Source organism: Coregonus clupeaformis, chromosome 8 (genome assembly GCF_020615455.1).
Source record: "Coregonus clupeaformis isolate EN_2021a chromosome 8, ASM2061545v1, whole genome shotgun sequence".
NCBI classification, from domain to species: domain Eukaryota; kingdom Metazoa; phylum Chordata; class Actinopteri; order Salmoniformes; family Salmonidae; genus Coregonus; species Coregonus clupeaformis.
The window spans coordinates 59,867,574-59,918,926 of record NC_059199.1 but is presented as its reverse complement, the minus strand read 5'-3'; the positions used below and the strand labels follow the sequence as shown (position 1 = coordinate 59,918,926).

The 51,353-nt window shown below is 42.0% G+C and overlaps 1 protein-coding gene and 1 pseudogene across 1 annotated transcript; both read left to right on the top strand.

Annotated features, from left to right (window-relative positions):
• The first annotated feature begins 4,058 nt into the window (after positions 1-4,058).
• LOC121572627 lies at positions 4,059-7,929 on the top strand (annotated as a pseudogene).
• Positions 7,930-15,875: 7,946 nt separating this feature from the next.
• LOC121572233 (regulator of G-protein signaling 3) lies at positions 15,876-51,108 on the top strand. The gene is made up of 6 exons (XM_041884179.2): positions 15,876-16,455; positions 17,548-18,261; positions 26,493-26,551; positions 27,436-27,566; positions 32,069-32,235; positions 50,423-51,108. Exons 2-6 carry the CDS (start codon positions 17,758-17,760, stop codon positions 50,591-50,593), a joined length of 1,032 nt encoding a protein of 343 aa, XP_041740113.1. The 5' UTR covers positions 15,876-16,455; positions 17,548-17,757; the 3' UTR covers positions 50,594-51,108.
• Positions 51,109-51,353: the final 245 nt, after the last annotated feature.

Here is a 51,353-nt window from a genome sequence, read left to right as displayed (position 1 = left end):
CCAAACACACACACACACACACACACACACACACACACACACACACACACAGACTGTGAAGTACTCAAACGCACACACCCAAACACACACACATGGTTACTGTGAAGTATACACACACACACCATTACGCCTACATAGTTCAGTGTTTCTAAAACCGCTCCTTGAGGACCCCCAGACGCCCTGAACTAATTCACCTGATTCACCTAGTCAAGGGCTTGATGTTAGGTTGAATCAGCTGTGCTAGTTCTGGAATCGCTCCAATACACGGCTGGGGGGGGTCTCTGTGGAGGCTACTTCTGGTCTCAGGGTTAATAAAGTGTCAAGTCTACCACTAGAGGGAATACTATCTCCATGAATATCATGTTCATCATATCTACTGGTAACTGCCGACATGAAGGAATCACCAACAGAACAGTGTCTTAATAGGGCGTGTCTGGAACTCTGTTGGAGGGGATATCGACACCATTCTTCCACGAGAAATTCCCTCATTGGTGATGGTGGTGGAAAACGCTGTCTCAGGCACCGCTCCCAGAATCTCCTATAAGTTTTCAATTGGGTTGAGATCTGGTGACTGAGACACACACACACACACACACACACACACACACACACACACACACACACACACACAGACACACTTTAAACCCCCTATGCTCCTTTGAGACCCCTCTTTCAATGTCAATTAGATCTCTTCTTCTAGCCATGGTAGCCAAATAATGGGCAACTGGGCATTTTACTACATGACCCTAAGCATGATGGGATGTTAACTGCTTAATTAACTCAGGAACCACACCTGTGTGGAAGCACCTGCTTTCGATACACTTTGTTTACTCAAGTGTTTCCTTTATGTTGGGAGTTACCTGTATACTGTAATTTCAAGAGCCTTTCTTTCTTTATGGAGGCTAAACAAATGTATAGTAACATTCTAGAGACTTCTGAAGTGTTTTGAATAAACACACACACAGACACCTTTGTTTTGCACGCATCACACGGTTCCACAGATGGTGCTCTGTCACATTTACTCCTGTTGTCCCTATCCACTTTAGGTCACGCATACACACGCACACACACAGGCACACACACACACACACACACACACAGTCTTGTACAGCTAACCTTGTGGGGACACACAATTCAGTCCCATTCAAAATCCTAATTTCCCTAACCCTAAACCTAACCCTAACCCGTACTGAGTACTTCACAGTATTTGTGTGTGTGGGCTCCCGAGTGGCGCAGCGGTCTAAGGCACCGCATCTCAGTGCTTGAGGCGTCACTACAGACCCCCTGGTTCGATTCCAGGCTGTATCACAACCGGCCGTGATTGGGAGTCCCATAGGGCGGCGCACAATTGGCTCAGCGTCGTCCAGGTTTGGCCGGTGTAGGCCGTCATTGTAAATAAGAATTTGTTCTTAACTGACTTGCCTGGTTAAAATAAAAATACAACTCTTACCCTAACCTTTAACGTAATTCTAACCCTAACCCTAATTCTAACCTAAACCCCTTAGAAATAGCATTTCACCTTGTGGGGACTAACAAAATGTCAAGAATAGTTAAACACGTGCACAAACACACACATCAATTACATTTCCCCCTGTGCTTCTGCTCTCATGCTGGACTCATTTCCCCAGTTTGTATTCGCAGGCGGGTTGCTGCTCCCTTTACAGATGTTTAAATACTCACATGGTTGAGCGTGCGTGTGTGTGTGTGTGTGTGTGTGTGTGTGTGTGTGTGTGTGTGTGTGTGTGTGTGTGTGTGTGTGTGTGTGTGTGTGTGTGTGTGTGTGTGTGTGTCTGTCTGTCTGTGTGTGTGTGTGTGTGTGTGTGTGTCTGTCTGTGTGTGTGTGTGTGTGTGTGTGTGTGTGTGTGTATGCTTGCATGCGCGTGCGTGTTTGAGTGCCTGCATATGTATTCTCAGGTTGATTGCTGCAGTTTACTCACGTCATATTATATGTTCTGGTTTCTCGAAGTGTAATGATGGATGACATGACATGACATAGGACCCATTATCTGACAGGCATGACATAGGACCCATTATCTGACAGGCATGACATAGGACCCATTATCTGACAGGCATGACATAGGACCCATTATCTGACAGGCATGACATAGGACCCATTAAATGGCAGACATGACATAGGACCCATTATCTGACAGGCATGACATAGGACCCATTATCTGACAGGCATGACATAGGACCCATTAAATGGCAGACATGACATAGGACCCATTATCTGACAGGCATGACATAGGACCCATTATCTGACAGGCATGACATAGGACCCATTATCTGACAGGCATGACATAGGACCCATTAAATGGCAGACATGACATAGGACCCATTATCTGACAGGCATGACATAGGACCCATTAAATGGCAGACATGACATAGGACCCATTATCTGACAGGCATGACATAGGACCCATTATCTGACAGGCATGACATAGGACCCATTATCTGACAGGCATGACATAGGACCCATTAAATGGCAGACATGACATAGGACCCATTATCTGACAGGCATGACATAGGACCCATTATCTGACAGGCATGACATAGGACCCATTATCTGACAGGCATGACATAGGACCCATTAAATGGCAGACATGACATAGGACCCATTATCTGACAGGCATGACATAGGACCCATTATCTGACAGGCATGACATAGGACCCATTATCTGACAGGCATGACATAAGACATAAGACATATCTTCTCTTTTCTATAATATATTATTCAGCCTCTGTTTGTCAGCCAGTGGATAATATACCATTTGTAACAAACAGGGAGAATGCAAGCATGAAACCATGTTAGAAAGTTCTGTAAAATTCTTAGAATTGTAAAACAAAATTCGGACACAAAAAAAATTATATTGTTATATATTTCTTCATATCTCTTTTCTCGTTTCATACAGTATTTGGTCAATTCAAGTTCAAGCACACCTGATTCAACTGAATTAATTAGCAAACCGTTGATGAGTTGAATCAGGTGTGCTGGGCTTGGAATTGAACACATTTGTGAAACTGCTGGGGTCCCCAAGCTTTTGCAAAACATGGTTCTAATTTGACTATTTTCCTCTACTCCATTTGAACCATATATTAGTAAAGTATTATCATAAATAGGCAAACGTTTAAAGTAATGATTAGGTGCATTAGCGAAAATAGCCTTACATCGTAACTCCTGTCAACAACAACAACAAAAAAACAAATTATAGTCGAAGGCAACAAAAAATACGAAAACTGTGCAAGAGTTTGCTTTTTGTCAACGACCACGATTCAACAGTATTTTCAAAGCGAAAGTTATTTTCTGTTCTATAGATCTCCATTATAAGTTGAAGGCATCCATCAGAACATATTGTGCATCATGGGGGGGGGGGGCAACCTCACCAGGCTCCAATGTGTGTTGTACACTAGCCACTTAAAGTTCAAGCTCCTCACAATGAAACTGAAGATAACCACATCAGGAAGGGGAAAGTGGATATTTTTCTGCTGTCTGTCTAGGTTCTTGTTGATCCAATAAGGGGGGGGACACTGCAGAACTATTAAGATGAATGTACTCTGCAGACAAAAGGAACCTCCAAACCATACCAGAGGACATTCCAAAAAATGGAGAGATCTTTAGACATTTCTATAAATAACATTTCAAAGATCGAAGAGTTTTTGATTTCAAAGATGTATCAGTCGTCACATTCTTGAACCCGTCCTCCTCTAATGTGATCTCTCACGTTGAAGCCAGAGCTTTCCTGCACCTTGTGACCCCTGCAGGGACTGGACCTGGGTTATAACCAACTCACCACCATCTCAGTTGTGATGGGTGATTTGAAGGAGTCAGGCGCAGGAGGGTAAATCACAGAATAACAGGATTTATTCCGGGAATACAGAGTTACGCAGGATAGCGTCAAACAGTCCAGTGCGCAAAACAGGCGCACTGGAACCAAACAGGCACATGGGGGAAAATATACCCCGGCAATACAAAATACACGGAGCTCAACCGAGCTACGCTCTCCTCACATTAAACAATCACCCACAAGGACAAGGGGCAAGACAAAACTAATGGAATGATGATGAGAATCTCCCCCACTCTAAATATCTTAGATCTCAGCTTCAATAACATCAATACTCTGGATTGCTCAGATTTTGCCAATCTTACAGGACCCATACAACTCGTTCTTAAACACAATAAGATGTGTCTTCCAGGATTTTGAAGGCCTTAAAGAGGAAATCGCATCCTGACCTTGAATTATGCTTTCAAGAATGATTTGCAAAAAACTAGAGACCTTGCAGTTGAATGGAAATAAGCTAAGCTCCATCAATAAAGAAGACTTGAAAAGTTTTTTAAATCACTCAACAATTTGGCTTTAATTGACAATCAAATTGGAAGATGGGGCCTTTGAGGGATTGGTCAACCTTATAAACCTCACTCTGGCTGCAAATAAAATCCCTTCAGGAGCAATTAGAGATCGAGTCTTTGAAGGACTAACACGATTAAGAACCATGTATATTAATTCCAACCGTATCACATATGAAAATGATAGTAAGCTGAACCCCCCCCCCTTCTCTAACTTGTCATCTCTCTAATATCTGGATCTCTTCAGCCAGCGTCCAGAAGGAATGCATAATCTACCGTCAAACTTTCTTGACTGTTTGAAATCTTTAACAATCAGGGCAGGGAATATTTAATATTGAGTATCTGCACCCTGACACATTCATATACACACCATGGTTGAGGTAACTTGACATTAGCAACATTATAACTACAACCCTCACTCCAGAGCTGTTTCACCCAATCCCAAACTCAGGCCAATCTATCTGTCAACATTTAAAAATCTAGATGTCCTTATATGAGCCAACCTGTTTCAAGTCAATGACTTGCAGGTAAGAAAAAAATTAATTTACAGCCATTAATGAGACAGTGATGCATTCCTTCTCTGACTTACGTGGTCCTCTGTAGCTCAGCTGGTAGAGCACGGCGCTTGTAACGCCAAGGTAGTGGGTTCGATCCCCGGGACCACCCATACACAAAAATGTATGCACGCACGACTGTAAGTCGCTTTGGATAAAAGCGTCTGCTAACTGGCATATTATATTATTACACGGACATGAATAATAACTATTTCAGTTGTGACTGCAGCAATGCTTGGTTCATCCAGTGGGTGATGAATGACAGCCTAACACAAGTTGTTGACTCTCTGCAAATATCCGCTCAATCTATCCTGTTGGACCTTGACACCCACACCTGTTCGGCAGACGTATGCTTCTTCAACTTCCTCTCCACCGCTTCAATGGTCCTCCCAACCCTGCTGGGGTCCTTCATCTACCATCTTCTGAGATGGCAAGTTTTCTATGCCTGCTACCTCTTCCTGGCTTATCTCTACGACCCCAAGTGGAGGAACAGGCGTGCAGCTAATCAGTAGGACGTCTTCATCTCCTAAAACACCCTGGATGAGCCCTGGGTCCTGAGGGAGCTGCCCTGGGTCCTGAGGGAGCTTCCCTGGGTCCTGAGGGAGCTGCCCTGGGTCCTGAGGGAGCTGCCCTGGGTCCTGAGGGAGCTGCCCTGGGTCCTGAGGGAGCTTCCCTGGGTCCTGAGGGAGCTGCCCTGGGTCCTGAGAGAGCTTCCCTGGGTCCTGAGGGAGCTGCCCTGGGTCCTGAGGGAGCTTCCCTGGGTCCTGAGGGAGCGTCCCTGGGTCCTGAGGGAGCTGCCCTGGGTCCTGAGGGAGCTGCCCTGGGTCCTGAGGGAGCTTCCCTGGGTCCTGAGGGAGCTGCCCTGGGTCCTGAGGGAGCTGCCCTGGGTCCTGAGGGAGCTGCCCTGGGTCCTGAGGGAGCTTCCCTGGGTCCTGAGAGAGCTGCCCTGGGTCCTGAGGGAGCTTCCCTGGGTCCTGAGAGAGCTGCCCTGGGTCCTGAGGGAGCTTCCCTGAGTCCTGAGGGAGCTGCCCTGGGTCCTGAGGGAGCTGCCCTGGGTCCTGAGGGAGCTTCCCTGGGTCCTGAGGGAGCTGCCCTGGGTCCTGAGGGAGCTGCCCTGGGTCCTGAGGGAGCTGCCCTGGGTCCTGAGGGAGCTTCCCTGGGTCCTGAGAGAGCTGCCCTGGGTCCTGAGGGAGCTTCCCTGGGTCCTGAGAGAGCTGCCCTGGGTCCTGAGGGAGCTTCCCTGGGTCCTGAGGGAGCTGCCCTGGGTCCTGAGGGAGCTTCCCTGGGTCCTGAGAGAGCTGCTGCCATAGCTGGAGGGGCAGCACGGCTGGACGCTGTGTCTGCACCACCGGGACTTCCAGCCAGGCAAACCTACCATAGAAAACATCACAGACGCCATCTACAGGAGCCGCAGGGCCATCAGCCATTGCTATCTGGAGAGTGAGTGGTGCTCTCTCTCTCTCGCTATCTGGAGAGTGAGTGGTGCTCTCTCTCTCTCGCTATCTGGAGAGTGAGTGGTGCTCTCTCTCTCTCTCTCTCGCTATCTGGAGAGTGAGTGGTGCTCTCTCTCTCGCTATCTGGAGAGTGAGTGGTACTCTCTCTCTCGCTATCTGGAGAGTGAGTGGTACTGTCTCTCTCGCTATCTGGAGAGTGAGTGGTGCTCTCTCTCTCTCGCTATCTGGAAAGTGAGTGGTACTCTCTCTCTCTCGCTATCTGGAGAGTGAGTGGTGCTCCAGAGAGATACAGGTGACCAGGTGGGTCTAACAATCTTCAATTACCTATATGCACCTACACACCTACCACATCTACACACCTACATACCTACACACCTACATACCTACACACATACACACCTACATATCAACACATCTACACACCTACATACCTTCACATCTACATACTTACATACCTTCACATCTACACACCTACACACCTACATACCTACACATCTACACACCTATATACCTTCACATCTACACACCTACACATCTACACACCTACATACCTACACATCTACACACCTACACACCTACACACCTACACATCTACACACCTACATACCTACACATCTACACACCTACACACCTACATACCTTCACATCTACACACCTATATACCTTCACATCTACACACCTACACACCTACACACCTACACATCTACACACCTACATACCTACACATCTACACACCTACACATCTACACACCTACATACCTTCACATCTACACACCTACACATCTACACACCTACACATCTACACACCTACATACCTTCACATCTACACACCTACACATCTACACACCTACACATCTACACACCTACACATCTACACACCTACATACCTTCACATCTACACACCTACATACATACACATCTACACACCTACATATTTACACTCCAAGACACATATACTGTATACTTCATAAAGACTTTCTACTCTACTCTGTTTGACGAGCAGAAGGACGTGTTGGTCCTGGTGTTTCTGGAGGAGATCCCAGAGCAGCAGCTATCTTCCTACCACCACATGAGGAGGCTGCTGAAGAGACAGACCTACCTGAGCTGGCCCAGAGCTGGGGAGCACACCGGGGTCTTCTGGCAGAAACTCTGGGTGGCTCTGGAGACCAGATCCCCATCCTCACTGGGGGAGCACACCGGGGTCTTCTGGCAGAAACTCTGGGTGGCTCTGGAGACCAGATCCCCATCCTCACTGGGGGAGCACACCGGGGTCTTCTGGCAGAAACTCTGGGTGGCTCTGGAGACCAGATCCCCATCCTCACTGGGGGAGCACACCGGGGTCTTCTGGCAGAAACTCTGGGTGGCTCTGGAGACCAGATCCCCATCCTCACTGGGGGAGCACACCGGGGTCTTCTGGCAGAAACTCTGGGTGGCTCTGGAGACCAGATCCCCATCCTCACTGGGGGAGCACACCGGGGTCTTCTGGCAGAAACTCTGGGTGGCTCTGGAGACCAGATCCCGATCCTCACTGGGGTGGAGAGACAGTGACAGACAAACTAAATGTAATAACCTTTAGCCTAAATGTTCTGAACTTTATCAGAAATGTTATGATATTAACATGACAACGTTATTGACAAATGCTAATAACTTTTATAATTAGAAATTCAGCTAATATACTTGCATTAAGTTACATGCCTACCCAGCTAGAAAAATATTTAGCAAAATGCGAAGTGGGCCACTGACTTTGCAGATGTCGTGTTGCTACTACAAGTTTGCTCTCTGGAATTACAACAAGGCAAGCATAACGATGCAGACTTCAGGACAGACCTCCAGGACAGACCTCCAGGACAGATCTCCAGGACAGACCTCCAGGACAGACTTCAAGGGGCTGTAGTACAGAGTGCAAACATACGGCAAGGCGACATCTGACATCTTAGTGGTGGCAAGGACACACCCAATGTTATGATGAGTTTCTGGTATTGAGAAGTTCAGGATGCAAGAGATCAATCGACACTCAGCTGGAAGTTTGATTTACATTTATTTCAGTACTGGATCATATAACAAGATGAACGTGCTTTGCCTCTTGTCATATGACTGACTTCCATACCAAATCTCTGAGCTCATATAATGCCCTTCCAATCTACTTTTATCTTGCACAGTTGCTAACTATTATTAAGTGTCACTCATCCACCTCCATGGTGTCGTGTGGCACCCTAGCCAGGCCATTCCATCACGCGCCCATCCTAAGATTAGCAACAGTGGCCCCCCCAATCTATCTTGGCACACTGACCTTCTGTTACTCACTCGTGACACCACTAACACATGGTGTGTCCTTGTCCTCTGTCCCTCCTACAGCCTAGGAGTTTACACACATTTTTATTTTTTTATTTAACCTTTATTTAACTAGGCAAGTCAGTTAAGAACAACTTCTTATTTACAATGACGGCCTACACCGGCCAAACCCGGACGACGCTGAGCCAATTGTGCGCCGCCCTACGGGACTCCCAATCACGGCCGGTTGTGATACAGCCTGGAATCGAACCAGGGGGGTCTGTAGTGACGCCTCAAGCACTGAGTGCCTTAGACCGCATCGCCACTCGGGAGCCCAATTAATGAATATTTTATCAAAACTCGTTATAACACCCAAGAAACACCCACATCAAACAACAGCCCCAAGTCAACTCACGTTTGACTACTGTCATGGCCGCCCGCCGGCATTTCTTGAGGAGCTAGCCAAAAACCGAATCAGTGGGTGCGGTTCCCCTTTAAAATAGCTCAGGCAGCCTCAGAAAAGTTCCCTCCCTTCAGTAGGAAGGTTTTCATTGACCATTGGTTTATTTAGACAAAAGCACATTTTGTAAAGAAAAAAATTACTGCGACATGTGTAAAGAAAAAACGGCAGACACAGGAGACATTTTCTAAAGATCAACATTTTATCTGTTTGTCAGGGGTGTCTTTTTATTTGTGTCTAACTTTCCTTATTGCGACAAATGATGATTGCCGAATCATTTTGAAGGGCACGTGATGTCACCGCGTAACTACAGTGGGGGGAAAAAGTATTTAGTCAGCCACCAATTGTGCATGTTCTCCCACTTAAAAAGATGAGAGAGGCCTGTAATTTTCATCATAGGTACACGTCAACTATGACAGACAAATTGAGGAGAAAAAATCCAGAAAATCACATTGTAGGAATTTTTATGAATTTATTTGCAAATTATATGGTGGAAAATAAGTATTTGGTCACCTACAAACAAGCAAGATTTCTGGCTCTCACAGACCTGTAACTTCTTCGTTAATAGGCTCCTCTGTCCTCCACTCGTTACCTGTATTAATGGCACCTGTTTGAACTTGTTATCAGTATAAAAGACACCTGTCCACAACCTCAAACAGTCACACTCCAAACTCCACTATGGCCAAGACCAAAGAGCTGTCAAAGGACACCAGAAACAAACTTGTAGGCCTGCACCAGGCTGGGAAGACTGAATCTGCAATAGGTAAGCAGCTTGGTTTGAAGAAATCAACTGTGGGAGCAATTATTAGGAAATGGAAAACATACAAGACCACTGATAATCTCCCTCGATCTGGGGCTCCACGCAAGATCTCACCCCGTGGGGTCAAAATGATCACAAGAAAGGTGAGCAAAAATCCCAGAACCACACGGGGGGACCTAGTGAATGACCTGCAGAGAGCTGGGACCAAAGTAACAAAGCCTACCATCAGTAACACACTACGCCGCCAGGGACTCAAATCCTGCAGTGCAAGACGTGTCCCCCTGCTTAAGCCAGTACATGTCCAGGCCCGTCTGAAGTTTGCTGGAGTGCATTTGGATGATCCAGAAGAGGATTGGGAGAATGTCATATGGTCAGATGAAACCAAAATATAACTTTTTGGTAAAAACTCAACTCGTCATGTTTGGAGGACAAAGAATGCTGAGTTGCATCCAAAGAACACCATACCTACTGTGAAGCATGGGGGTGGAAACATCATGCTTTGGGGCTGTTTTTCTGCAAAGGGACCAGGACGACTGATCCGTGTAAAGGAAAGAATGAATGGGGCCATGTATCGTGAGATTTTGAGTGAAAACCTCCTTCCATCAGCAAGGGCATTGAAGATGAAACGTGGCTGGGTCTTTCAGCATGACAATGATCCCAAACACACTGCCCGGGCAACGAAGGAGTGGCTTCGTAAGAAGCATTTCAAGGTCCTGGAGTGGCCTAGCCAGTCTCCAGATCTCAACCCCATAGAAAATCTTTGGAGGGAGTTGAAAGTCTGTGTTGCCCAGTGACAGCCCCAAAACATCACTGCTCTAGAGGAGATCTGCATGGAGGAATGTGCCAAAATAACAGCAACAATGTGTGAAAACCTTGTGAAGACTAACAGAAAACGTTTGACCTGTGTCATTGCCAACAAAGGGTATATAACAAAGTATTGAGAAACTTTTGTTATTGACCAAATACTTATTTTCCACCATAATTTGCAAATAAATTCATAAAAAATCCTACAATGTGATTTTCTGGAGAAAGAAAATCTCATTTTGTCTGTCATAGTTGACGTGTACCTATGATGAAAATTACAGGCCTCTCTCATCTTTTTATGTGGGAGAACTTGCACAATTGGTGGCTGACTAAATACTTTTTTTCCCCCACTGTATAAAGCTCCACTCCACATTTAATTCCAAATGCCTACTGCTTGCCAAAAGTATATTTTCAACAATAGAAATTATGTTTCTTTGCGAAGGATTGTCCTGACTTTCAAAAATGCCTGAATGGCTTCGCCTTCGTTTTCAGGTTGGCTGGCAAGTTTCACCATCCAGTTATTTCAGATCTACAGGAGTACGGGTTTCATCATGGCACGGACTGTTGCACAGCTATAAGTTGGCACATGACAATTATTAGACTAATACAGTGAGGGAAAAAAAAGTATTTGATCCCCTGCTGATTTTGTACGTTTGCCCACTGACAAAGACATGATCAGTCTATAATTTTAATGGTAGGTTTATTTGAACAGTGAGAGACAGAATAACAACAACAAAAAATCCAGAAAAACGCATGTCAAAAATGTTATAAATTGATTTGCGTTTTAATGATGGAAATAAGTATTTGGCCCCTCTGCAAAACATGACTTAGTACTTGGTGGCAAAACCCTTGTTGGCAATCACAGAGGTCAGACGTTTCTTGTAGTTGGCCACCAGGTTTGCACACATCTCAGGAGGGATTTTGTCCCACTCCTCTTTGCAGATCTTCTCCAAGTCATTAAGATTTCGAGGCTGACGTTTGGCAACTCGAACCATCAGCTCCCTCCACAGATTTTCTATGGGATTAAGGTCTGGAGACTGGCTAGGCCACTCCAGGACCTTAATGTGCTTCTTCTTGAGCCACTCCTTTGTTGCCTTGGCCGTGTGTTTTGGGTCATTATCATGCTGGAATACCTATCCACGACCCATTTTCAATGCCCTGGCTGAGGTAAGGAGGTTCTCAACCAAGATTTGACGGTACATGGCCCCGTCCATCGTCCCTTTGATGCGGTGAAGTTGTCCTGTCCCCTTAGCAGAAAAACACCCCCAAAGCACAATGTTTCCACCTCCATGTTTGACGGTGGGGATGGTGTTCGTGAGGTCATAGGCAGCATTCCTCCTCCTCCAAACACGGCGAGTTGAGTTGATGCCAAAGTCTTTGGTCTCATCTGACCACAACACTTACACCCAGTTCTCCTCTGAATCATTCAGATGTTCATTGGCAAACTTCAGACGGGCCTGTATACAGTGGGGAAAAAAAGTATTTAGTCAGCCACCAATTGTGCAAGTTCTCCCACTTAAAAAGATGAGAGAGGCCTGTAATTTTCATCATAGGTACACGCCAACTATGACAGACAAAATGAGAAAAAAAAATCCAGAAAATCACATTGTAGGATTTTTAATGAATTTATTTTCAAATTATGGTGGAAAATAAGTATTTGGTCAATAACAAAAGTTTCTCAATACTTTGTTATATACCCTTTGTTGGCAATGACACAGGTCAAACGTTTTCTGTAAGTCTTCACAAGGTTTTCACACACTGTTGCTGGTATTTTGGCCCATTCCTCCATGCAGATCTCCTCTAGAGCAGTGATGTTTTGGGGCTGTTGCTGGGCAACACAGACTTTCAACTCCCTCTAAAGATTTTCTATGGGGTTGAGATCTGGAGACTGGCTAGGCCACTCCAGGACCTTGAAATGCTTCTTACGAAGCCACTCCTTTGTTGCCCGGGTGGTGTGTTTGGGATCATTGTCATGCTGAAAGACCCAGCCACGTTTCATCTTCAATGCCCTTGCTGATGGAAGGAGGTTTTCACTCAAAATCTCACGATACATGGCCCCATTCATTCTTTCCTTTACACGGATCAGTCGTCCTGGTCCCTTTGCAGAAAAACAGCCCCAAAGCATGATGTTTCCACCCCCATGCTTCACAGTAGGTATGGTGTTCTTTGGATGCAACTCAGCATTCTTTGTCCTCCAAACACGACGAGTTGAGTTTTTACCAAAAAGTTATATTTTGTTTTCATCTGACCATATGACATTCTCCCAATCCTCTTCTGGATCATCCAAATGCACTCTAGCAAACTTCAGACGGGCCTGGACATGTACTGGCTTAAGCAGGGGGACACGTCTGGCACTGCAGGATTTGAGTCTCTGGCGGCGTAGTGTGTTACTGATGGTAGGCTTTGTTACTTTGGTCCCAGCTCTCTGCAGGTCATTCCCTAGGTCCCCCCGTGTGGTTCTGGGATTTTTGCTCACCGTTCTTGTGATCATTTTGACCCCACGGGGTGAGATCTTGCGTGGAGCACCAGATCGAGGGAGATTATCAGTGGTCTTGTATGTCTTCCATTTCCTAATAATTGCTCCCACAGTTGATTTCTTCAAACCAAGCTGCTTACCTATTTAGATTCAGTCTTCCCAGCTTGGTGCAGGTCTACAATTTAGTTTCTGGTGTCCTTTGACAGCTCTTTGGTCTTGGCCATAGTGGAGTTTGGAGTGTGACTGTTTGAGGTTGTGGACAGGTGTCTTTTATACTGATAACAAGTTCAAACAGGTGCCATTAATACAGGTAACGAGTGGAGGACAGAGGAGCCTCTTAAAGAAGAAGTTACAGGTCTGTGAGAGCCAGAAATCTTGCTTGTTTGTAGGTGACCAAATACTTATTTTCCACCATAATATGCAAATAAATTCATAAAAAATCCTACAATGTGATTTTCTAGAGAAAAAAATTCTCAATTTGTCTGTCATAGTTGACGTGTACCTATGATGAAAATTACAGGCCTCTCTCATCTTTTTAAGTGGGAGAACTTGCACAATTGGTGGCTGACTAAATACTTTTTTCCCCCACTGTATGTGCTTTCTTGAGCAGGGGGACGTTGTGGGCACTGTAGGATTTCAGTCCTTCACGGCGTAGTGTGTTGTTTTCTTGGTGACTATGGTCCCAGCTGCCTTGAGATCATTGACAAGATCCTCCCGTGTAGTTCTGGGCTGATTCCTCACCGTTCTCATGATCTTTGCAACTCCACGAGGTGAGATCTTGCATGGAGCCCCAGGCCAAGGGAGATTGACAGTTATTTTGTGTTTCTTCCATTTGCGAATAATCTCACCAACTGTTGTCACCTTCTCACCAAGCTGCTTGGCGATGGTCTTGTAGCCCATTCCAGCCTTGTGTAGGTCTACAATCTTGTCCCTGACATCCTTGGAGAGCTCTTTGGTCTTGGCCATGGTGGAGAGTTTGGAATCTGATTGATTGATTGCTTCTGTGGATAGGTGTCTTTTATACAGTTAACAAGCTGAGGTTAGGAGCACCTGGGAGCCAGAAATCTTTCTGATAGAAAGAGGGTCAAATACTTATTTCCCTCATTAGAATGCAAATCAATTTATAACATTTTTGACATGCGTTTTTCTGGATTTTTGTTGTTGTTATTCTGTCTCTCACTGTTCAAATAAACCTACCATTAAAATTATAGACTGATCATTTCTTTGTCAGTGGGCAAACGTACAAAATCAGCAGGGGATCAAATACTTTTTTTCCCCTCACTCTATAGTTTATTGCACTGTATTAGCTTGTTATGATGAGTTTCTGGTATCGAGACATTCATGATGCAAGAGAATAGTCGACACTCACATGGAGATTTGATTCAGTCATTATCTAATGGTTACAATAATGGATTCAATGACAGGCGGTACGTGCATGGCCTCTTGTCATATGAATGACTTCCATACAAAATCTCTCTGTTTTATATAATGCTCTCCGAGCTACTTCTTGATATTATCTGCCAACCATCATTGAGTGTCACTCATCTACAACAATAGCATCCCCATGCTTGGTATTGTGTCACCCCGGCCAGGCCATTCCCTCACGTACACCTTCTAAGATTATCACAAGTGGCCCCCAATCTATCTTGGGCACGCAGACCTTCTGGCCCTCACCAGTGACCTCTATAACACACGGCGTGTCCTTGTCCTCTCTCCCTCACACACATCTTATGAGTTTTACATACATTTATGAATCTTATATCACAAATCATTATAACAAAGATACATGATGGCTTTTTTTTTAGGTAAAATGTCATTACGCCCAGCTGGTTTTATTCGACACAAGATAGTTAAAGCTACAATGTGTACGTTTTTGGGAGACGCAACCAAATTCACATAGAAATGTGTATCATAGATCTGTCATACTCATTGAAAGCAAGTCTAAGAAGCGGCAGATCTGTTCTGTTTCGTTTTAGAGTCTTTTACTTTCGGTTTTGTACACCAGCTTCAAACAGCTGAAAATACAATATTTTTGGTTATGGAAAATAAATTTCACAGCGGTTTAAATGGTACAATGATTATTTACACAATGACTGCTTGTTTTGCCACATAAACTGAAATTAGGCGAACTATTGGAATTTTAGCAACCAGGAAATGGCGGAGCGATTTCTGCATACTGCATCTTTAATTCCTGGTTTCTAAAATTCTAATAGTTTGATTAATTTCAGTTTATGTGACAAAAAAAAGCAAGTATAGTGTAGATAGTCATTGTACCATCTAAACCACTGTGAAATATATTTTCCATAACCAAAAATATTGTATTTTCAGTTGTTTGAAGCTAAAATACCCTAAAATGAAACTTAAGAACAGGAAGCATAGAAATAGCGCACATAGAACATATCTACATACCACTTCTTAGATTTGATTTCAGTGAGAATGACAGATCTATAACACACATGTGAATTTGGCCAGGTTTCCCAAAAAGGTACACTTGCAGCTTTTAATGGAAACGTACCCTAGCAGGCAATTGTTGCATTAATTTTCTATGCGAACTTTCTTAAATGTCGACAAAAAAAAAATCACTGGACAAGTTAACGGAAACATAGCTAGTGATTCCATTCATAGTAAGCCTACCCCAGGGAGTTGTTCCAAAGTTGGTTGTTGCGTTTTTTCCATGACACACCTAGATTAATGCTAATTACATTGTACTGCAAAGGGAGCTCCAAGTGACAACAGCAAGCTGAGACGGAGTTGTGGGTGGCGACATAGACAAGAGGCGTTTCTGGTTCATGCAAGTGTGAAATAATTACAAATAACAGGTCTGAGTGAAGTTTGAGATAGAGAAACGTTCTCGGTGCTAGTAATTTCGTTCGTGTGTCAATCCGCTTGTTATTTATTTGCATATATTTCGGTAACACATGCAGCGTCCTGTCACTTGTTGACGATTGAGAGCACTTGGTGGAGAGAGAGAGAGTGTGGGCGTCCACGACTCCACTTCTTGCCAGGGTTGAAATCATTAGTCCAAAACGTTTTGTTATGGAAATCGTTTACTCCAAACGGAAAACGTTTTGCAACGAAAACAAGAGTTTCTCAATAGACACATTTTGGTAGGTCCCTCCCCGTTTCGTGTCCATTTGCTTCGGTTTGGTTTCTACTGAATACACCCCTGGCAATGCTCCGAAATCACAAGTGAGACGCTCAACTAAACCTAGCCAAATCGAATTGAGACTTCACATTTGGTTCAAACAGAGGACATACTTCCCGGGACAGAGAACTCTTTGGAGCCGAAGTCATGAACGTACAGGTGGCAGAGTAACCGCAGGACATCGAGGTAATACATTTTACCCCCGGTTCTTTGTTTTGTTAACACTGGAGTGTTTACAAGGAGTTAATAAACGTCTCCTCCGGTGGGATTGAGATAGAGATAAGACTTCTGTTTAATATTGTCAGCAGCCGTCTCAACAGTTATGTACAACAAGATGTTATAATGTCACACACTGGATAGGTGCAGTGAAATTGTGTTTTGCAGTGTCAGCCATACATAGTACAGCACCCCTGGAGTACATTAGGTTAGATGCCTTGCTCCAGGGCACATCGACAGATTCCCCCACCCCCCCACCCCCTTGTCGGCTCGGGTATTCGAACTAGCGACCTTTGGTTACTGGACCAATGCTCTAACCTGACACCCATGTAATGCCTTATAGGCAGCCCAAGTTCACGATTTTATTCATACCCAGGATAAACAATGAGTGTTATTACTTTAATACACAAGCATGTTGAAAACATAACACGGAGAATACATGTTGCTGTTCAAATGAAGTCTGACTCCCTCATAGGTGATCTTTTGGAACCATACTGTATGTCATTTAGATGTGGGTCAAGTTGCAGGGAGAAAAATTCACTCAAATCAATGGTACAAATCAGTAGAATCAGTACAATACTGTTGAACTCAAATCAGTAGACTGGCATGACTACAGTTCATCTAATTATTGCAGCCAAAGCCAACACATTTATGTTAAGGTCTTTCATTTCAGTTGAAAACTAATAGGTGCTTTCAGTATGTCACGTGAATATCAGAAAAAAAGCACAGCTTTCTCTTGAGCTTGAGCTCACATTAAATGTGGCGTGGACTTGACAGCAGTGGACATGACACTTCTGATCATACATACTCATGATCTCTGTTCAAAAGTAGTACACTATTTAGGGAATAGGGTTCCATTTGGGACGCAACCCTGTGTTTCTAACCGCAGCTGACTCGTGAGCATGTCAGAGTGGCTGGTTTTGACTCAGCAGCTTGACTCTGTAAAAGTGTACCAATGATATGGAACAGTACACTTTGCCCCTGATGAATTGATCCATTTTCTGTGATTGTCCAATTTTATCTTCCTCCTTTCCCCTCCCCTCTCTCTGTTTCTTTTTACAGGCTGTTCTTCGCTGCAGTCTTTCCTCCAGACTCTCTCGCTTTCATCTTCCCTTTCCCATACCCACTTGGCTTCCCTTCGCTCGTTCTCTACCTGCACCTCTATCCCTCCTTCCTTGACTCCCTCCATCCGGCCGTCCATCCTTCCTTGACTCCCTCCATCCGGCCGTCCATCCTTCCTTGAGTCTCCCTCCATTCGGCGGCTTTGCCATCATGCGTCGGTTCAGCTCAGAGGGGTCCCTACTGGATATGGACTTCCTGCCATGGAAGAAGGTGGCGCTGAAGGACCAGAACTACCACAGCCGGGACGGGGATTCAGGCACCTACACCCCCTACCTGGAGGAGGACGAACTGGATAGGCGGACCACCTCTTTCCCCCCCACCCCCATCATCCTGGAGCCTGGGGCCAGGGTGGAGCTGGGCAAGGAGCACAGCGTCAGCGTGGAGAACGTCACTGAACTGGGGAAGCTAGAGGGTAAGGGTCATCTGGGAGTGGTGAACCTCAGTGAAGGATGCAGGGCGTACAGTGACGGGCAGTTGGCGCCGGCGACTTCGGGTAGCAGCACAGAGAGCGTGGGCAGGGACGACCAGCCTCCGACCTCTCCCTCGTACTCAACCTTTGGCTCCAGCCCCTTCTCCTTCAAGTCACAGCAACGGTCCCACGCCAGAGCCAAGCTGTCAACAGCCAAGCTACACCTGAAGAGCCTGTTTGGGCAGGTAAAGAGTGATGGGGGACAGGGGACAGGGGGTGGGAGGTCAGGGTCACTAGAGGTGTGGTCTCTGACTGTGTGTTTGGTTTTGGATGTGTTAGGCTACTGTATGGGAATGGATAGCCTGTGTGTGTAATGGCTTTTGACTACATTAGTTCTACATGAGTTCTACATGAGTTCTACATGAGTTCTACATTGGTTCTACATTAGTTCTACATTAGTTCTACATTAGTTCTAGCTTTACCACTGAGTGGGCAGAGTTCGCACATTTTAGACCATTTTAGTCGAGTCTGGTGAAATATCTACCCCACCCACGGCACCGGAGGAGCTAAACAAATGCACCCTCTGTAGTATCCTCCACCCTCTGTAGTATCCTGAACCCTCTGTAGTATCCTGAACCCTCTGTAGTATCCTCCACCCTCTGTAGTATCCTGAACCCTCTGTAGTATCCTCCACCCTCTGTAGTATCCTGAACCCTCTGTAGTATCCTGAACCCTCTGTAGTATCCTCCACCCTCTGTAGTATCCTCCACCCTCTGTAGTATCCTCCACCCTCTGTAGTATCCTGAACCCTCTGTAGTATCCTCCACCCTCTGTAGTATCCTCCACCCTCTGTAGTATCCTCCACCCTCTGTAGTATCCTCCACCCTCTGTAGTATCCTCCACCCTCTGTAGTATCCTCCACCCTCTGTAGTATCCTCCACCCTCTGTAGTATCCTGAACCCTCTGTAGTATCCTCCACCCTCTGTAGTATCCTCCACCCTCTGTAGTATCCTGAACCTTCTGTAGTATCCTCCACCCTCTGTAGTATCCTGAACCCTCTGTAGTATCCTGAACCCTCTGTAGTATCCTGAACCCACTGTAGTATCCTGAACCCTCTGTAGTATCCTAAACCCTCTGTAGTATCCTCCACCCTCTGTAGTATCCTGAACCCTCTGTAGTATCCTCCACCCTCTGTAGTATCCTCCACCCTCTGTAGTATCCTCCACCCTCTGTAGTATCCTGAACCCTCTGTAGTATCCTCCACCCTCTGTAGTATCCTGAACCCTCTGTAGTATCCTGAACCCTCTGTAGTATCCTACACCCTCTGTAGTATCCTGAACCCTCTGTAGTATCCTCCACCCTCTGTAGTATCCTCCACCCTCTGTAGTATCCTCCACCCTCTGTAGTATCCTGAACCCTCTGTAGTATCCTCCACCCTCTGTAGTATCCTGAACCCTCTGCAGTATCCTGAACCATCTGCAGTATCCTCCACCCTCTGTAGTATCCTGAACCCTCTGTAGTATCCTCCACCCTCTGTAGTATCCTCCACCCTCTGTAGTATCCTGAACCCTCTGTAGTATCCTGAACCCTCTGTAGTATCCTCCACCCTCTGTAGTATCCTCCACCCTCTGTAGTATCCTCCACCCTCTGTAGTATCCTCCACCCTCTGTAGTATCCTCCACCCTCTGTAGTATCCTCTACCCTCTGTAGTATCCTCCACCCTCTGTAGTATCCTCCACCCTCTGTAGTATCCTAAACCCTCTGTAGTATCCTGAACCCTCTGTAGTATCCTCCACACTCTGTAGTATCCTCCACCCTCTGTAGTATCCTGAACCCTCTGTAGTATCCTCCACCCTCTGTAGTATCCTCCACCCTCTGTAGTATCCTGAACCCTCTGTAGTATCCTGAACCATCTGTAGTATCCTGAACCCTCTGTAGTATCCTCCACCCTCTGTAGTATCCTCCACCCTCTGTAGTATCCTCCACCCTCTGTAGTATCCTGAACCCTCTGTAGTATCCTGAACCCTCTGTAGTATCCTCCACCCTCTGTAGTATCCTGAACCCTCTGTAGTATCATCCACCCTCTGTAGTATCATCCACCCTCTGTAGTATCCTGAACCCTCTGTAGTATCCTGAACCCTCTGTAGTATCCTGAACCCTCTGTAGTATCCTCCACCCTCTGTAGTATCCTCCACCCTCTGTAGTATCCTCCACCCTCTGTAGTATCCTCCACCCTCTGTAGTATCCTCCACCCTCTGTAGTATCCTAAACCCTCTGTAGTATTCTCCACCCTCTGTAGTATCCTCCACCCTCTGTAGTATCCTCCACCCTCTGTAGTATCCTCCACCCTCTGTAGTATCCTCCACCCTATATAGTATCCTCCACCCTCTGTAGTATCCTGAACCCTCTGTAGTATCCTGAACCCTCTGTAGTATCCTGAACCCTCTGTAGTATCCACCACCCTCTGTAGTATCCTCCACCCTCTGTAGTATCCTCCACCCTCTGTAGTATCCTGAACCCTCTGTAGTATCCTCCACCCTCTGTAGTATCCTGAACCCTCTGTAGTATCCTCCACCCTCTGTAGTATCCTCCACCCTCTGTAGTATCCTGAATCCTCTGTAATATCCTGAACCCTCTGTAGTATCCTGAACCCTCTGTAGTATCCTGAACCCTCTGTAGTATCCTCCACCCTCTGTAGTATCCTGAACCCTCTGTAGTATCCTCCACCCTCTGTAGTGTCCTCCACCCTCTGTAGTATCCTGAACCCTCTGTAGTATCCTGAACCCTCTGTAGTATCCTGAACCCTCTGTAGTATCCAGAACCCTCTGTAGTATCCTCCACCCTCTGTAGTATCCTGAACCCTCTGTAGTATCCTCCACCCCCTGTAGTATCCTGAACCCTCTGTAGTATCCTGAACCCTCTGTAGTATCCTCCACCCTCTGTAGTATCCTGAACCCTCTGTAGTATCCTGAACCCTCTGTAGTATCCTCCACCCTCTGTAGTATCCTCCACCCTCTGTAGTATCCTGAACCCTCTGTAGTATCCTGAACCCTCTGTAGTATCCTGAACCCTCTGTAGTATCCTCCACCCTCTGTAGTATCCTGAACCCTCTGTAGTATCCTGAACCCTCTGTAGTATCCTGAACCCTCTGTAGTATCCTCCACCCTCTGTAGTATCCTCCACCCTCTGTAGTATCCTCCACCCTCTGTAGTATCCTCCACCCTCTGTAGTATCCACCACCCTCTGTAGTATCCTGAACCCTCTGTAGTATCCTGAACCCCCTGTAGTATCCTCCACCCTCTGTAGTATCCATCCACCCTCTGTAGTATCCTCCACCCTCTGTAGTATCCTCCACCCTCTGTAGTATCCTGAACCCTCTGTAGTATCCTGAACCCTCTGTAGTATCCTGAACCCTCTGTAGTATCCTGAACCCTCTGTAGTATCCTCCACCCTCTGTAGTATCCTCCACCCTCTGTAGTATCCTCCACCCTCTGTAGTATCCTGAACCCTCTGTAGTATCCTCCACCCTCTGTAGTATCCTCCACCCTCTGTAGTATCCTCCACCCTCTGTAGTATCCTCCACCCTCTGTAGTATCCTGAACCCTCTGTAGTATCCTGAACCCTCTGTAGTATCCTCCACCCTCTGTAGTATCCTCCACCCTCTGTAGTATCCTCCACCCTCTGTAGTATCCTGAACCCTCTGTAGTATCCTCCACCCTCTGTAGTATCCTGAACCCTCTGTAGTATCCTCCACCCTCTGTAGTATCCTCCACCCTCTGTAGTATCCTGAACCCCCTGTAGTATCCTCCACCCTCTGTAGTATCCTCCACCCTCTGTAGTATCCTCCACCCTCTGTAGTATCCTGAACCCTCTGTAGTATCCTGAACCCTCTGTAGTATCCTGAACCCTCTGTAGTATCCTCCACCCTCTGTAGTATCCTCCACCCTCTGTAGTATCCTGAACCCTCTGTAGTATCCTCCACCCTCTGTAGTATCCTCCACCCTCTGTAGTGTCCTCCACCCTCTGTAGTATCCTCCACCCTCTGTAGTATCCTCCACCCTCTGTAGTATCCTGAACCCTCTGTAGTATCCTGAACCCTCTGTAGTATCCTCCACCCTCTGTAGTATCCTCCACCCTCTGTAGTATCCTCCACCCTCTGTAGTATCCTGAACCCTCTGTAGTATCCTGAACCCTCTGTAGTATCCTCCACCCTCTGTAGTATCCTCCACCCTCTGTAGTATCCTCCACCCTCTGTAGTATCCTCCACCCTCTGTAGTATCCACCACCCTCTGTAGTATCCTCCACCCTCTGTAGTATCCTGAACCCTCTGTAGTATCCTGAACCCTCTGTAGTATCCTCCACCCTCTGTAGTATCCTCCACCCTCTGTAGTATCCTCCACCCTCTGTAGTATCCTCCACCCTCTGTAGTATCCTCCACCCTCTGTAGTATCCTGAACCCTCTGTAGTATCCTGAACCCTCTGTAGTATCCTCCACCCTCTGTAGTATCCTGAACCCTCTGTAGTATCCTCCACCCTCTGTAGTATCCTGAACCCTCTTTAGTATCCTCCACCCTCTGTAGTATCCTCCACCCTCTGTAGTATCCTGAACCCTCTGTAGTATCCTGAACCCTCTGTAGTATCCTCCACCCTCTGTAGTATCCTCCACCCTCTGTAGTATCCTGAACCCTCTGTAGTATCCTGAACCCTCTGTAGTATCCTCCACCCTCTGTAGTATCCTGAACCCTCTGTATTATCCTGAACCCTCTGTAGTATCCTCCACCCCCTGTAGTATCCTGAACCCTCTGTAGTATCCTCCACCCTCTGTAGTATCCTGAACCCTCTGTAGTATCCTGAACCCTCTGTAGTATCCTCCACCCTCTGTAGTATCCTCCACCCTCTGTAGTATCCTGAACCCTCTGTAGTATCCTGAACCCTCTGTAGTATCCTCCACCCTCTGTAGTATCAGCCACCCTCTGTAGTATCCTCCACCCTCTGTAGTATCCTGAACCCTCTGTAGTATCCTGAACCCTCTGTAGTATCCTCCACCCTCTGTAGTATCCTCCACCCTCTGTAGTATCCTCCACCCTCTGTAGTATCCACCACCCTCTGTAGTATCCTCCACCCTCTGTAATATCCTGAACCCTCTGTAGTATCCTGAACCCTCTGTAGTATCCTGAACCCCCTGTAGTATCCTCCACCCTCTGTAGTATCCTCCACCCTCTGTAGTATCCTCCACCCTCTGTAGTATCCTCCACCCTCTGTAGTATCCTGAACCCTCTGTAGTATCCTGAACCCTCTGTAGTATCCTGAACCCTCTGTAGTATCCTCCACCCTCTGTAGTATCCTCCACCCTCTGTAGTATCCTCCACCCTCTGTAGTATCCTGAACCCTCTGTAGTATCCTCCACCCTCTGTAGTATCCTCCACCCTCTGTAGTATCCTCCACCCTCTGTAGTATCCTGAACCCTCTGTAGTATCCTGAACCCTCTGTAGTATCCTCCACCCTCTGTAGTATCCTCCACCCTCTGTAGTATCCTGAACCCTCTGTAGTATCCTCCACCCTCTGTAGTATCCTCCACCCTCTGTAGTATCCTGAACCCTCTGTAGTATCCTCCACCCTCTGTAGTATCCTGAACACTCTGTAGTATCCTCCACCCTCTGTAGTATCCTCCACCCTCTGTAGTATCCTCCACCCTCTGTAGTATCCTCCACCCTCTGTAGTATCCTGAACCCTCTGTAGTATCCTCCACCCTCTGTAGTATCCTGAACCCTCTGTAGTATCCTCCACCCTCTGTAGTATCCTCCACCCTCTGTAGTATCCTCCACCCTCTGTAGTATCCTGAACCCTCTGTAGTATCCTGAACCCTCTGTAGTATCCTCCACCCTCTGTAGTATCCTCCACCCTCTGTAGTATCCTGAACCCTCTGTAGTATCCTCCACCCTCTGTAGTATCCTCCACCCTCTGTAGTGTCCTCCACCCTCTGTAGTATCCTGAACCCTCTGTAGTATCCTCCACCCTCTGTAGTATCCTGAACCCTCTGTAGTATCCTGAACCCTCTGTAGTATCCTCCACCCTCTGTAGTATCCTCCACCCTCTGTAGTATCCTCCACCCTCTGTAGTATCCTGAACCCTCTGTAGTATCCTGAACCCTCTGTAGTATCCTCCACCCTCTGTAGTATCCTCCACCCTCTGTAGTATCCTCCACCCTCTGTAGTATCCTCCACCCTCTGTAGTATCCACCACCCTCTGTAGTATCCTGAACCCTCTGTAGTATCCTGAACCCTCTGTAGTATCCTCCACCCTCTGTAGTATCCTCCACCCTCTGTAGTATCCTCCACCCTCTGTAGTATCCTCCACCCTCTGTAGTATCCTGAACCCTCTGTAGTATCCTGAACCCTCTGTAGTATCCTCCACCCTCTGTAGTATCCTGAACCCTCTGTAGTATCCTCCACCCTCTGTAGTATCCTGAACCCTCTGTAGTATCCTCCACCCTCTATAGTATCCTCCACCCTCTGTAGTATCCTCCACCCTCTGTAGTATCCTGAACCCTCTGTAGTATCCTGAACCCTCTGTAGTATCCTCCACCCTCTGTAGTATCCTCCACCCTCTGTAGTATCCTGAACCCTCTGTAGTATCCTGAACCCTCTGTAGTATCCTCCACCCTCTGTAGTATCCTGAACCCTCTGTAGTATCCTCCACCCTCTGTAGTATCCTCCACCCTCTGTAGTATCCTCCACCCTCTGTAGTATCCTCCACCCTCTGTAGTATCCTGAACCCTCTGTAGTATCCTCCACCCTCTGTAGTATCCTCCACCCTCTGTAGTATCCTCCACCCTCTGTAGTATCCTGAACCCTCTGTAGTATCCTCCACCCTCTGTAGTATCCTCCACCCTCTGTATTATCATCCACCCTCTGTAGTATCATCCACCCTCTGTAGTATCATCCACCCTCTGTAGTATCCTGAACCCTCTGTAGTATCCTCCACCCTCTGTAGTATCCTGAACCCTCTGTAGTATCTTCTACCCTCTGTAGTATCCTCTACCCTCTGTAGTATCCTCCACCCTCTGTAGTATCCTGAACCCTCTGTAGTATCCTCCACCCTCTGTAGTATCCTCCACCCTCTGTAGTATCCTCCACCCTCTGTAGTATCCTCCACCCTCTGTAGTATCCTCCACCCTCTGTAGTATCCTCCACCCTCTGTAGTATCCTCCACCCTCTGTAGTATCCTCCACCCTCTGTAGTATCCTGAACCCTCTGCAGTATCCTGAACCCTCTGCAGTATCCTGAACCCTCTGCAGTATCCTCCACCCTCTGTAGTATCCTGAACCCTCTGTAGTATCCTCCACCCTCTGTAGTATCCTCCACCCTCTGTAGTATCCTCCACCCTCTGTAGTATCCTCCACCCTCTGTAGTATCCTCCACCCTCTGTAGTATCCTCCACCCTCTGTAGTATCCTCCACCCTCTGTAGTATCCTGAACCCTCTGTAGTATCCTGAACCCTCTGTAGTATCCTGAACCCTCTGTAGTATCCTGAACCCTCTGTAGTATCCTCCACCCTCTGTAGTATCCTGAACCCTCTGTAGTATCCTGAACCCTCTGTAGTATCCTGAACCCTCTGTAGTATCCTGAACCCTCTGTAGTATCCTGAACCCTCTGTAGTATCCTCCACCCTCTGTAGTATCCTCCACCCCCTGTAGTATTCTGAACCCTCTGTAGTATCCTCCACCCTCTGTAGTATCCTGAACCCTCTGTAGTATCCTGAACCCTCTGTAGTATCCTGAACCCTCTGTAGTATCCTGAACCCTCTGTAGTATCCTCCACCCTCTGTAGTATCCTCCACCCTCTGTAGTATCCTCCACCCTCTGTAGTTTCCTGAACCCTCTGTAGTATCCTGAACCATCTGTAGTATCCTGAACCCTCTGTAGTATCTTGAACCCTCTGTAGTATCCTAACCTTGAGCTTCATCTGACAGAAAGTGTTATTCATAAATCAAGCGGCTGTCTCAAGTCAAGGTCACACCAAGTTAATCAAAGATTAAATAATCATAATATATTCAGTCTAGCTCAACATTACACATTATATTCTAGATTTGATTGAAATTATGTGTAATTCATTAAGCGCTCTTAAAATCCATCCTTTTACCCTCGGGATAAAAGTATCTGCTAAATGGCAAATGGCAAAACCAATGCATACCAAGTTTGACAGTGGCAAGTGCCTCTCCTATTTCCCCTATATGTTGGCGTACACATTGACGTCAACTACGTCTTTCCCAGAGGTCATGTTTTAGCGGTTTCCGTTTTTTTATGACGCCGATGACAGGAAAATATTGCTCAATCAGAACTTCCTTAAATGATATATTACGATTGGGCTTAAAACCAAAGAAGTCAAACCACTGAGGTTTGTGTGCTGCCTGCCTGCAAGTGTGTGTGCTGATTTTTTAAAATTTGGAAGTAAACTAATGGCGTCTATATTTCCAGAGTCCCCATTCATCACACTCCAACCTGTTTGACCCGGAGCAGAAAAAACAGAAAGACCGGTAAGCTCATCAACGTGCCTGGGCATTGCATTCCAATGGTAATCCAAAGTCAACACTGATGTCACACAGATATACCTAAATATCCTCATCACTTCATTGGTATTCAGTAACTGTTTTTAGTAATCTTGTGCTCCATACATTTCCTCCGCTGTGGGCAATAGCCTGGGGACGAGGTTTCTTTCTAAGAGGAAGATGTTGTCTAAGGCAGAGTCCCAGGCCAAATGCCACCCGATTCCCTACGCAGCCCATATGGCTCTTGTCGAAATTAGTGCACTATATAGGGAATAGGATGTAATTTCCCTGGTCAAAAGTAATGCACAACACAAGGAATAGGGTGCCATTTGGGACGTACCCTAAGAACCCCAAATGTTCAGTTTGATAGGATGCCACAACAAAAGAATACCCATCTGGACGTCATCCACCCTTGAGGTTGTAATGATACTGAGCCAACCAGTTGTCGAAATGAGGGTTGTGTCATCATGAAATCAGATCCAACCACACCAAAACGTACTTGTCATCTCCCTTTCTCCCTTTCCCTGTCTCTGCTCTCTCCTTACCCCTCCTCTCTCTCCCTGTCTCTCTCTCCCTCTCTCTCCCTGTCTCTCTCTCTCTACCACTCTCTCTCTCTCCCTGTCTCTCTCTCTCCATGTCTCTCTCTCTCTACCTCTCTCTCTCTCCCTGTCTCTCTCTCTCTCCCTGTCTCTCTCTCCTGTCTCCACTCTCTCCTTACCCCCCTCTCTCTCTCTCTCTCTCTCTCTCTCTCTCTCTCTCTCTCTCTCTCTCTGTCTCTCTCTCTCTCCCTGTCTCTCTCTCCCTCTCTTTCTCTTCGTCTCTCTCTCTCCCTCTCTGTCTCTCCCTCTCTCCCTTCCTCTCCTCCCTAACAGTGCTAAAGAGCAGCAGTCTCGCCTCCTGTTCCTTCGCCAATGGAGTCAGGTGGGCCACATCAAGGCCAAGTTCAGCCGGGAGGAACTGGATAAGTGGGCTGAGTCGCTGGACGCCCTCCTGGTTAGTCGGAGTAAGTAGACTAGGAAACCCTCCTGGCCAGTAGACTAGGACACCCTCCTGACCAGTAGACTAGGACACCCTCCTGACCAGTAGACTAGGACACCCTCCTGGCCGGTAGACTAGGACACCCTCCTGGCCGGTAGACTAGGACACCCTCCTGGCCGGTAGACTAGGACACCCTCCTGGCCGGTAGACTAGGACACCCTCCTGGCCGGTAGACTAGGACACCCTCCTGGCCAGTAGACTAGGACACCCTCCTGGCCAGTAGACTAGGACACCCTCCTGGCCAGTAGACTAGGACACCCTCCTGGCCAGTCGGAATAAGTAGACTAAGGCCCTATTCATTACTAAACACCGTAGCAAATGTTTTTTCGACGGAAAACTAAAACAAGTATTATAGTCAGACTGAGTAGTACAGCCAGTCCCAAACCGCTCCCTACCCTTCCTCCTTGGCCCTTCCCCTTCCATGTTTGATGATCTGAAGGGCTTTATTCAGGTATAATCAGAGTCGTGGTGAAGTTTCCACCATAATGCTTCCACCGTACAGATCTACAAACATGGAAGGGTTATGGCAAAGGTAATCTCGGCATCCCAGAAGGAAACTCTGGCGCCAGCTACTTGATTAAGTTCTGGGGGGAGATGTATGAGAAAAGATACTGGAATGAGGAGAGGAAGCAGAGCGGTAGCTCCACCCCCCCCTCTCTCTGCAAGTTTTGGTCAAGTCTATGAGCCAAATGTCTCCTTCCCCAATTTGAAACATGTGCACACCTGCCAAATCGTAATTTCTCCAAATGACCAGTGCCCCCCCCAAAAAAAAGATTTGACGGTATTTTATGTTTTTAAATAATAAATGTTCTAAATTTGCTTTATGAGTTGTGCATGACCGTAGCTAGGGTGGCAACACATACGCTACCAGTCAAAAGTTTGGAAACACCTACTCATTCAAGGGTTTTCTTTTATTTTTACTATTTTTTACATTGTAGAATAATAGAGAAGACCTAAACTATGAAATAACACATATGGAATCATGTAGTAACCAAAAAAGTGTTAAACAAATCAAAATCTATTTTATATTTGAGAATCTTCAAATAGCCACCCTTTGCCTTGATGACAGCTTTGCACACTCTTGGCATTTTCTCAACCAGCTTCACCTGGAATGCTTTTCCAACAATCTTGAAGGAGTTCCCACATATGCTGAGCACTTGTTGGCTGCTTTTCCTTCACTCTGCGGTCCAACTAATCTCAAACCATCTCAATTGGGTTGAGGTTGGGGGATTGTGGAGGCCTGGTCATCTAATGCAGCACTCAATCACTCTCCTTCTTGGTAAAATAGCCCTTACACAGCCTGGAGGTGTGTTGGATAATTGTCCTGTTGAAAAACATATGATAGTCCCACTAAGCCCAAACCAGATGGGATGGCGTATCGCTGCAGAAAGCTGTGGTAGCCATGCTGGTTAAGTGTGCCTTGAATTCTAAATAAATCACAGACAGTGTCACCAGCAAAGCACCCCCACACCATAACATATCCTCCTCCATGCTTTACGGTGGGAACTACATATGCAGAGATCATCCGTTCACCCACACCGTGTCTAACAAAGACACAGCGGTTGGAACCAAAAATCTCCAATTTGGACTCATCAGACCAAAGGACACATTTCCACCGGTCTAATGACCATTGCTCGTGTTTCTTGGCCCAAGCAGGTCTCTTCTTCTTATTGGTGTCCTTTAGCAGTGGTTTCTTTTCAGCAATTCGACCATGAAGGCCTGATTCACACAGTCTCCTCTGAACAGTTGATGTTGAGATGTGTCTGTTACTTGAACTGTGTGAAGCATTTATTTGGGCTGCAATTTCTGAGGCTGGTAACTCTAATGAACTTATCCTCTGCAGCAGAGTTAACTCTGGGTCTTCCATTCCTGTCGCAGTCCTCATGAGAGCCAGTTTCATCATAGAGCTTGATGGTTTTTGCGACTGCACTTGAACAAACTTTCAAAGTTCTTGAAATGTTCTGTATTGACTGACCTTCATGTCTTAAAGTAATGATGGACTGTCGTTTCTGTTTGCTTATTTGAGCTGTTCTTGCCATAATATGGATTTGGTATTTTACCAAATAGGGCTATCTTCTGTATACCCCTCCTACCTTGTCACAACACAACTGATTGGCTCAAACGCATTAAGAAGGAAATAAATTCCACAAATTAACTTTTAAGAAGGCACACCTGTTAATTGAAATACATTCCAGGTGACTACCTCAAGAAGCTGGTTGAGAGAATTCCAAGAGTGTGCAAAGCTGTCATCAAGGCAAAGGGTGGCTATTTGAAGAATCTCAAATATAAAATATATTTTGATTTATTTAACACTTTTTTTGGTTACTACATGATTCCATATGTGTTATTTCATAGTTTTGATGTCTTCACTATTATTCTACAATGTCGAAAATTGTAAAAAAATAAAGAAAAACCCGGGAATGAGTAGGTGTGTCCAAACTTTTGACTGGTACTGTACATTCTAAGTGATTTCAATTAGGCTTTTTTCCATTCTGATTTGTTTAGTACTGTTCAATCAAAATTAAACCGAAAGTTGATCTCATAAATTTCCACACTGCCACGTAGGGCTGCACGATATTTTTAACCAAATGTTGCAGCCTTGCGAGGGTTAACACGCTTAAATGTCTTAATCACGTCAGCCATGGAGAAGGAGAGGCCACAGTCCTTGGTAGTGGGCCTCGTCAGTGGCACTGTGTTATCCTCAAAGCGGGCGAAGAAGGTGTTTAGCTTGTCTGGAAGTGAGACGTCGGTGTCGGCGACGTGGCTGGTTTTCTTTTTGTAGTCCGTGATTGTCTGTAGACCCTGCCACATACGTCTCGTGTCTGAGCCGTTTGATTGCGACTCCACTTTGTCACTATACTGACGTTTTGCCTGTTTGATTGCCTTACGCAGAGAATAACTACACCGTTTGTATTCGGCCATATTCCCAATCACCTTGCCATGGATAAATGCAGTGGTTCGTGCTGCACTGTTGGAGCTAGAAACACAAGCATTTCGCTATAACCCGCAATAACATCTGCTAAACACGTGTATGTGACAAATAACGCTTTGATTTGATTTAAATGTCATATAGATCAATTTCTCTCACTGAAGGTAGTTTCGGTTTTATTATTCGATTTACAAACTAATATAATCTGGATACATGATCCGAGTACACAATCTTGAATACATGGAGTGTATACACATTGCTCAAACACTTAGTTAAAGGTCAATAGCTAGAGCTTTTGGAAAGCATGCAGTGACTGTGGTAGCCAAGCTTAGTCTGATAGTCTGCACAACTTGAACACATACAGGCTGTTTACAAGGATAACTTTAACACGACATACAGGCTGTTTACAAGGTATTGTTGATATGCTGCAGTGTCCACACTTGTTCTCTTTGTGTGTGTCACATACAAATGTACATACGTATTAATGTGTTTCACAATGTTGTAACCACTGTGTCCGCTATCTGCTGCCCTCCTTCCTTTCCCCACCCAGTCAGCCTCTTTGCACAAACATATGTTGCAACCCAGTGTCTAAGCAAAAAACAGAAGTGTATGAGAGAGAGAGAGAGAGAAGGGGGAGAGGGAGAGAAGGGGGAGAGGGAGAGAAGGGGGAGAGGGAGGGAGCGAGACAGTATGGAGGGTGTGACTGATTTAGAAAGCAATAAAGTTAGATGGCAATAATGAAAATGCACTGGAAAAAAATCCTAGGATTGATTTTAGTACTTTTACAGTCTGTGTGTATGTCCTGTATCTGTGCAAATGTGTGTACATGTGTGTTTGCATGTCACTGTATTGGCCAGTGGTGTGTACGTGTGTGTATGTGTACGTGTGTGTTTGCATGTCAGCGTATTGGCCAGTGGTGTGTAAGTGTGTGTATGTGTACGTGTGTGTTTGCATGTCACTGTATTGGCCAGTGTGTCTTTGAACCCATCTGTCTCCCCTTCCTAATCTTCCCCTCTAGTGACATCCTAAATGTGGTGTACTTTTATAAAGCCTAATACTCTTCCCCCCCTTTCTCTTCCTCCTCCCTCTCCCCATCACTCTCTCTCATCCCCCCTCCCTCCTCCCTCTCCCCATCACTCTCTCTCATCCCCCCTCCCCCCTTCCTCCTCCCTCTCCCCATCACTCTCTCTCATCCCCCTTCCCCCCTTCCTCCTCCCTCTCCCCATCACTCTCTCTCATCCCCCTCCCCCTTCCTCCTCCCTCTCCCATCACTCTCTCTCATCCCCCTCCCTCCTCCCTCTCCCCATCACTCTTCTCATCCCCCTCCCCCTTCCTCCTCTCCCTATCACTCTCTCTCATCCCCCTCCTTCCTCTCCTCTCCCCATCACTCTCTCATCCCCCTCCCCTTCCTCCCTCTCCCCATCACTCTCTCTCATCCCCCTTCCTCCTCCCTCTCCCCATCACTCTCTCTCATCCCCCCTCCCCCCTTCCTCCTCCCTCTCCCCATCACTCTCTCTAATCCCCCCCCCCCTCTCCAGCGGGCTTGTCTGTGTTTGGAGCATTCCTTCGCTCAGAGTTTAGTGAGGAGAATCTGCAGTTCTATCTGGCTTGTGAGCAGTACAGAAACTCCTCCAACAACTTCAGCCTGCACAGACGGGCCAAGGAGATCACGGTCACCTATATCGAGGCGGGGGCACCACGAGAGGTATACAGACTTTGTCTATACATTGACTGGGCTGGCTGGTTTCTGATTGTCTGTCTATGGTCCTCCCTGCCTGTCCGGCTGTCTGTCTGTCTATCTGTGGTCCGGCTGGCCTTTCTATCTGTCTCTGTAAATGGGCTTCATCTACCATCTACCATCTACCATCTATCATCTATCATCTACCATCTATATCTATCATCTACCATCTATATCTATCATCTACCATCTATCATCTACCATCTATATCTACCATCTATATCTACCATCTACCATCTATCATCTACCATCTATAATCTACCATCTATATATATCATCTACCATCTATCATCTATCATCTACCATCTATATCTATCATCTATCATCTATCATCTATCATCTACCATCTACCATCTATATCTACCATCTATCATCTACCATCTATATCTATCATCTACCATCTACCATCTATATCTATCATCTATCATCTATATCTACCATCTACCATCTATCATCTACCATCTACATCTATCATCTACCATCTATATCTATCATCTACCATCTATCATCTATCATCTATCATCTACCATCTACCATCTATATCTATCATCTACCATCTATCATCTACCATCTATCATCTACCATCTATATCTATCATCTATATCTACCATCTATCATCTACCATCTATCATCTACCATCTACCATCTACCATCTATATCTACCATCTATCATCTACCATCTATATCTACCATCTACCATCTACCATCTACCATCTATATCTACCATCTACCATCTACCATCTATATCTATCATCTACCATCTATCATCTACCATCTATATCTACCATCTATCATCTATATCTACCATCTATATCTACCATCTACCATCTACCACCTATATCTACCATCTATCATCTACCATCTATATCTACCATCTATATCTACCATCTACCATCTATCATCTACCATCTATATATATCATCTATCATCTACCATATATCATCTATCATCTACCATCTATATCTACCATCTACCATCTATATCTATCATCTATCATCTATATCTATCATCTATCATCTACCATCTATCATCTACCATCTATATCTACCATCTATCATCTACCATCTATCATCTACCATCTATATCTACCATCTATCATCTACCATCTATCATCTCCATCTACCATCTACCATCTATATCTACCATCTATAATCTATCATCTACCATCTATATCTACCATCTATCATCTACCATCTATATCTACCATCTATCATCTACCATCTATCATCTACCATCTATATCTACCATCTATCATCTACCATCTATCATCTACCATCTATATCTATCATCTACCATCTACCATCTATATCTATCATCTACCATCTACCATCTATATCTACCATCTACCATCTATATCTACCATCTATCATCTACTATCTATATATATCATCTACCATCAATCATCTATCATCTACCATCTATCATCTACCATCTATCATCTATCATCTATATATATCATCTACCATCTACCATCTATCATCTACCATCTATCATCTACCATCTATCATCAACCATCTACCATCTATCATCTACCATCTATATCTACCATCTATATCTACCATCTATCATCTACCATCTATCATCTACCATCTATATCTATCATCTACCATCTATCATCTACCATCTATCATCTACCATCTATATCTATCATCTATCAGCTATATCTATCATCTATATCTACCATCTATCATATACCATCTACCATCTACCATCTATATCTACCATCTACCATCTACCATCTATCATCTACCATCTATATCTACCATCTATCATCTACCATCTATATCTATCATCTACCATCTATCATCTACCATCTATATCTATCATCTACCATCTATCATCTACCATCTATATCTATCATCTACCATCTATCATCTACCATCTATATCTATCATCTACCATCTATATCTATCATCTACCATCTATCATCTATCATCTATATCTACCATCTATATCTACCATCTATAATCTATCATCTACCATCTACCATCTATATCTACCATCTATCATCTACCATCTATCATCTATATCTATCATCTATATCTATCATCTACCATCTATCATCTACCATCTACCATCTATATCTACCATCTATCATCTACCATCTATCATCTACAATCTATATCTACCATCTACCATCTATCATCTACCATCTATATCTACCATCTATCATCTATATCTACCATCTATATCTACCATCTACCATCTATCATCTACCATCTACCATCTATATCTACCATCTATATCTACCATCTACCATCTATCATCTATATCTACCATCTACCATCTATATCTACCATCTATAATCTATCATCTACCATCTATATCTACCATCTATCATCTACCATCTATATCTACCATCTATAATCTATCATCTACCATCTATATCTACCATCTATATCTACCATCTACCATCTATCATCTACCATCTATATCTATCATCTACCATCTATCATCTACCATCTATCATCTACCATCTATATCTATCATCTATCATCTATATCTACCATCTATCATCTATATCTACCATCTACCATCTATATCTATATCTACCATCTATATCTATCATCTACCATCTACCATCTATATCTACCATCTACCATCTATATCTACCATCTATCATCTACTATCTATATCTACCATCTACCATCTATATCTACCATCTACCATCTATCATCTACCATCTATATATATCATCTACCATCAATCATCTATCATCTACCATCCATCATCTACCATCTACCTAATATCATCTATCATCTATATCTATCATCTACCATCTATCATCTACCATCTATCATCTACCATCTATATCTACCATCTATCATCTACCATCTACCATCTATCATCTACCATCTATATCTATCATCTACCATCTATATCTATCATCTACCATCTATCATCTACCATCTATATCTATCATCTATCAGCTATATCTATCATCTATATCTATCATCTACCATCTATCATCTACCATCTACCATCTATATCTACCATCTACCATCTACCAACTATATCTACCATCTATATCTACCATCTCAATCAATCAATCAATCAATTTTATTTTATATAGCCCTTCTTACATCAGCTAATATCTCGAAGTGCTGTACAGAAACCCAGCCTAAAACCCCAAACAGCTAGTAATGCAGGTGTAGAAGCACGGTGGCTAGGAAAAACTCCCTAGAAAGGCAAAACCTAGGAAGAAACCTAGAGAGGAACCAGGCTATGAGGGTGGCCAGTCCTCTTCTGGCTGTGCCGGGTGGAGATTATAACAGAACCATGCCAAGATGTTCAAAAATGTTCATAAGTGACAAGCATGGTCAAATAATAATCAGGAATAAATCTCAGTTGGCTTTTCATAGCCGATCATTAGAGTTTAAAACAGCAGGTCTGGGACAGGTAGGGGTTCCATAACCGCAGGCAGAACAGTTTAAACTGGAATAGCAGCAAGGCCAGGCGGACTGGGGACAGCAAGGAGTCACCACGGCCGGTAGTCCCGACGTATGGTCCTAGGGCTCAGGTCTCTCAGTTGGCTTTTCAGCCGATCATTTAGAGTTGAAAACAGCAGGTCTGGGACAGGTAGGGGTTTCGTAGCCGCAGGCAGAACAGTTGAAACTGGAATAGCAGCAAGGCCAGGCGGACTGGGGACAGCAAGGTGTCATCATGCCCGGTAGTCCTGACGTATGGTCCTAGGGCTCAGGTTCTCAGAGAGAAAGAGAGAACGAGAGAATTAGAGAGAGCATACTTAAATTCACACAGGACACTGGATAAGACAGGAGAAGTACTCCAGGTATAACCAACTAACCCCAGCCCCCGACACATAAACTACTGCAGCATAAATACTGGAGGCTGAGACAGGAGCGGTCCGGAGACACTGTGGCCATCTACCATATATCATCTACCATCTATCATCTATCATCTATCATCTACCATCTATATCTATCATCTACCATCTATATCTACCATCTACCATCTATATCTACCATCTACCATCTATATCTATCATCTACCATCTACCATCTATCATCTACCATCTTTATCTATAATCTACCATCTATATCTATCATCTACCATCTTTCATCTATCATCTACCATCTATCATCTATATCTACCATCTACCATCTATATCTATCATCTACCATCTATATCTACCATCTATAATCTACCATCTATATCTACCATCTATCATCTATATCTATAATCTACCATCTATATCTACCATCTACCATCTATCATCTACCATATATCATCTATCATCTATATCTACCATCTACCATCTATCATCTATATCTACCATCTACCATCTTTCATCTATATCTACCATATACCATCTATATCTACCATCTATATCTACCATCTACCATCAATATCTATCATCTACCATCTACCATCTATCATCTACCATCTATCATCTACCATATATCATCTATCATCTATATCTACCATCTATCAACTATATCTACCATCTACCATCTACCATCTATATCTACCATCTACCATCTATCATCTACCGTCTATCATCTATCAGCTATATCTACCATCTATCATCTACCATCTATCATCTATCAGCTATATCTACCATCTATATCTACCATCTATCATCTATATCTACCATCTATCATCTACCAACTATATCTACCATCTATCATCTATATCTACCATCTATCATCTACCATATATCATCTATCATCTATATCTACCATCTATCATCTATATCTACCATCTACCATCTATATCTACCACCTATATCTACCATCTACCATCTATCATCTACCGTCTATCATCTATCAGCTATATCTACCATCTACCATCTATCATCTATCAGCTATATCTACCATCTATCATCTATATCTACCATCTCTCATCTATATCTATCATCTACCATCTATATCTACCATCTACCATATATCATCTACCATCTACCATATATATCTACCATCTACCATCTATATCTACCATCTATATCTAGCATCTACCATCTATATCCATCTTCTACCATCTATATCTACCATATATCATCTACCATCTATATCTATCATCTACCATCTACCATCTATATCTACCATCTATCATCTACCATCTATATCTATAATCTACCATCTATATCTATCATCTACCATCTACCATCTATATCTACCATCTACCATCTATATCTATCATCTACCATCTATATCTACCATCTACCATCTATATCTATCATCTACCATCTATCATCTACCATCTATATCTATCATCTACCATCTATCATCTACCATCTATATCTATAATCTACCATCTATATCTACCATCTACCATCGATCATCTATATCTATCATCTACCATCTACCATCTATATCTACCATCTACCATCTATCATCTACCATCTATCATCTATATCTACCATCTATCATCTATATCTACCATCTACCATCTATCATCTATATCTACCATCTACCATCTACCATCTATATCTACCATCTATATCTACCATCTACCATCTATCATCTACCATCTATCATCTACCATCTATCATCTACCATCTATCATCTATATCTACCATCTATCATCTACCATCTATCATCTATCAGCTATATCTACCATCTATCATCTATATCTACCATCTACCATCTATCATCTATATCTACCATCTATCATCTACCATCTACCATCTATCATCTATATCTACCATCTACCATCTATATTTACCATCTACCATCTATATCTACCATCTACCATCTACCATCTATCATCTATATCTACCATCTATCATCTACCATCTACCATCGATATCTACCATCTACCATCTATATCTACCATCTACCATCTACCATCTATCATCTATATCTACCATCTATCATCTACCATCTATCATCTATCATCTATATCTACCATCTATCATCTATATCTACCATCTACCATCTATCATCTATATCTACCATCTACCATCTACCATCTATATCTACCATCTACCATCTACCATCTATCATCTATATCTATCATCTACCATCTATCATCTATATCTACCATCTATCTACCATCTATCATCTATATCTACCATCTACCATCTATCATCTACCATCTATATCTACCATCTATCATCTATCATCTATATATATCATCTACCATCTACCATCTATCATCTACCATCTATCATCTACCATCTACCATCTATCATCAACCATCTACCATCTATCATCTACCATCTATATCTACCATCTATATCTACCATCTATCATCTACCATCTACCATCTATCATCTACCATCTATCATCTACCATCTATATCTATCTATCAGCTATATCTATCATCTATATCTACCATCTATCATCTACCATCTACCATCTATATCTACCATCTACCATCTATCATCTACCATCTACCATCTATATCTACCATCTATCATCTACCATCTATATCTATCATCTACCATCTATCATCTACCATCTATATCTATCATCTACCATCTATCATCTACCATCTATATCTATCATCTACCATCTATCATCTACCATCTATATCTATCATCTACCATCTATATCTATCATCTACCATCTATATCTATCATCTACCATCTATCATCTACCATCTATATCTATCATCTATCAGCTATATCTACCATCTATATCTACCATCTATATCTACCATCTATCATCTACCATCTATCATCTATATCTATCATCTATATCTATCGTCTACCATCTATCATCTATCATCTACCATCTACCATCTATATCTACCATCTATCATCTACCATCTATCATCTACAATCTATATCTACCATCTACCATCTATCATCTACCATCTATATCTACCATCTATCATCTATATCTACCATCTATATCTACCATCTATCATCTACCATCTACCATCTATATCTACCATCTATATCTACCATCTATCATCTATATCTACCATCTACCATCTATATCTACCATCTATAATCTATCATCTACCATATATATCTACCATCTATCATCTACCATCTATATCTACCATCTATAATCTATCATCTACCATCTATATCTACCATCTATATCTACCATCTACCATCTATCATCTACCATCTATATCTATCATCTACCATCTATCATCTACCATCTATCATCTACCATCTATATCTACCATCTACCATCCATCATCTACCATCTACCATCTATCATCTATCATCTATATATATCATCTACCATCTATCATCTACCATCTATCATCTACCATCTATCATCTACCATCTATATCTACCATCTATCATCTACCATCTACCATCTATCATCTACCATCTATATCTATCATCTACCATCTATATCTATCATCTACCATCTATCATCTACCATCTATATCTATCATCTATCAGCTATATCTATCATCTATATCTATCATCTACCATCTATCATCTACCATCTACCATCTATATCTACCATCTACCATCTACCAACTATATCTACCATCTATATCTACCATCTACCATCTATCATCTATCATCTATCATCTACCATCTATATCTATCATCTACCATCTATATCTACCATCTATATCTACCATCTACCATCTATATCTATCATCTACCATCTACCATCTATCATCTACCATCTTTATCTATAATCTACCATCTATATCTATCATCTACCATCTTTCATCTATCATCTACCATCTATCATCTATATCTACCATCTACCATCTATATCTATCATCTACCATCTATATCTACCATCTATAATCTACCATCTATATCTACCATCTATCATCTATATCTATAATCTACCATCTATATCTACCATCTACCATCTATCATCTACCATCTATATCTACCATCTACCATCTATCATCTATATCTACCATCTACCATCTTTCATCTATATCTACCATATACCATCTATATCTACCATCTATATCTACATCTATCATCTACCATCTACCATCTATCATCTACCATCTATCATCTACCATATATCATCTATCATCTATATCTACCATCTATCAACTATATCTACCATCTACCATCTACCATCTATATCTACCATCTATATCTACCATCTACCATCTACCATCTATCATCTACCGTCTATCATCTATCAGCTATATCTACCATCTATCATCTACCATCTATCATCTATCAGCTATATCTACCATCTATCATCTATATCTACCATCTATCATCTATATCTACCATCTATCATCTACCATCTATATCTACCATCTATCATCTATATCTACCATCTATCATCTACCATATATCATCTATCATCTATATCTACCATCTATCATCTATATCTACCATCTATATCTACCACCTATATCTACCATCTACCATCTATCATCTACCGTCTATCATCTATCAGCTATATCTACCATCTACCATCTACCATCTATCATCTATCAGCTATATCTACCATCTATCATCTATATCTACCATCTCTCATCTATATCTATCATCTACCATCTATATCTACCATCTACCATATATCATCTACCATCTACCATCTATATCTACCATCTACCATCTATATCTACCATCTATATCTAGCATCTACCATCTATATCCATCTTCTACCATCTATATCTACCATATATCATCTACCATCTATATCTATCATCTACCATCTACCATCTATATCTACCATCTATCATCTACCATCTATATCTATAATCTACCATCTATATCTATCATCTACCATCTACCATCTATATCTACCATCTACCATCTATATCTACCATCTATATCTATCATCTACCATCTATATCTACCATCTACCATCTATATCTATCATCTACCATCTATCATCTACCATCTATATCTATCATCTACCATCTACCATCTATCTACCATCTATCATCTACCATCTATATCTATAATCTACCATCTATATCTACCATCTACCATCGATCATCTATATCTATCATCTACCATCTACCATCTATATCTACCATCTACCATCTATCATCTACCATCTATCATCTATATCTACCATCTATCATCTATATCTACCATCTACCATCTATCATCTATATCTACCATCTACCATCTACCATCTATATCTACCATCTACCATCTATCATCTACCATCTATCATCTACCATCTATCATCTACCATCTATCATCTATATCTACCATCTATCATCTACCATCTATCATCTATCAGCTATATCTACCATCTATCATCTATATCTACCATCTACCATCTATCATCTATATCTACCATCTATCATCTACCATCTACCATCTATCATCTATATCTACCATCTACCATCTATATCTACCATCTATATCTACCATCTACCATCTACCATCTATCATCTATATCTACCATCTATCATCTATCATCTACCATCTACCATCTATATCTACCATCTACCATCTATATCTACCATCTACCATCTACCATCTATCATCTATATCTACCATCTATATCTACCATCTATCATCTACCATCTATCATCTATCATCTATATCTACCATCTATCATCTATATCTACCATCTACCATCTACCATCTATATCTACCATCTACCATCTATATCTACCATCTATCATCTACCATCTACCATCTACCATCTATCATCTACCGTCTATCATCTATCAGCTATATCTACCATCTATCATCTACCATCTATCATCTATCAGCTATATCTACCATCTATCATCTATATCTACCATCTATCATCTATATCTACCATCTATCATCTACCATCTATATCTACCATCTATCATCTATATCTACCATCTATCATCTACCATATATCATCTATCATCTATATCTACCATCTATCATCTATATCTACCATCTACCATCTTTATCTACCATCTACCATCTATCATCTACCGTCTATCATCTATCAGCTATATCTACCATCTACCATCTACCATCTATCATCTATCAGCTATATCTACCATCTATCATCTATATCTACCATCTCTCATCTATATCTATCATCTACCATCTATATCTACCATCTACCATATATCATCTACCATCTACCATCTATATCTACCATCTACCGTCTATATCTACCATCTATATCTAGCATCTACCATCTATATCCATCTTCTACCATCTATATCTACCATATATCATCTACCATCTATATCTATCATCTACCATCTACCATCTATATCTACCATCTATCATCTACCATCTATATCTATAATCTACCATCTATATCTATCATCTACCATCTACCATCTATATCTACCATCTACCATCTATATCTACCATCTATATCTATCATCTACCATCTATATCTACCATCTACCATCTATATCTATCATCTACCATCTATCATCTACCATCTATATCTATCATCTACCATCTACCATCTATCTACCATCTATCATCTACCATCTATATCTATAATCTACCATCTATATCTACCATCTACCATCGATCATCTATATCTATCATCTACCATCTACCATCTATATCTACCATCTACCATCTATCATCTACCATCTATCATCTATATCTACCATCTATCATCTATATCTACCATCTACCATCTATCATCTATATCTACCATCTACCATCTATATCTACCATCTATATCTACCATCTACCATCTATCATCTACCATCTATCATCTAGCATCTATCATCTACCATCTATCATCTATATCTACCATCTATCATCTACCATCTATCATCTATCAGCTATATCTACCATCTATCATCTATATCTACCATCTACCATCTATCATCTACCATCTACCATCTATCATCTATATCTACCATCTACCATCTATATCTACCATCTACCATCTATATCTACCATCTACCATCTACCATCTATCATCTATATCTACCATCTATCATCTATCATCTACCATCTACCATCTATATCTACCATCTACCATCTATATCTACCATCTACCATCTACCATCTATCATCTATATCTACCATCTATATCTACCATCTATCATCTATCATCTATCATCTATATCTACCATCTATCATCTATATCTACCATCTACCATCTATCATCTATATCTACCATCTACCATCTACCATCTATATCTACCATCTACCATCTACCATCTATCATCTATATCTATCATCTACCATCTATCATCTATATCTACCATCTATCTACCATCTATCATCTATATCTACCATCTACCATCTATCATCTACCATCTATATCTACCATCTACCATCTATATCTACCATCTACCATCTATATCTATCATCTACCATCTACCATCTATATCTACCATCTATAATCTACCATCTATATCTACCATCTATCATCTATATCTATAATCTACCATCTATATCTACCATCTACCATCTATCATCTACCATATATCATCTATCATCTATATCTACCATCTACCATCTATCATCTATATCTACCATCTACCATCTTTCATCTATATCTACCATCTACCATCTATATCTACCATCTATATCTACCATCTACCATCAATATCTATCATCTACCATCTACCATCTATCATCTACCATCTATCATCTACCATATATCATCTATCATCTATATCTACCATCTATCATCTATATCTACCATCTACCATCTACCATCTATATCTACCATCTACCATATATCATCTACCGTCTATCATCTATCAGCTATATCTACCATCTATCATCTACCATCTATCATCTATCAGCTATATCTACCATCTATCATCTATATCTACCATCTATCATCTATATCTACCATCTATCATCTACCATCTATATCTACCATCTATCATCTATATCTACCATCTATCATCTACCATATATCATCTATCATCTATATCTACCATCTATCATCTATATCTACCATCTACCATCTATATCTACCACCTATATCTACCATCTACCATCTACCATCTATCATCTACCGTCTATCATCTATCAGCTATATCTACCATCTACCATCTACCATCTATCATCTATCAGCTATATCTACCATCTATCATCTATATCTACCATCTCTCATCTATATCTATCATCTACCATCTATATCTACCATCTACCATATATCATCTACCATCTACCATCTATATCTACCATCTACCATCTATATCTACCATCTATATCTAGCATCTACCATCTATATCCATCTTCTACCATCTATATCTACCATATATCATCTACCATCTATATCTATCATCTACCATCTACCATCTATATCTACCATCTATCATCTACCATCTATATCTATAATCTACCATCTATATCTATCATCTACCATCTACCATCTATATCTACCATCTACCATCTATATCTACCATCTATATCTACCATCTACCATCTATATCTATCATCTACCATCTATCATCTACCATCTATATCTATCATCTACCATCTACCATCTATCTACCATCTATCATCTACCATCTATATCTATAATCTACCATCTATATCTACCATCTACCATCTATCATCTATATATATCATCTACCATCTACCATCTATATCTACCATCTACCATCTATCATCTACCATCTATCATCTATATCTACCATCTATCATCTACATCTGCCATCTATCATCTATATCTACCATCTACCATCTACCATCTATATCTACCATCTATATCTACCATCTACCATCTATCATCTACCATCTATCATCTACCATCTATCATCTACCATCTATCATCTATATCTACCATCTATCATCTACCATCTATCATCTATCAGCTATATCTACCATCTATCATCTATATCTACCATCTACCATATATCATCTATATCTACCATCTATCATCTACCATCTACCATCTATCATCTATATCTACATCTACCATCTATATCTGCCATCTACCATCTATATCTACCATCTACCATCTACCATCTATCATCTATATCTACCATCTATCATCTATCATCTACCATCTACCATCTATATCTATCATCTACCATCTATATCTGCCATATATCATCTACCATCTACCATCTATATCTACCATCTACCATCTATATCTACCATCTATATCTAGCATCTACCATCTATATCCATCTTCTACCATCTATATCTACCATATATCATCTACCATCTATATCTATCATCTACCATCTACCATCTATATCTACCATCTATCATCTACCATCTATATCTATAATCTACCATCTATATCTATCATTTACCATCTACCATCTATATCTACCATCTACCATCTATATCTACCATCTACCATCTATCATCTACCATATATCATCTATCATCTATATCTACCATCTACCATCTATCATCTATATCTACCATCTACCATCTTTCATCTATATCTACCATCTACCATCTATATCTACCATCTATATCTACCATCTACCATCAATATCTATCATCTACCATCTACCATCTATCATCTACCATCTATCATCTACCATATATCATCTATCATCTATATCTACCATCTATCATCTATATCTACCATCTACCATCTACCATCTATATCTACCATCTACCATATATCATCTACCGTCTATCATCTATCAGCTATATCTACCATCTATCATCTACCATCTATCATCTATCAGCTATATCTACCATCTATCATCTATATCTACCATCTATCATCTATATCTACCATCTATCATCTACCATCTATATCTACCATCTATCATCTATATCTACCATCTATCATCTACCATATATCATCTATCATCTATATCTACCATCTATCATCTATATCTACCATCTACCATCTATATCTACCACCTATATCTACCATCTACCATCTACCATCTATCATCTACCGTCTATCATCTATCATTGCTATATCTACCATCTACCATCTACCATCTATCATCTATCAGCTATATCTACCATCTATCATCTATATCTACCATCTCTCATCTATATCTATCATCTACCATCTATATCTACCATCTACCATATATCATCTACCATCTACCATCTATATCTACCATCTACCATCTATATCTACCATCTATATCTAGCATCTACCATCTATATCCATCTTCTACCATCTATATCTACCATATATCATCTACCATCTATATCTATCATCTACCATCTACCATCTATATCTACCATCTATCATCTACCATCTATATCTATAATCTACCATCTATATCTATCATCTACCATCTACCATCTATATCTACCATCTACCATCTATATCTACCATCTATATCTACCATCTACCATCTATATCTATCATCTACCATCTATCATCTACCATCTATATCTATCATCTACCATCTACCATCTATCTACCATCTATCATCTACCATCTATATCTATAATCTACCATCTATATCTACCATCTACCATCTATCATCTATATATATCATCTACCATCTACCATCTATATCTACCATCTACCATCTATCATCTACCATCTATCATCTATATCTACCATCTATCATCTACATCTACCATCTATCATCTATATCTACCATCTACCATCTACCATCTATATCTACCATCTATATCTACCATCTACCATCTATCATCTACCATCTATCATCTACCATCTATCATCTACCATCTATCATCTATATCTACCATCTATCATCTACCATCTATCATCTATCAGCTATATCTACCATCTATCATCTATATCTACCATCTACCATATATCATCTATATCTACCATCTATCATCTACCATCTACCATCTATCATCTATATCTACCATCTACCATCTATATCTACCATCTACCATCTATATCTACCATCTACCATCTACCATCTATCATCTATATCTACCATCTATCATCTATCATCTACCATCTACCATCTATATCTATCATCTACCATCTATATCTACCATATATCATCTACCATCTACCATCTATATCTACCATCTACCATCTATATCTACCATCTATATCTAGCATCTACCATCTATATCCATCTTCTACCATCTATATCTACCATATATCATCTACCATCTATATCTATCATCTACCATCTACCATCTATATCTACCATCTATCATCTACCATCTATATCTATAATCTACCATCTATATCTATCATTTACCATCTACCATCTATATCTACCATCTACCATCTATATCTACCATCTATATCTATCATCTACCATCTATATCTACCATCTACCATCTATATCTATCATCTACCATCTATCATCTACCATCTATATCTATCATCTACCATCTACCATCTATCTACCATCTATCATCTACCATCTATATCTATAATCTACCATCTATATCTACCATCTACCATCGATCATCTATATCTATCATCTACCATCTACCATCTATATCTACCATCTACCATCTATCATCTACCATCTATCATCTATATCTACCATCTATCATCTATATCTACCATCTACCATCTATATCTACCATCTACCATCTACCATCTATATCTACCATCTATATCTACCATCTACCATCTATCATCTACCATCTATCATCTACCATCTATCATCTACCATCTATCATCTATATCTACCATCTATCATCTACCATCTATCATCTATCAGCTATATCTACCATCTACCATCTATATCTACCATCTACCATCTATCATCTATATCTACCATCTATCATCTACCATCTACCATCTATCATCTATATCTACCATCTACCATCTATATCTACCATCTACCATCTATATCTACCATCTACCATCTATCATCTATATCTACCATCTATCATCTATCATCTACCATCTACCATCTATATCTACCATCTACCATCTATATCTACCATCTACCATCTACCATCTATCATCTATATCTACCATCTATATCTACCATCTATCATCTACCATCTATCATCTATCATCTATATCTACCATCTATCATCTATATCTACCATCTACCATCTATCATCTATATCTACCATCTACCATCTATATCTACCATCTACCATCTATCATCTACCATCTATCATCTATATCTACCATCTATCTACCATCTATCATCTATATCTACCATCTACCATCTACCATCTATATCTACCATCTACCATCTATATCTACCATCTACCATCTATATCTATCATCTACCATCTACCATCTATATCTACCATCTATAATCTACCATCTATATCTACCATCTATCATCTATATCTATAATCTACCATCTATATCTACCATCTACCATCTATCATCTACCATATATCATCTATCATCTATATCTACCATCTACCATCTATCATCTATATCTACCATCTACCATCTTTCATCTATATCTACCATCTACCATCTATATCTACCATCTATATCTACCATCTACCATCAATATCTATCATCTACCATCTACCATCTATCATCTACCATCTATCATCTACCATATATCATCTATCATCTATATCTACCATCTATCATCTATATCTACCATCTACCATCTATATCTACCATCTATATCTACCATCTACCATCTACCATCTATCATCTACCGTCTATCATCTATCAGCTATATCTACCATCTATCATCTACCATCTATCATCTATCAGCTATATCTACCATCTATCATCTATATCTACCATCTATCATCTATATCTACCATCTATCATCTACCATCTATATCTACCATCTATCATCTATATCTACCATCTATCATCTACCATATATCATCTATCATCTATATCTACCATCTATCATCTATATCTACCATCTACCATCTATATCTACCACCTATATCTACCATCTACCATCTACCATCTATCATCTACCGTCTATCATCTATCAGCTATATCTACCATCTACCATCTACCATCTATCATCTATCAGCTATATCTACCATCTATCATCTATATCTACCATCTCTCATCTATATCTATCATCTACCATCTATATCTACCATCTACCATATATCATCTACCATCTACCATCTATATCTACCATCTACCATCTATATCTACCATCTATATCTAGCATCTACCATCTATATCCATCTTCTACCATCTATATCTACCATATATCATCTACCATCTATATCTATCATCTACCATCTACCATCTATATCTACCATCTATCATCTACCATCTATATCTATAATCTACCATCTATATCTATCATCTACCATCTACCATCTATATCTACCATCTATATCTATCATCTACCATCTATATCTACCATCTACCATCTATATCTATCATCTACCATCTATCATCTACCATCTATATCTATCATCTACCATCTACCATCTATCTACCATCTATCATCTACCATCTATATCTATAATCTACCATCTATATCTACCATCTACCATCTATCATCTATATCTATCATCTACCATCTACCATCTATATCTACCATCTACCATCTATCATCTACCATCTATCATCTATATCTACCATCTACCATCTATCATCTATATCTACCATCTACCATCTACCATCTATATCTACCATCTATATCTACCATCTACCATCTATCATCTACCATCTATCATCTACCATCTATCATCTACCATCTATCATCTATATCTACCATCTATCATCTACCATCTATCATCTATCAGCTATATCTACCATCTATCATCTATATCTACCATCTACCATATATCATCTATATCTACCATCTATCATCTACCATCTACCATCTATCATCTATATCTACCATCTACCATCTATATCTACCATCTACCATCTATATCTACCATCTACCATCTATCATCTATATCTACCATCTATCATCTACCATCTACCATCTATATCTACCATCTACCATCTATATCTACCATCTACCATCTACCATCTATCATCTATATCTACCATCTATATCTACCATCTACCATCTATCATCTACCATCTATCATCTATCATCTATATCTACCATCTATCATCTATATCTACCATCTATCATCTATATCTACCATCTACCATCTATATCTACCATCTACCATCTATCATCTATATCTATCATCTACCATCTATCATCTATATCTACCATCTATCATCTATATCTATCTACCATCTATCATCTATATCTACCATCTATCTACCATCTATCATCTATATCTACCATCTACCATCTATCATCTACCATCTATATCTACCATCTATCATCTACCATCTACCATCTATCATCTATATCTATCATCTATCATCTACCATCTACCATCTATATCTACCATCTACCATCTATCTATTATGTTGCTCTGGTTATCTTTCTTATCTTCTTTGACCTGGAAGTGTACCTGGAAGTGTGTTTATTAAACAGTGTCTTCTTAACTGATCTGGAACCACTTCATTCACCCATATTCTCTCTCTTTCCCTCTCAGGTGAACTTGGACAGTAAGACCAGAGAACTAACCACACAGCTCCTACAGGCCCCATCACGCACCTCCCTGTCCCACGCCCAGAAATGCATCTACTCCCTCCTGGATACAGACTGCTACCCCCGCTTCCTCCAGTCCTCCATCTACCTCAGCCTGCTAGGCCAGGCTGACTAGAGACGAAGGGCTCCATTCAATCCATATCGGCAAAGTTCAGCACTATAGCACAAATTGAAATTTAAAGGCAATGTTCCCCGCGTTCACGGAGACTGCATTTCACGTTAAACGCTACTGCATATTTTGGCTCAATACCAATTGAATGGAGACATTATTCTCCAATCTCCACCCTTTTCCCAAAGTGTACACTCTCTTGCGTGGATTCAACAGTGGTGGAAAGGAAACTCTTTCCATCCAACACTTACACCAATCCAGTGCTTTTGAAATCCATGACAGGGAGGGAGTGTGCAAGTGCACACTTTTTTGAAAAAGGGTGGAGAACTGTTGTAGATATGGGGCAGAAGTGGGGACAGTTGCAGGAGATGCAGTTACAATGTAGAGTTAAATAGGGTTTAGGGGGGGCAGGGTTTTGGGTTTAGTCATTTCAGTAGAGGTGATGAGCAGGCTTGTGTTCATTAGGGCATGGAACAGAAAAAACGTTTTAAAAATGTTTTGCAACGGAAAACAAAATTGAGTGTTTCTTATTGGACAAGTCCAGATAGTCCCTCCCTGTTTCAGTCAGGTTTTTTTTTTTCTTAATTTGATGCCTAATGAACATGACCCAAGTTCTGTTCTTCTTTGTGTGTGAAGGGGCTTAGGGAAGTAAAAGCAGGGAAAGACATCGGGTTTGGATGAAACCCAAGCGATAAACGGGGGTTACGAGACAGGGGCCTGTTTTTTTTTTTTCTCCATGACTTAGAGGGTGCGACCCGAGGCGGCG

Coding starts and splice junctions, on each gene's coding strand:
- LOC121572233 (XM_041884179.2), top strand. CDS start 17,758: ATGCGTCGGTTCAGCTCAGAGGGGTCCCTACTGGATATGGACTTCCTG. Junction 26,552..27,435: donor CAGAAAAAACAGAAAGACCG/GTAAGCTCATCA, acceptor CCTCCCTAACAG/TGCTAAAGAGCAGCAGTCTC. Junction 27,567..32,068: donor CGCCCTCCTGGTTAGTCGGA/GTAAGTAGACTA, acceptor CCCCCTCTCCAG/CGGGCTTGTCTGTGTTTGGA.